The sequence below is a fragment of the Aquarana catesbeiana genome, linkage group LG02, assembly GCF_042186555.1.
Source record: "Aquarana catesbeiana isolate 2022-GZ linkage group LG02, ASM4218655v1, whole genome shotgun sequence".
NCBI classification, from domain to species: domain Eukaryota; kingdom Metazoa; phylum Chordata; class Amphibia; order Anura; family Ranidae; genus Aquarana; species Aquarana catesbeiana.
In genome coordinates, this window is record NC_133325.1 from 755,491,824 (window position 1) to 755,563,912 (window position 72,089).

Below are 72,089 nucleotides of genomic sequence, written 5' to 3' on the forward strand. Positions count from 1 at the left end.
CTCTGGCAAACGCTCCACCGGTTCCTGTCACATTAAACAGTGTGACCATATGAGGTCCTAGTATCGGAAGGAGGGTTTTATAATATTGTAAGGTATAGCCATCGGGACCTGGGGCTTTACCTGGCTTCATCGTCCCGATGGCTTTTTGGAGTTCTAGCAAAGTTATGGGGGAGTCTAATTCTGTTCTGATTTCTTGGGGGAGGGATGGCATTTGGGAGGACGTGATATAATCTTCTATATCTGATGGGGGAGAAACCACTTGTGGTAAATTGTATAGGCTGGAGTAGAAACTTTTGAACTCTTGGGTGATTTGTGCGGGCAAAACTGCCTTTCTGCCTCCTGTCGTGATGATATATGGGATATATATAGATAGTTTGTGATCCCTAACCATTCTTGCTAAAAGTTTCCCACATTTATCCCCTGACTCATACGTCATTTTGCGACAAAACTGTAGGGCTGCCTTAGCTCTATAGTGGAGAAGGTCAGTGATCTGTTTCCTAAGGGCCATCAGGTCAGTCTCTGAAGACTGTGTGGGGGCATGTTTGTGTCTGGCCTCAGAGGTAGCTAGTGCCTGTAGGAGTTGGGAGAGCTGTTTATTTCGGTCCCGTTTAATACGGGCACCATGTTTGATGAGGATTCCTCTGATAACTGCTTTTTGGGCTTCCCACAAGATCTCCGGGTCACAATCTGGTTGGTCATTTTCCTGAAAATATAGTTTCAGCGCTCTGGTCACGTCTGTCAGCACCTCTGGATTTTGCAGGAGGCTTTCATTGAGACGCCAGAAACAGTGTCTGGGAGAAGAGATATCAGACAAATTGTAAGTAAGGAATATGAGTGCGTGGTCTGACCACGTCCTATTTCCTATAGAGGTCTGTTCTACAGCGTGTAGTTGAGTGTGGGGAATCAAAAAGTAATCTATTCTGGTATATACCTGATGTATATGTGAATAAAATGTATAGTCGCGCTCTCCCAAGTGCTGTAGGCGCCAGATGTCGATTAGTTGTGTTTTGTGTAGCGTTTTAGCTGATTTGGTGGGATCGATGATTTACTCGTCGAGGTGTCTACAGATGGGAGTAATGGGGCATTGAAGTCCCCACCAAGGATCACCTGTCCTTCCCTAAAGTCTTGGAGTTTCTCCATAGTATCATGCAGAAATGTGGCTTGTTGTTCATTAGGGGCATATATCGCTGCTAACGTTACCTGTACAGTACCTATTAGGCCTTTAAGGAAAACGTATCTTCCCGTTGGGTCTATCATAGAGCTCTGACATTGCCAGGGAATTTTACTGGATATAAAAATGGAGACCCCTTTGGACTTAGCAGTCGGGTTTGTGGAATGGTATGTCACCGGGTAAAGTTTGTTTCGTAAATACGGTAGCTTGTTATCGTTAAAATGTGTCTCTTGGATAAAGGCAATGTCTGTGTGAGACCGTTTCAGGTCATCTAGTAGTATGCGTCTCTTCTCTGGTGTATTAAGCCCCTTTGCGTTAAGAGACACTTTAATATTGTTAACCGCCATGGTGTAGTGGTGGTGGTGGGGGGGGTGGTAAGTTAAGGTCCAAAGGTAAGGAAGGGAGGGAAGTAATAGAGAGGGAAAAAGTGAATAAGATAGAAAGGAGAGAAAAATAGTTAATAAAGAAATGCGAGGTGAGGACAAGGCCTAGCGTCTTGCCTTTCTCGATCTCTTTTTATTTTTTTATTTTTTGTTTTCCAGTGTGTTCTCTGCATATGGCACCTGGAAGGCAATATAGCGCCTCCTAGGAGGATCTGCTAACCTATTTGGGAGAGGGGTAGGACAAGGCTCAAGAGGTGAGCTTTCCGCCATCTCCCCCGCCCCAACATATCTTGGAAATGTAAGAATAGATTTTAATTCCAACAAAAGAACAGAACAACAAAACATAACTTGTAAAGATCTGTGACTGCTAGCGCCGTTCACCAGGGCCTCAGCCACAGACCCCCACTTCTCCATCTATTCGTTGTATTTCGGCTAGTCAGATAGTCATTCAATGTAGTAGGTTGCTTTACTGTGGTACCGGTCCATGTCTAAAAATCCGACACAACTCCCAGTTCCAGCACCACAGCAGGTTTTGTGCAATAAATCAAAGTATTAATAACTCTATAACTCAATATAACATAACATATAACAACAGTGCACCTTAAATCCAGAAGATGCCTTGCATCGAGGGGGCAGGTAGTGTCAAGTGAGTGGTAATGCAAACAGAACAGGTTCAGGGTCAGTGGCATCAACTTAGTCAGTATTCAGTATGGGGTTTATGTATTCACAAGAGGAAAGTGTCTCATGACTCACGTGCGTCTTCCCAAGATGGCACTCTGGGTCGGCGGCGGTTCCTCTGCTGTCTGGGCGGCAAACTACCTCTCTGTCCCGGCAGATTTGGGTGTCCCTGTGTTCGTGGAAGGAGGGATAGCCAATTAGGGATGTCAATTGGATCCATTCCAAGGAAGGCGAAAAGGGCCGGCAGGGATTCTGGTCTGCGCAGAGTGAAGAAACTTTGATCTTTCCGGAACGTGATAGATAGTGGATATCCCCAGCGGTACGTGGCTTCTCTTCGCCGAGCTAGATCCAGGAGAGGTTTCAGTATAGCTCGCCTCTGGAGGGTAGCGCGGGAGAGGTCCGGAAGTATCTTTATGGTCGCGCCGTCCAGCTCCGGATCCTCTGCTTCCCAGGCTTTGCGTAGGATTTGCTCTTTCTGTACATAGTGGTGTAATCTGCAAATTACATCTCGCGATCTCAGGGGATCTGTCGGTTTAGGGCCCAGTGCCCTATGAATCCTATCTATCACCACTCGGTCTGGTAAATCAACGCCCGCTATGCTGCGGAAGATGGCGATCGCTGTATCTGCCAGGTCTTCAGAGCCTGTAGCTTGCGGCAGTCCTCGGAGGCGCAGGTTATTCCTGCGGCTTCGGTCCTCAATCTCCTCCAGGTGGAGCTGCTGGTCCTGCAGGGCCTCCGCGTGTGTGTCCTGGAGCTCCTCCACGGCTGATACTCGGCGCTCCAGGGCCGCCAGAGAGGACTCCCCCGTCTCAACCCTGGTGGTAAGTGCTCTAACGTCAGCTTTCACTATGTTCATTTCCTTGCGGTGAGCGACTTCCACTGTTCCGATGAGAGCCGCAATATCCGTTTTAGTGGGGAGTGCTTGCAGTAGAGATCGCAGCTCTTCATTCACCCTGTAGGACTGTGTGAAGGGCTGTGACGGTTCACCGTTGTCCGGACAGAGGTCTGGAGGAAAGCCGGTGTAAGTATCGGCCAGCAATGCCTCTGTATGTGGGGATGGAGAGTTGCTTAAGGTCTGTCTCCCCGTCCCTTCGCCACGTGTAGCCGCCATCTTGAGCTCCGGTGAGCTTAGCAGTGAGAGCTGAAACAGTCTTCTTATTTCACTCGATGAAGGAGGTTGAGGAGTAGATTTGGCCGGTTTGCTGTTCCTCTTAGTTGTTCTCTTTCTAGAGGAGTGCATATTTTGTTAGATTCAGCTGAGATAGTTGGGGTAGGTGAGTGACGGCCGGGAGCTCAGCTAAAACACGTCTCTATTCAGCCATGTCCAGGCCACGCCCCCTATATTGCATTTTTTCTTTACACTGCATCTGTATACTTATTTATTTATTTATTTTTTTATCTCTTTTATCGCTATCAGAAGGGATGAACAACATCCCTTGTGATAGCATGGGCTATGACAGATTCTCTTTATGGAGAAATCGGTGGTCTATAATGCCCCGTACACACGATAGGATTTTCCTTACGGAAAATGTGTGATAGGACCTTGTTGTCGGAAATTCCGACCGAGTGTAGGCTCCATCACACATTTTCCATAGGAATTTCCGTCACACAAAATTTAAGAGCTGGTTCTCAAATTTTCCGACAACAAAATCCGTTGTCGGAAATTCCGATCGTGTGTACACATTTCCGACGCACAAAGTGCCACGCATGCTCGCAATCAAGCAGAAGAGCAGCACTGGCTATTGAACTTCATCTTTCTCAGCTCATCGTACATGTTGTACGTCACCGCGTTCTTGACGTTTGGAATTTCCGACCAACTTTGTGTGACCGTGTGTATAAAAGACAAGTTTGAGCCAATGTCCGTCGGAAAAAAAAACATGGATTTTGTTGTCGGAATATCCTATCGTGTCTACAGGTAGGGATGAGCCGAACACCCCCCGGTTCGGTTCGCACCAGAACCCGCGAACGGACCGAAAGTTCGCACGAACATTAGAACCCCATTGACGTCTATGGGACTCGAACGTTTGAAATCAAAAGTGCTCATTTTAAAGGCTAATTTGCATGGTATTGTCCTAAAAAGGGTTTGGGGACCCGGGTCCTACCCCAGGGGACATGTATCAATGCAAAAAAAACTTTTAAAAACGGCCGTTTTTTCGGGAGCAGTGATTTTAATGATGCTTAAAGTAAAAAAAAAAAAAGTGAAATATTCCTTTAAATATCGTACCTGGGGGGTGTCTATAGTATGCCTGTAAAGTGACGCGTGTTTCCCATGTTTAGAACAGTCCCTGCACCAAATGTCATTTACTAAAGGAAAAAATCTCATTTAAAACTGCTTGCGGGTTTAATGTCATGTCGGGTCATGGCAATATGGATGAAAATCAGTGAGACAAACGGCATGGGTACCCCCCAGTCCATTACCAGGCCCTTTGGGTCTTGTATGGATATTAAGGGGAACCCCGCACCCAAATTAAAATAAGGAAAGGTGTGGGGCCACCAGGCCCTATATACTCTGAACAGCAGTATACAGGCGGTGCAAACAAGACAGGGACTGTAGGTTTGTTGTTAAGTAGAATCTGTTTGTAATTTTGAACATTTTTAACGTGTTTAGCTCCAGCCAAAAAATCTTTTCTAAGCTTTTTGGAAAACATAGGGAAGGGTTATCACCCCTGTGACATTTGTTTTGCTGTCTTTCCTCCTCTTCAGAAGATTTCACCTCACTTTTTTGTCCCAATGAAAAATGCTTTTTGAAAATTTGGGTTTTTTTGTGGAACAAGGATTGGAAAGCATCAGTGGAAAGGAGAAATTGTTTTCCCATATTAACTCTTACAGGAGAGAATTTCCCTTCCTAGGGGTAGATTTCATCTCACTTCCTGTTGTCTCCTTCCGTTTGCAAGTAGGAGTCGTTTGTAAGTTAGATGTTTGAAAGTAGGGTCCTGCCCTATATACTCAGCAGAAATTTGGGCCTTAGGTGTTGCTGTGGCCACAACACTGTAAGCCCTCACAGGGCCCTGCTGTGAAATATTAGATCAAGAATTGTAATTACATGCCCCTGTTGAACAGGAGCTGAAAAATTAGGCCTTAGGCACTGGTGCTGGTGCCACAACACTGCAACCCCTCACAGACACTCTAGTTGGAACGCAGGAACGAGCCCTGCTGCAAAGTATTGCTTCAAAAATTGTAATTACACGCCCCTGTTAGACAGGGGCAGAAAAATTGGGCCTTAGGCACTGGTGCTGGTGCCACAACACTGCAACCCCTCACAGACACTCTAGTTGGAACGCAGGAACGAGCCCTGCTGCAAAGTATTGCATCAAAAATTGTAATTACACGCCCCTGTTAGACAGGGGCAGAAAAATTGGGCCTTAGGCACTGGTGCTGGTGCCACAACACTGCAACCCCTCACAGACACTCTAGTTGGAACGCAGGAACGAGCCCTGCTGCAAAGTATTGCATCAAAAATTGTAATTACACGCCCCTGTTAGACAGGGGCAGAAAAATTGGGCCTTAGGCACTGGTGCTGGTGCCACAACACTGCAACCCCTCACAGACACTCTAGTTGGAATGCAGGAACGAGCCCTGCTGCAAAGTATTACATCAAAAATTGTAATTACACGCCCCTGTTAAACAGGGGCTGAAAAATTGTGCCTTAGGCACTGGTGGTGGCGCCCAGAACCAAAAATGTTCTTACAAGCTATCAGCGTGATGATTGAGGAGGAAGAGGATAATTACTCAGGGATAGTCACTCAGCATCAGCATAGGCAGTCTTTGAAGGGATCTGAGATTTCAAAAAAAATTATTCGGTTACATCAGCATCAGGTGCTTGGTAGCTGGTGGTGATCCAAGACTCATTCATTTTTATGAAGGTCAGCCGATCGACCGAGTCGGTGGACAGACGCACCCTGTGATCGGTTACCACGCCTCCAGCAGCACTGAATGTGCGTTCCGAAAGAACGCTGGATGCAGGACAGGCCAGTAGCTCAATTGCATACTGTGCAAGCTCTGGCCAGTGATCCATCCTCAAGACCCAGTAACCCAGAGGATTTTCGGTGGGAAAGGTGTCCAAGTCTGATCTTGCCCCTAGGTATTCCTGCACCATGTAAAACAGACGCTGGCGATGGTTGCTGGAACCGATCATACCTTGGGGCTGCGGACCAAAAAATTGTCTGAACGCATCGGTCAGACGGCCACCTTCTCCACCGCTCCTTCTTTGACTGACCGAAGCCTCAGCAACACGTTGTCCAGAAACAGGAGTTTGTAACCTCCCAGTCTCTGGGAACGCGTTGCACAGACCTTTCTGCAAGGCCTCCCGAAGATGTTTCATCCTCTGCTCCCTCTGCGATGGCAAGATAAGGTCCGCAACCTTACCCTTGTAACGTGGATCAAGGAGGGTTGCCAGCCAGTATTGGTCCTTCTCCTTGATACCACGAATACGAGGATCCTTACGCAGGCTTTGCAGGATCAGGGAGGCCATGCAGCGTAGGTTTGCTGAGGCATTCGGTCCGGAGTCCTCTGGGTCACTAAGGACAACAACGTCCGCAGCCACCTCCTCCCAGCCACGTACAAGTCCATGTGTTCCTTGGGACTGATCCCTTAAAGACTGCTGCTGATGCTGAGTGCCAGGCTCCACCTCCATACTGACACAATCTTCCTCCTCCTCCTCCTCCTCCTCGTCCTCTTCCTGTGTGATCGGCGGGCACGCAGGAACACTGTCTGGATAAAGGGGGCCTTGAGAGCTAAGGAAGTCCTCCTCTTCCTGCCTCTGTTCTGCCTCAAGTGCCCTGTCCATTATTCCACGCAGCGTGTGCTCCAACAGGTGGACAAGGGGGACAGTGTCACTGATGCATGCACTGTCAGTGCTCACCATCCTCGTGGCCTCCTCGAATGGTGACAGGACAGTGCATGCATCCCTGATCATGGCCCACTGGCGTGGGGAAAAAAAACCAAGCTCCCCTGACCCTGTCCTGGTGCCATAGTCGCACAGGTACTCATTGATGGCCCTCTGCTGCGTGTGCAGCCGCTGCAGCATGGCCAACGTTGAGTTCCACCTGGTGGGCATGTCACAGATTAGGCGGTTCTTGGGCAGGTTAAACTCCTTTTGGAGGTCCGTCAGCCGAGCACTGGCATTATATGACCGGCGGAAATGCACACAGACTTTCCTGGCCTGCCTCAGGACATCCTGTAAGCCCGGGTACCTGCCCAAGAACCGCTGCACCACCAAGTTAAGGACGTGAGCCAAACAGGGCACATGGGTCATTTGTCCCTGTCGGAGGGCAGAGAGGAGGTTGGTGCCATTGTCGCAAACCACCATTCCTGCCTTAAGTTGGCGTGGCGTCAACCACCTCTGAACCTGCCCCTGCAGAGCTGACAGAACCTCTGCCCCAGTGTGGCTCCTGTCCCCCAAGCACACCAGCTCAAGCACCGCATGGCATCTTTTGGCCTGCGTACTTGCGTAGCCCCTTGAACGCCTACGGAGCACCGCTGGTTCCGAGGAAGAGGCCATGGAGGAAGAAGAAGAGGAGGGGGTGGAGGAGAGAGGTGTGTCACAATCAGCATTTTGGAGGCGTGCAACCTCCAACACTACTGCACCTTGTCCTGCATCCTTCCCAGCTGCCAGCAGAGTCACCCAATGCGCCGTGAAACTTAGGTAACGTCCCTGTCCATGCCTGCTGGACCATGAGTCAGCGGTAATATGCACCTTACCGCTGACCGCCCTGTCCAGCGAGGCATGGACATTGCCTTCCACATGCCGGTAGAGAGCCGGAATCACCTTCCGTGAGAAAAGGTGGCGTTTGGGTACCTGCCACTGAGGAACCGCACATTCCACAAACTCACGGAAGGGGGCAGAGTCTACCAACTGAAAAGGCAGCAGTTTAAGTGCTAGCAATTTTGCCAAGCTAGCATTCAACCGCTGGGCATGTGGATGGCTGGGAGCAAACTTCTTTCGGCGGTGCAGCAGCTGGGGCAGGGAAATTTGCCTGGTACAATCTGACAACGGTGTACCAAAAGCAGATTGCCCACAAGTACTTGGCTGTGACACACCTAATTCTACACCTTCATTCCTCTCACTGCAGGTCTCAGAGAGGACTGAAGGTCTAGTGGGGTTGGAAATCTCAGCTGATGAGGAGCAAGGAGAGATCCTCTTTGTTCTTTGGTGTGGGTCTTTTAGATACGCTTGCCAACGAACTGCATGGCAGGTCAACATATGTCTGGTCAAGCATGTGGTACCCAAGCGGGAGATGTTTTGGCCACGCGAGATACGCTTGAGACATATGTTGCAAATAGCAGCGGTGCGATCTGATGCACTCGTCTCAAAAAAGGCCCACACCAAAGAACTTTTTGAATAACGTGCAGAGACTGCAGCGCCCTGCACATGTGGAGCTTTGGGGTGTGATGCAGTCAATGTGCTGCCCTTAGGCTGGCCCCTGGAGGGCATCCTGCCTCGTTGGTGATGTGCCGCCGCCTCCTCCTCCTCCTCCTCCTCCTCCTCCTCTCTCCTATCAGGCACCCACGTTGAGTCAGTGACCTCATCATCCCCTCCCTCCTCATCACTGGAGCAAACCTGGCAGTATGCTGCAGCAGGGGGAGCATGACTGCCAGATTGCTGTCCTTCTTGGGCACCCCCTCTGTCCGTGCTCATGTTACTGCCTTCATCGAGCTCAGTATCGTCATCAGAGCCTTCCAAACGCTGGGCATCCTCCTGGAGCATGTACCCAACACTGTGGTCAAACAGTTCGAGGGAATCCTCATGAGGACATGGTGGAGCTAGGGAAGGAGTCACTGATGACATTGAGCTGAGGGAAGAGGCCGCTGCTTTGCCAGACAAAGCACCCTGGGCATAGGTGAGAGAGGATGAGGAGGATGAGGACGGCTTGGTCATCCACTCGACCAAGTCTTCCGCATGTTGCGGCTCAACACGGCCAGCTGCCGAAAAAAAGGCCAAGCGTGTCCCATGGCCACGTGCTGATGAGGATGCACCGTCTCCACGACCAGCACTAGACACAGAGCCTGCTTGCCCTCTCTTATTGGCTTGTGACTGTCTGCCTCTCCTTCTTGGCCTTCCAGACATACTAATGGCCTGTAGCTGCACTAAGCTGGGATAGAACACCTGTAATTTTCTTCAGGTAGCTTTATATACTGTAACCAGACAAGCCTGCCTGTCAGTAGGAAGATAACAGGAACGGATCTAGCTGAACACTGTGAGCAGGACGCACTGTACTAAATGTAAATAGTCTAGCTGCCTGACCGTGGTACTAATAGGATCAAATAGAACACCTGTAATTTTCTTCAGGTAGCTTTATATACTGTAACCAGACAAGCCTGCCTGTCAGTAGGAAGATAACAGGAACGGATCTAGCTGTACACTGTGATCAGGACGCACTGTACTAAATGTAAATAGTCTAGCTGCCTGACCGTGGTACTAATAGGATCAAATAGAACACCTGTAATTTTCTTCAGGTAGCTTTATATACTGTAACCAGACAAGCCTGCCTGTCAGTAGGAAGATAACAGGAACGGATCTAGCTGAACACTGTGAGCAGGACGCACTGCACTAAATGTAAATAGTCTAGAAGATAACAGGAACGGATCTAGCTGAACACTGTGAGCAGGACGCACTGCACTAAATGTAAATAGTCTAGAAGATAACAGGAACGGATCTAGCTGAACACTGTGAGCAGGACGCACTGCACTAAATGTAAATAGTCTAGAAGATAACAGGAACGGATCTAGCTGAACACTGTGAGCAGGACGCACTGCACTAAATGTAAATAGTCTAGAAGATAACAGGAACGGATCTAGCTGAACACTGTGAGCAGGACGCACTGCACTAAATGTAAATAGTCTAGAAGATAACAGGAACGGATCTAGCTGAACACTGTGAGCAGGACGCACTGCACTAAATGTAAATAGCAGGAACGGATCTAGCTGAACACTGTGAGCAGGACGCACTGCACTAAATGTAAATAGTCTAGAAGATAACAGGAACGGATCTAGCTGAACACTGTGAGCAGGACGCACTGCACTAAATGTAAATAGCAGGAACGGCTCTAGCTGAACACTGTGAGCAGGACGCACTGCACTAAATGTAAATAGCAGGAACGGATCTAGCTGAACACTGTGAGCAGGACGCACTGCACTAAATGTAAATAGTCTAGAAGATAACAGGAACGGATCTAGCTGAACACTGTGAGCAGGACGCACTGCACTAAATGTAAATAGCAGGAACGGCTCTAGCTGAACACTGTGAGCAGGACGCACTGCACTAAATGTAAATAGCAGGAACGGATCTAGCTGAACACTGTGAGCAGGACGCACTGCACTAAATGTAAATATCAGGAATGGATCTAGCTGAACACTGTGAGCAGGACGCACTGCACTAAATGTAAATAGTCTAGAAGATAACAGGAACGGATCTAGCTGAACACTGTGAGCAGGACGCACTGCACTAAATGTAAATAGCAGGAACGGATCTAGCTGAACACTGTGAGCAGGACGCACTGCACTAAATGTAAATAGCAGGAACGGATCTAGCTGAACACTGTGAGCAGGATGCACTGCACTAAATGTAAATAGCAGGAACGGATCTAGCTGAACACTGTGAGCAGGACGCACTGCACTAAATGTAAATAGCAGGAACGGATCTAGCTGAACACTGTGAGCAGGACGCACTGCACTAAATGTAAATAACAGGAACGGATCTAGCTGAACACTGTGAGCAGGACGCACTGCACTAAATGTAAATAGCAGGAACGGATCTAGCTGAACACTGTGAGCAGGACGCACTGCACTAAATGTAAATAGCAGGAACGGATCTAGCTGAACACTGTGAGCAGGACGCACTGCACTAAATGTAAATTGCAGGAACGGATCTAGCTGAACACTGTGAGCAGGACGCACTGCACTAAATGTAAATAGTCTAGAAGATAACAGGAACGGATCTAGCTGAACACTGTGAGCAGGACGCACTGCACTAAATGTAAATAGCAGGAACGGATCTAGCTGAACACTGTGAGCAGGACGCACTGCACTAAATGTAAATAGTCTAGAAGATAACAGGAACGGATCTAGCTGAACACTGTGAGCAGGACGCACTGCACTAAATGTAAATAGCAGGAACGGATCTAGCTGAACACTGTGAGCAGGACGCACTGCACTAAATGTAAATAGCAGGAACGGATCTAGCTGAACACTGTGAGCAGGACGCACTGCACTAAATGTAAATAGCAGGAACGGATCTAGCTGAACACTGTGAGCAGGATGCACTGCACTAAATGTAAATAGCAGGAACGGATCTAGCTGAACACTGTGAGCAGGACGCACTGCACTAAATGTAAATAACAGGAACGGATCTAGCTGAACACTGTGAGCAGGACGCACTGCACTAAATGTAAATAGCAGGAACGGATCTAGCTGAACACTGTGAGCAGGACGCACTGCACTAAATGTAAATAGCAGGAACGGATCTAGCTGAACACTGTGAGCAGGACGCACTGCATTAAATGTAAATAGTCTAGATAGAAGATAACAGGAACGGATCTAGCTAAACTGAATACAGTGTATATATATATATGCAACACCTGGGATGCATATATATATACACAATACACTGTAAGTGCAGCTAACTGACTGACTGTTCTGCCTAATCTATCTAACTCAAATCAAATGACACTGTCTCTCTCTCTCTCTATCTCTCAGCACACCGGAACACACACTACACAGGGCCGCCGTGCAGGCGGCCTTATATAGTGTGGGGTGTGTACTAAATCCCCTGAGCCATAATTGGCCAAAGCCACCCTGGCTTTGGCCAATTACAGCTCTCTCTACTGACGGCGCTGTGATTGGCCAAGCATGCGGGTCATAGTGCATGCTTGGCCAATCATCAGCCAGCAATGCACTGCGATGCCGCAGTGAATTATGGGCCGTGACGCGCCACACGAATTTAGCGCGAACGGCCCATATCGTTCGCAATTCGGCGAACGGGCGAACAGCCGATGTTCGAGTCGAACATGGGTTCGACTCGAACACGAAGCTCATCCCTATCTACAGGGCATTAGACCCAATGTCTAACCTCTAGCCCCCAAAGCTGCAGATCAAACCAAGATCAGTTTGATCAGATGCTCATTCAAACCGGTAATGGCTTGGGTACATGAGACAGAAACCAGAAATGATGAAATCCTCATGGATTCCGGTTTCTGATGTCACACAGTGGGAGGAACAACATCAGTTCCTCTCACTGTGTCCCAGGAACTGAATGCTGCTGGTCGCCTGATCACTTGGGAGAGCCCGGTAAAGGCGGTGGCGGGAGGGACCCCCTTCCGCCACTTGTAAAAGTAATTCAGTGACATCTTAGCCACTAAGATTACTTATACTTTGGGCAAAATTGCTGGGGCTAAAAAATTATATTGTGATCATCGCTGCAGCAATGGCCGAGATATCACCCTTCCAATCCAGTGATGTACCGGTACATCGCTGGGCAGTAAGCGGTTAAAGGGGATTTTTTTTGGGGGGAGGGTGCTGACTTTGTTAGGGCTGTACTGTCTGTGTTACACTCTGTAACACTCAGTACAGCTATAAGTTAACAAAGTCAGCACCCCCAGCAGCCATCTGACACACTGTGACAGGGCACCTGCTGACCGTGCTGCCTGTGTGATTTTCATGCTGATGAACATAGGACCAGTGGTGGCCTGTCCATTAGGGGTGCAGGGGTGCCGCCCCCCTAATCCATGTGCCGGTCCCTAATCTACATGCAGGGTGCTGGACGCATGGATTCCAATGGGGTTTTTTTTTCTTTTGAAGCACAAAAAAAAAGGCTCCAATTGGCTTCAAAAAAGGGTGGGCTCGGGGCGCAGAGCACTGCGCCTTGAGCCCACCCAGTTGTGTGACAATAGCGAATTAAAATTTGCTATTGTCTTCTTGATTGAGTCTTAGGACCCACTTCCTGTTCAGCCGGTAGGAGAAGCAACGGCCCTGGAGCTTGGAAGAGTCAGAAAACAGCTCAGAGAGATCAGAGTGTCATCCCGGGACTCGTCATCTGCCTCCTAAAGGTGAGGAGGCCTCTGATCGCCGCATCCCCATCCAACCGTCTCGAGTGGGGGTGGGGAGTTTGATCGCCGTCTTCCCGTACGTCTCGTAAGTATTGAGCACCAGCTGCCACTGCATAGGACACAGTGAAGATTCTATCCTCCATTCTCTACTCATTGTGTCCAGTGCAGCCATGCTGTCCTGCTGCTCCCTGTCACCTGCTGGGCCGCCTACCGCCTCACATCAGTCTCGGCATCTGAGGAGCATCATAGTATCCCTCTGCCAGGGAAGGCAGCTGGCTGGCCGGGACTATATGGCTGCAGATCAATGCAGGAATACGCCACTATGTACACAGGCACCCGAAAATGGAAATAAAGGCCCTCTACTGCACTCACCTCCTGGGCCCCTCTGTTGACCTGATGGGGCCCAAGAAAATGTAATTGCACCCCCCCCCACTCTCACACATGCCCTGACCCTAACCCTAAGGGAAGGATGGGTGCGCAGTTTGGTATTTTTGCCCTGGGTGCTGGATGGCCTTGTCCCAGCACTGGTAGAGAGTACAGGCGCATGGCACCATCCAGCTTCACTGCCAGCAGCCTGTGGACTCTATGAGAGGCTGACAGCTGCTGAAGGATTTGCCAGGCTGCTGGCAGTGGGGCTGTACGTGTGCCTTTACCTTCCGCCCGTGCCCAAATACCAGAGCCCCATGCACCAGGGCTAAACGCCAAATGTGCATGAGGCCTTTGAAGTGGTTCTTAAAGCTGAAGTTTTATTATCTTCATGCATTCTATGTGCAGCCGCCCCCGCAATACTTACCTGCAATAAACATTTGTGCCCAGCGCAGCTGACCCTTCTGCCCACCACTTGTCCTGGCCCTGCTTTCTACCCACACCCAAACACCAGAGCCTTGTGCATCAGGGCTAAATGCCCAGTATACATGAGGCCGAGAAGAATCAACCACCCACTTCCCTAGGTAAATTAAGACTTAATGGAGTATAGTTGCGTGTGTATGCTGGCTATGAGTAACAATGATAATATAGTTGATAGCCAACCTGTTAGTATTGCAAAATAAGATTTCTGATCTGTCTTTGTTTAATAGAAGACCTGAAATGTTGCCAATGGTTTAGTTTAGATTAGGTCATGTGATTCATGTATTAGCAACTGTCAGCTAAAAATCAACAGCAAAGTTAAGTTCTATTTGCTTTGTATTCTCTGTTATTTATTTTATTCAAGAAAGGTTTGTATTCTCAGGAATGTGAGGCAGGAGGTGAGAAGAAGCTGGATAAAAAGCGCTCATCATTGCATTAGAAGCTGCCTAAACAGCATTACTAAAGCATAAATACCTGTATCTCAGGTAGATGTGTAATTGCAATAACATGTTAAAGCTTATATGAAATTTTAGTATTGGGTTTCAATGTACTTTTAAGCGTTGTTGTATTCCACATTATTTGGTGGTACATTGTTGTTGGACTGTATTGCATTATTATATACAGTAATGAACTGGGAGTGTGCTGTCTCTAGCAGTGTGTTGCTTTTGATATAAAATACGATTTTTTATTTAGCATTCTGGTTTCACAGACACAGAACTTCTCAAACAAATGCTGTTGGAAACAATGGGAATGTAGATACCATTGTTGTATTCAGTTGACAGTTTGAACAGTCTTTTGTCTCTATAGCTACAGTAAACAGGTAAGAGAGTGTCTCTCAAATTAAAAGCTACATAGATGTCTGTTAGTTGGTTGTTATGGTAAGTAATCTGACATATATAAAAGAGGTTGTTAGGCATAACCTGAGAGCCTCTTATCATGCCTTAAACACCAAGGACAGTATGTAAGACCAGAAGGCTCCATAATGCATTAACACCAACAGACTCATCTGTAGAGATCCAGAGATCACAAACACACAGTAACCAGAGTTAAGTAACTTTTAAGCCTACTTTTACTGTGTATAGTTTTTTATGTACAGCATTTTTTGTTTAGTAAAAGCACATTTACACACTGCAGAGACCCTCAGGCACTGCCTGAAAAACCAAGCCAAATTTTATTAACAATTAGAAAAAACACACCACACAAATTAGTGACAATTCAAAACAGATAGGGCTATAGTGAGTGACTATCACTGGCCCTAGACATAAAATTGACAACGTTGTCAGTAAAAACAAGGGAAGCCATGGCCAAACATACCACAAACACACTCCATTCACCACTCGTTAATTGATTGTTGTAGCAAAAAGTGGTAAAGCTAAAGTAACATGGTTAGTGGATCGCTTTTCAGGGGCATGGTATAACAGGTGTGTGGGTAGAAGTGGATGGGGACTGAAATAAAGTCCAGAGGCCAATACACCTGTTAGGGATAAACAAGAGCTGGCCAATGAAAATGCCAGGGAGACACAGCAGGAGTGACCAGCAATATCTGACAGTTCATCTGTTAGAACAGGTAAGCATAGTGAAATAGCAGCGTCAAACACAGCAGAGAAGCCTGCAGTAGAGAGCAGATCATTAATGCATAATGGATGATTGCAGCAAGCAGAATGAAGGGGAGGCTGGCCTAGGAGCAGTGAAGGAAGCAAATGGTCATACATGAGGGGGTACTTATCTCACCACCCGGTCAGCGACCCAAGTCCATGGCTTGCCATACTTCTCCCCAGCGGTTGGCTTGGAGTGTGAGTCCTAAGGCTGGTGCCAAACTGCTGCTTTAGCTGCTAAGTCCGCCGAGCGCTGCGCTTGCCATGCTGGAGTAAGATGGTCAGGTATAGTAGGATGCCGGTCCTCAGCTGTTCGATCACAGCTGGTTAACCATCCACAGCGTTGCACATGGCTTCCGGGATAGCGTGCTGACATCACGTGCTGACGCGTTTCACCAGCCAATTGTCGCTGGTTTCCTCAGAGCAAGGAGGAGTCCGTGGATCAGGTATAAATAGACAGGGATCTAGAGTGAATTAACACTTCTTTGCCACTAGATGTCGTCCAGGATCACCTCACACAAAATGAACATACAGCATGTAGATTGGGAATAAAAGAATCCCCCCCCAGAAGGCTACACAGGTTCATTCACATCTGATAATAGTTAGTAGAGGTATATAGAGCGCCTTGGCTGTATAATTGAATTTATATCAGTCATGTATAATCAGTCCCTACCCTCAAGGATCTTACAGTCTAAGGTCCCTAACCCACATTCACATACTAGGGACAATTTAGACAGGATCCAATTAACCTACCAGCATGTCTTTGGAGTGTGGGAGGAAACCGGAGTACCCGGAGGAAACCCACGCAGGCACAGGGAGAACATGCAAACTCCAGGCAGGTAATGTCGTGATTGGGATTCGAACCAGCGACCCTTCTTACTGCTAGGCGAGAGTGCTACCACTACACCACTGTGCCGCCCTAATTGAATAGATAGCCACAAGTTGCCCGATATTATGAGTAGATAGAAAAAGGTGTGAATATGAAAATTAAAAATTAAAAAGTAGGTTGTGATAGCAGACAGTTATTTTTCCAGGAAAGGCTGGAGACTACATTCAATATTTAACCCTTTAGGGGACATAGAGTCCATATAGTATGTCCACATTTTTTCTTTCTGAAGAAGAATGTTATCATAGTCACCACGTCTAGTTGGCAAATTAAGTCTGTAAATCTCTTTAACAATCAGGCCCTTAGGGACACGGCTGTGGAATTTCGCAAAATGCACAGAAATCAGACGCTCATCGTCCTTCTTTTTAATACCAGCTATGTGCTCGCCAATCCTTATGCGTAAGGCACGTTTCGTTTTGCCGATGTAATTTTTATTGCATGGACATGTCAGCATATAAATCAGCCGAGTTGTTGAGCAATTGATAAACTGTTTAATTTTGAAATTTTTTCCTCCTCGTGGATTGGCAAACACATTTGTCTGGTGAACATATTTACAAATTTTGCAGTGTCCACATGCATGCATACCTGAAGGGGGTTTGGAACTCGTGAGCCAGTTCGAGCTTATTGTACGTGTATATTCGGAGTGGACCAATAGGTCACCAAGGTTACTTGACCTTTTCGCTGTCATAAGTGGTCTAGGGCTCACAAGGTTGGCAATCAGTGGGGCAGATTTCAGGATATGCCAATGTTTATCCAGAACCTGTTGTACTGCATTCCACTGAGAGCCATACCTAGTAATAATTCTAGGGAAGTTCTGTGTCTTGTTTTCATGCCCTGGGGGTTTTTAATGACAACCTTGTCAATTTTATGTCTAGGGCCAGTGATAGTCACTCACTATAGCCCTATATGTTTTGAATTGTCACTATTTTGTGTGGTGTGTTTTTTCTAATTGTTAATAAAATTTGGCTTGGTTTTTCAAAGTGCCTGAGGGTCTTCTGTCCTCTTAAGAGATACTTCTCCTCTGTTTTTTTGTTGTATGCTTTAGGACATCCCTGACCGGCATCCCGCATGTCTTATGTGGTTGATTGCCTGACATAAGCCTGTCCTTTCAAATGAATTAATAATTTATAAAAGGGTTGATCCAGGCCAACCTCACCTATTTTTTTTTTTTTTTTACACACTGCAGAGGTCTCAGCTTCCTTGCTCATACCACAAAGCAACCTTGCTAGATAGACACAAAACAATTGGGGGTTTGACCGGGATCTGCGCTTTAATTTAACTGAAGCAGACCTGTTTTCTGTGGTGTATTGTGTAGCTTGTGCTAGGTAAAAATGCTGTGTAAGCTGTTTAGGAAAATCAAGGCTGCAGAGGGTTCTGGTAGCCAGAAGGAAGTGTGCAGCTTACCTATCTGGGTCAGAGGCAAAGAGTGGGAACCTCTTGCTAAAGAATTTGTAAAGTATGCTTCTCCCTTGAATATGACTTGGGATGATAAAATTTTAGATAATTTTGTAGATTTTAGCCTTAAGGGGTTGGTTTTAAGTAAAAAAGAGAAGAGGACAGTGTCCACAGTGGGTTGGTACTTCCTTCATGTTCTCTATATGGAATCACAAAGAAGGGAGAATGCAGAGGCAGAAGCGGTGTGCAGCCCTCATGACCAAATCAATTAATGCCTTAAGGAAAAGGAAGGGCCATAAACCTGTTAGTAAAGCCTGGGTATGTGCCATTGTCACATCCCAAAACTGGGATTGTGAGGATGTGCTCTCCTCAAATGATAGTGAGGATGAGGAGATACAGTTTTATGCTTCTGATGATAATTATCCAATGAGAAAGAAAAAGTGTGTCAGACTTCTCATTATTAAGCATAGGAAAAGGCAAGGTGCATTATCACAACCCCAGAGATGTGGAATTTGAAGAAGTATGGGAGTTTACACAAACTGAACTTCACGAGTTGGCAAAACAATACAAACAAAGCGAAATGAGGAAAGCGGCCAGCGCTTCCTACCGCTGAGATGGTCATAGCTCCTCCGCTCTCTCTGACGCGTCACTCGTCATCCAGCTCCGCCCGACGTTTCGTCACTATCGTGCGTCATCAGGGGAGGAGCTGGATGACGAGTGATGCGTCGGAGAGAGTGGAGGAGCTGTGACCATCTCAGCGGTAGGAAGCGGTGGTCGATTTCCTCATTTCGCTTTTATCTTTTTGTCTAAATGTGAGTGTCCATTTGAAATTGGTGCTTAATAAATTTGCTATTATGTGGAATGTCTGCGCAATGAGTCCTTCCCTTTATGTTCACATGTACACTTAATGCTTTGCTGCAAATGTGGAGTGCTTTCACTGGCTATTAATCCTTATTGCAATATTGGAGCGAGGAGCCTAGGATAAAGAGACGCCTGTTTCCTGTGGTTACCACTCTATTGTTATGCTACATAACCCACTTGCTGACGGTAAGAGTCATGCCGCGTACACACGAGCGGACTTTCTATCCTACTTGGTCCGGCACACTTTCCGACGGACTTTGTCCGCCAGGTGCGCCGGACTTTAAAACGAACGGACTTGCCCACACACGCCGGGATTTTCCGGCGGGCTAAGTCCGCCCGTCTTTCCGACGGACTTTCGCCGGAGTTCCGGCGGACTTTCAGAATGAACGGACTTGCCCACACACGGACAAGTCCGTTCATTTTGAACGTGACTCAGGTGCGACGGGACTAGAAAAGGATGTCAATCTTGCCGCTTTTATCGGCTAGATTGACACCTTGCGAGCCCCGTCGCGGGGCATACCAGGCCCTTAGGTCTGGTATGGATTATAAAGGGGAACCCCGCTACGCCGAAAAAGCGGCGTGGGGCCCCCCCTAAAATCCATACCAGACCCCGATCCGAGCACGCAGCCTGGCCGGTCAGGAAAGGGGGTGGGGACGAGCGAGCGCCCCCCCCCTCCTGAACCGTACCAGGCCGCATGCCCTCAACATGGGGGGTGGGTGCTTTGGGGGAGGGGGGCGTTTTAGGGGGTCGACCACGCCCCCTAAAACGTCACAGTCCCAGCATGCCCAGGGACTGTGACATCATATGGGGGCGGGGTCTCCGCCTATATAAGTCACAACGCAGCCCTCAGAGACCAGTCCAGCCGGAGAGAGCGTCGTGTCAACATCTGGGGGAAGAGAAGAGAAGCCAAGAAGCCCAGAAGCCCAGAAGTCCGGACCTCCGCTCGCAATAGAGCTACATGAAGAGAGCGGAGGGGCCGGCCGAAGACCTGCGACACCGGGAGAAGAGGCCGGAGAGCGGAGAAGAACCAACCGGACGCCGGGAGAAGATGAAGCGGAGGGACCCCCGAAGCCGGAAGAAGACCCCCGAAGCCGGAGGAAGATCCCCCCCCCGGAGCTGTTTAATAAAATATTTTAAAAACCTGTGTAGTGTGTTTTATTACTTACACTTTTTTCCTAGGTAAATGGGTAGGGGTACCATGTACCCCATACTCATTTACATAGGGTGGGGGGCCGGGATCTGGGGGCCCCCTTATTAAAGGGGGCTCCCAGATTCCGATAAGCCCCCGCCCGCAGACCCCGACAACCAACGGCCAGGGTTGTCGGGAAGAGGCCCTTGTCCTCATCAACATGGGGACAAGGTGCTTTGGGGGGGGGGGCGCAGGGCGCCCCCCTCCCCCAAAGCACCCACCCCCCATGTTGAGGGCATGCGGCCTGGTACGGTTCAGGAGGGGGGGGGGCGCTCGCTCGTCCCCACCCCCTTTCCTGACCGGCCAGGCTGCGTGCTCGGATCGGGGTCTGGTATGGATTTTAGGGGGACCCCACGCCGTTTTTTCGGCGTAGCGGGGTTCCCCTTTATAATCCATACCAGACCTAAGGGCCTGGTATGCCCCGCGCTCGCCGCAATAGGAAGAATTGTTTTTCCTATTGCAGCGAGCGCGAGATGCAATACCATCCCCTCGTGTCGTATTTGGTCTGTCGGACCAGCCTACACACGAGCGGGCTTTCCGTCGGACCAGCACACACACGAGCGGACTTTCCGCCCGAAACTGAGTCCGACGGAAAGATTTCAAACATGTTTAAAATCTAGGTCCGGCGGGCTTTTGGGAAGAAGTCCGCCGGAAAAGTCCGCCGCCGCCCACACACGGGCGGATTGTCCGGCACACTCTGGTCCGCCGGACCAAGTATGCCGGAAAGTCCGACCGTGTGTACGCGGCATCAGTGTGTTTGGGTGATGGTGATGGGCTTCCTTTCACTTTATGCCTGTGGAGATTTGCTGTGATTTGCTCTTGATTGCTTCAGACAATTTTTATATAAAATCTTCTATGGACTTTTCAACCATTTCTTCTATAGCGCTACACTTATATCCCATATATCGTTTTATTGTATCCAAACAATACTGTGTCAGCTGCTCATTTCTTATTGTTTTCGATATAGCGCAACAAATTCAAGCTTTAAAACAAAGGTTTAGGGAGCCCCTATTGAGTTGGCTCCTACACTTGTGGGATGAAGGGGCGGACAGTGTTTTACCCCCCCCCCCGCTAGCGGCCGAGAAAGGGTTAAAAACCACCGCAAAGTGCTTTGCCGGCGGTATAGCCGCACTACCCCATTGATTTCAATATGCAGGAGCGGTGAAGGAGCGGTGTATACACCGCTCCAAAGATGCTGCAAGCAGGACTTTTTTTCCCGTCCTGCTAGTGCACCGCTCCAGTGTGAAAGACCTCAGGGCTTTCACACTGGAGAGACAGCAGCGGCTGATTCGGGTCGGTTTGCAGGTGCTATATTTAATGCAATAGCGCCTGCAAACCGCCCCAGTGTGAAAGGGGTCCAATGGCAAGTCTCTAGCAAGAGCAAAGTTGCAGTGGTGAGTTTACAGCAAGAGCTCTGCAAGTCTACAGCATGAAATTCAGCCACAGTGACCCCTGTGGTGGGATGACTATTGCACAACATAACTGAGCCAGAACTTGCAGCAGACTTGCAGAATGTTTGAAAAGAAAGTTGATCTGGATTCATGCAATGAGGACTTGCTGCAATTGTGCAACAAACTTGTGAAGTCTGGCAAGTATAGCAATAGCTTAGCAAGTCATCTGGCTCCTTCCCAGGTCCTGGAGGTCCAGTCCAAGGGAGGAGAAGAGCCAGCCTTTGCTGGGAAAATCGAAGAAGCTGCAGGAACCCCCTTCAGTAGCAGACAACTTTTCCACAACAGACCTTCCACCACCCAGACCAGAGAAGCTCAATACGGGCAGTGGGTCAAGAGGTCCCGAATGCTTGTGTCCTGCCTGGAAAAGGAAAGCCCAAGGAACTGCCCAGGCGGTTCAGTGCAGAGTTGCTCCGGAGTGGGGTCTGGACTATCCTTATGTCCCTCCTGACACTATGGACATCATAGAGAACAACCGGGGAGAGTGGGAGGATGACCTTGGGTGGGAGTACTTGCACATCCCCAAGCCTTTGCGGGTATCAGAGTGTGAGGAGACCTGAGCCCGCTTTGAGGACATTCAGAGGGAATGGCGGCTGGGGAGAGCAATTCATAAGGACCGGGTGATGATCGTGAAGGCAGGACGGCCTACGAGGAGTCACTCAGTCTCCATCAGGGAGGAAGGGGGAGGAAGGAAGAGACTGCCTGACCCACATTTCTACGCGTGAAGGACTGTTGGCATGTACAGCCCACCGCTGAAATGTCCACATAGACTGCCCTGACTTCTGCAGACCGGCCTGCCACCCTGTGTTGTGCCTGGTGGATGGACCTTTGCTATCAATGGACGCTGGATGAGGTCTGACCCCTACTTTAACTCTTTTAAGGAGCCTGTCAGTCCAGGGAGGGGCCTCTCCCATCAGGAACTTCAAAGAGGACTGTCCACTTCTCATGCTGTTTTCTTTTCCCCTCTATTGTTTCTATCAGCAGGCTATAACCCCTTCCTGACAGAACAAGAAGGAAATGTGTTTGAAGTGATGTTTGCTGTTTTGATGCAATTGTTTCTGTCAGCAGGTTTATAACCCTCTCCTGACAGAAAACTCTGTAAAAATATATAGGTAGTTGTTCGAATAGGATGTTTTTGTGGGATTTTGTCTTCACAGGACTTCTTTAGATGTGACGGCTGTCCACCCATCTCCGGATGGAGTAAAGACCTTTGCGGGCGGAGTATCGTTCTTGATGGAGGTATGCTCTGGCTCAAATTGTACTGTTATGTGTTAATGTTAGTTGCAGGGATCTGTAGTCAGGTGTGTGTTGTGTTGTATATGATGTAAATACTTACCAAACATTTTCTATTTTTGTACGTGTTTATTTGTGAATAGCCCTGTCCCAGTTTGTTCCGTTTTCCCCATCCCACTTGTATATTTTTATGAGATGCCCTTACAGGAGCTCATTTTTGTAAAACCCCCATCTAAGGGACTAGCTGGATGTTGGGGAAGGAGGGTGTAGCACCCTCTAGTGTGCTAGAAGAGTAATGTAGTTGTTTTTTTTGTGAGAAAAGGTGCATTTCCAGGCTTGGCTGCGTGTCTGGTGATCTAGGTTGGGAGTGACCTAAAGTAGTGCTGGGTGACTCACAGGTGATGTCACCAGGACCTCCCAGTTTTTTTCAGAATGTTCTGGTACTTTCTGGAAAGAGAGGTGGAGAGGGGAGGTGAAGCCACCTAGGGTGTTCTGAGGAGCCCTGACCAATCCCCAATCTGGATTAGCAGGGGGCAGGCCTCCCTAAATACTCAGGGTCAGCCCAGCTGGGGGAGGAGTTGATCGGGTGGAAGATGGAGATGGAGGGTTAGGCTGTTGGGGCCTTTGAGGGAGCTCCCCAGTCTGGGGGAGGGTGACCTTGGGCTTGGACTCAGGTGTGGACGGGACCCTCTTACAACCCACAGAGGTATCCTGACCAGGAGGCACAGGAGGAGCAAGAGAGAACAGCGGGAGAACACTGTCGGGCAAGTCTTCAGGAGTTCCACAGAGGCAGCTAAGAGGGCTGATGAGTGTTCACACCGTCGGGAGGACTGAGAGGCATGCCTGAGAGGATTGAGATGCAGCAGTCTGGGATGGGTGCAGAGCCAGTCTGGAGGATGGTGGTGGCATGGGCAGTAGAAAGGGGCAGCTGCAGCCAGGAGGGCTGGCAGTGCCTGAAGAGGTGGTGCTGGGAGCAGTAGCCAGAGGGACAGCTAGCACTGGAACTTGCTACACCATAGGGGCCTGCGGTCCCTGCCTGTAAAGGGCATTTGCTTTAGGCCTGGCTGAGCCAGTGTCAGGCCTACAGTGCTATCTTGTCCTGAGAGTGCAAAGAAGTAATGTTCTGGAGGAGTGAGGTGTGATACCCTGCAAGCAAGGAAGTGCAGGAGGAGAAGAGGCGATTGTATATACCGAGATGTATATAGTTGGTCCCAACATTGACTTTTGATTACCTGAGCATCTCATAAGTTCCCTAACCCCATTCAAGTTTAATTCCCCTCAATAAAATGACAAAGACAAGTTCAAGGACGGCTTTCATGTCTCTGAGCAAGTGAAAAGTGTGTGCCTGGCTGGGGCAGGGTGAAAGACGGACCACTACATTCAGCAGCTCCTACGGTACAATTACAAGAAAGTACAAGAGGAGGATAGGTCACAAGCTATGCTTGTCATAAGCTGATTAGACAGCAGGCCAACTCTCAGCAGTTTTGCAAATGAGGGTCAACCAGAGAAGGCAGCATGCATTCCATCTATGTTATCTATATTTAAAGTGTATTTCCATATACAGTACACAGTACTCAATTTTCTCTGTATTTCCATATGAAAGTTTCAGTATACAGATCTATTCATGCCTATAAGGATACCGTACAGTGCACAGTCACAGATTTTTATCTGGCTGAAATCTCAGCTGTGGGCCATGGTTTTTGGAACAGAGATAAGTAAGTATTTGGTGGTGGTGGGGGGTTAGTGTATTGTAGTGTAGAAGGGTGTAAGAGGGTGAATTCAGGAAAAAGTATTTTAAAACCTCGTACACGATCAGATTTTTGGACGAATGTTCGTCCGTTTTTTGTTGCATGCTAGGATCATATCGAAAGTGAAGAGGTTAAAGTAAAGTGATGTAATGCGTTGAATTGTTTTTTATGTATTTAGTTTCCGAGCATGCATAGTCTTGCTCTCACGATGTTTTTCAGACGAAAACTGTACTAATTAAATGAAAATCGGACATTGTGTTAACGTACAACAAAAATTTTACAGCCTGCACATTCAGTTTTTGTTGTACGAAAATTCAGAATCGGCTGTCGAAAGCACCATACTAACGATCTGAAAATCGGCAGATCGTTAGTCGGACGAAATTTAACTTCCGATATTCTTATCGTGTGTACAGGCCTTAAGAGCCCAATCACACTTTTGTATTCTTGTGTGTTGCATTACACGCACATGTTGTTGTGCATTACATTAAACCAGCTGCATGATGCAGTTGCACTACAATGCCTTTCATGCAACCACAGCAAACCAACATGCATAACATGCTTTGCCAAGCATTGAGGCAACATGCATGCTAAAGCACACATTACTACAACATAACATAAGGCTGGATTTATACCACTTGTGTTGCTTTTAGCATGCATTAATGGATGTTAAATGCACTTGAGTTGACACTCTGGGTTTAAACATCTTTGCACCACTTCAAAGTAATAAGTCAGACAACTCTGTGCGTTTATATTCTGATAATGTTTACTGGGACAGTTCAAAGAAGATATTGTCACAGAAAGGAGGTAATAGATCTGCTGAGTTTTAGGCAACAACGCCAACTCAACAAAGGAATTCCTCCCAATAACACATGTCAAGATATTTGCAGGTAAACAGTCTATTATATATACATGTACAGTGGAGTACTGCTTGCACCTGAAATTATAAACAAAGTTAAATGGTTATACTGAACACTTCTAATAGGGGAAAACCTCGCCCAGCCTATAAACCTTAAACCCTAATGAGAGGTCAGACTTAATGGCAATGGTAAAAGGGCCCTTGAAGTAATAATGACAGCAATGTCCCTGTTGCAGATCTGATGATCTTCACCGGCACGTAGCAGCTTGTTAATTGTATCCAATAAGGTGTAATAGCAAGCAATAAGATTTCTTGAAATGGTAGAGGCTAAAGGTGTCTATGCACAGTGTTCAAGATAGGTTCAGTAAAGTGTTCCCACGGTAAAGATGTCTGCGCAAAGTGTCCCAGTGAAACCGTAAGAAAGGATTTGTAAAAGTGGGCAATTGCCCTCTCACCAGCGACCAGGCAGATTTAATGCCTTCCGGACAGCAGCCCCTAAAGCTACACACGTGCAGCGAATCTGCCGTTCTGATCTCCCGATGCGAAGCTCAACACAGGTTGGCAGGCGACCGATGTGGTGTTGGATGGATGTCCGACGAACAGCAAGTAGTGCTAGGCTCCTCTCATCCAGGTTGGAATGTGATACACCGCATGGTAGGCCGTGACTTCTTTCTCCATGAGGTCCGTCTCGCATCAGGCCCAGGTGGAAGAGAGCGCAGGGCAGGGCTTTGGCTTCTTATACAGTTCCTCCCAGCAACCTCTCCGATGGTAGCAAAGATCCCTGGGATGTGCAGTCCAGGTACAGGGTCATGCAAAGCAATTATCAGTCTGTAGAACTACTCGTCCCACAATCCCTTTAGCTTGGCTCACTAATATGATGTCAATTGATAACACTGAGCACTAGAGGGACATGCAATGCATAGAAATACCGGAGGAACACTGTACTTCATAATTGTAGTCCACATTGCTACATTTTTTTCAAATTTGTTCCACAGCAAGAGCCACAATACTTCTTGCCATAATCCACCATGCAGTGCGTTTCAATGCATCATAACACGTTGTATTGTACTGCCTTTAAATGCAGCATGTTCCATTTTCACCTAACAAAAAGCAATGCAGTGAATTGAGCCTACCGGAAACGAGGGATTTTCAGCTTGTCATTCTATTGGGCCTTTGTTGAGCATTGTAGCCCAATACACGTGGTATGAATGGAACCTGGAGGTACAGTTGTCCTTTAAGTCAACTGTGCTATGACAAGTGAAAAATATTTTCATGAATACTTCTTAATTTTTGAACATTGAGACTTGGACTTTGGACTCTACTATGTTGGATATTTCTTAATACTCAAGAGATAACATAGTATTACGTGATCTGACTTTTTGTATTAAAAGTGGAACTCTCTCAGTCAGCATTGACTGTTTTTAATCCCTATGCTGCTAGCAGTAAATAGATAGGAAGGTTTATTATATTTACTTATTTTAAACGTTTTTTTACATTTCTTCAATTACTTCCTGGTTTCTGGCCTAGGTCAGAATGATGTAATTCATCCCAGGGGTCTTCATGGGCATTTTTTTCTTTCATCTGGAGGAGGGGAGGAGGGGCTTTCTCAGTTAAGCACACTCTCTTGCCTGAACTAAAGGCAGATGGATCCCCAGGAAGTAAATGCTAGATGAATCATCTGCTCTTACTCAAGATGGCCACGGCCAGAAATGCTAGGGGGTGTTTTTTAAAGCAATTTCCCAGCAAAATAAAGCATGAAGATACGGATGGATGGGTGAGTTTGTTTTAAACATTAAAAATGTATTAAATTGCATTTTCGGTTTCTGGTGCTCAGATATTGCGTACACCTGACCCACTTTAAACCAAGTTGTTTTTTTGTATTTGTTGAGCTATGGGCTTCCTTTGCACTACAATTGTAACTGATCTGTAGTAATCACAGATTCAGGGTTGCCCCACCAGAGCTTATTCCGTAAGGTATGGGTATGCACAGCATATCAGCATAACAAAGCGGCTGTAAATCTCTCAAATGAAAAATGAACAAAGCATATCCTTCTATAGTGTGTACTTGCCCTGATCCAAAGCACCGAGTGTGATTTGTGTCTGCTAAGTCATTGCTCTGCTATCCACGTGTGTCGCTTTTGACAGTCTATGCTGACACCAAGGGAGATGCCCCCCCCCCCCCCCCAGGACACAGCAGGTGATTGACAGCCTCCACTGTGCATGTTTCCCTTTGAGACCATGTAAGGATGTGTGTCCTTTTCCTCCACTCAGGTCTCAGGTTACACTCAGTTCCCTGATTTAGGCTGTGTAGTGTGTGGCATCAGATCCCCACCCCCTGCCTTCTGGACATAGGTGTGCGCAGCCTCTTGCATTAGGGTGTGCACCCCAAAGCTCAAATATATATGCATGTGTATATCTACTGATGGTGTCAGTAGGGCAGTGGACAGTGTAATTTTGTTTATTTTCTTTGACAAAAAATAATTTGCTTTTGTAACATTTTTTTGGGGGATGAAATATCAGTGTTCTAAACAGGGGGGAATATGCACCACACAAGGTGATTAGGGTGTGCCCAGGCACACCTGGCACACCCTGTGGGCATGCCTATGCTTCTGGAGCTCAGAGATGCCATGTAAAAAATGAGCTTTAGGAGGTCGTAAATGAGAGAGTGCTGCAAATAAACAGGCACAACTTATGTGGAATGATTTTTTTCATCTCCGTGTATCACCTGACACCAGTCACTTCAGTGGTTATACGTAAGAGCTTACAACCACTTTCACCCCCTTCCTGCCCAGGGCAATTTTCAGCTTTCAGAGCTGTTGCACTTTGAATGGCGATTGAGTGGTCATGCAACACTATACCCATATGAAATTTTTATCATTTTTTTTTTTTTTTTGAGAAAGATAGAGCTTTCTTTTGGTGATATTTAATCACCACTGTGTTTTTTTTTTTTTGCTAAACAAATAAAAAAAGACCGAAAATGTTGAAAAAAAACAAAAAACGTTTTTCTTCGTTTCTGTTAAAAAATGTTGTAAATAAGTACGTTTTCTCCTTCACTGATGTGCGCTGATGAGGCTGCACTGACGGGCACTGATGAGGTGGCACTAATGAGGGACCACTGATGGGCACTGATGAGGAGGCACTAATGAGGGACCACTGATGGGCACTGATGAGGAGGCACTAATGAGGTGTCACTGATGGGCGCTGATGAGGAGGCACTAATGAGGTGTCACTGATGGGCACTGATGAGGAGGCACTAATGAGGTGCCACTGATGGGTACTGATGAGGAAGCACTAATATGCAGCACTGAAGGGCACTGCCAGGCGGCACTGATATGCAGCACTAATGAGTACTAAAAGGGGCACTGATAGGCAGCCTTTATGGACACTGATTATAGGTGGCACTGATAGGCAGACTTTATGGGCACCTGATTATAGGCCCCTTACCATGATCAGAGATACGATGTGTCCGGGCGACATACCACACCACCGACCGGCGCACAGTGGCTTGTTCTGAAAGACGTCATATGATATCATATGTCATATCAGGACAATGGAGTTTTTCACTTTAAGAGCGGCAAGGATGTGGAACTCTCTTCTACCATTGGTGGTTTTAGCAGGTAATGTCCCTAATTTAAAAAAAACTTAGATGGGCACCTTACTGAACACAATACACCAAGGATATAGAAAGTGTTTGAGACATACTACATACAGACACCCACTCACACCCACAGGTTGAACTGGATGGACTGGTGTCTTTATTCAACCATACCAACTATGTAAGTGCCCCTTTCCAGTCCTGATGTCCATGATCTTCCTCTTTGCTCCATTGCTGGCACTTCCATCTTCTTCCGGGTTCAGGAGTCTTCTGGCCAGGTCCTGATAACTGATTGGTATGCACACAGGAGTTCATTTATCCTGGCACTCACTCTCGGGCTGTCTTTGAAGAATTAGTAAAAAAAACGATAGCAGGCGCAGATAAAGATTTTGTAGTAGAAGACATATACAGAATCCCTCTACTGAAAACTATCAATCTGCTAGCTAGTTTTATCCATTGCAGGTTAAGTCCAACTTCAATATCCCCTGCAGTTTTACAGTCATTATTTTTTGTAGCAGTTCCCCCTTATTCATATATTTGTGACCAAAAAAAATTATAATTTGGAAGCAGACTGCCTGTTTCTCAGTCAGGGAGTCTATCCAAGTCTTGTAAGCCGGACCCTGGGCTAATTTATGAGAGTTTCAGCTTTCAGATCTACCGAGGAGCCAAATATCGTAGTGCGCTCCAAAACTGGGATGTATTATACCCATTGTAACTGTAAAATAAAATTCTCTCTGGATTGGAAACACATGCCACTGACAGAATAACAATTCATGGAGGATTAACTCATCCATTGCATATGAGGAGCACAACACGCTCTTTGTTCAGGGGATTATGTTTATATGTTTTGAAATGGAACTAACATCAGATATAATTTGTAATGATAAAGTACTATAAACCCAAGAAGAAAATGTAATATATTACAGATTACCAGTTGGGCGTCAGAGCAAGATCTGTCAGTTGCAAATTTCACTCTGTATTGAACTCTGTACAATGGTAATAGGATATATTCAGAACATCATATGGTGATTGGTCTGGTTGACCCATATGGTGGTAGTAGTGCATCAGCATCTTTCACTATCTCGGGATTGGCACTTAGCTTTTTGTCAGATAATTTTTTTTGCCAATCTGGTGATGGGATAATATGTGGGTGCATCTTTATGATCCGGAAATGAAGAATCAGTCCATAGAATGGCATCATGCCTCTTCCATAAGGCCTAAGAAGTTCAAGAACCAGTGATCAGCACAGAAAGCCACAGTAACTGTTTTTTGGGAGGACAAGGATGTCTTTCTCTTTGATTTTCTGGAATGTGGCCTTACTGTGACCAACGAGGGATACATTGAGACATCTAAAATGCTTAGAGAAACCATTACGAGGAAGAAACAGAACAAGAATCTGAAAACAATCCACATTCACTATGACAATGGACAATGTGTGAATCGCACACCTTTAGCAACAAACCAGGCATTCGGCAAATTCAACTGGTCACTGGTTCCCCATCTACCGTACAGCCCAGATTTGGACCCTCTGACTTCCTCCTGTTTGGTCCAATGAAGGACAGCCTTCTGGGAGAACGGTTTAATGACACAGGCAAGGTGAAAATGGCTGGGAAGAAGTAAGTACAACAGTGCACACCTGAACATTTTTAAAGAGGGTTCAAGAGTTGGGTTCAATGATGGCGCAAATGCATTGCTTGTAATGGAGACTATGTTGAGTAGTACCTTTGTATAGAGGAAGAGTTACTCTACCAACAGGTGAAATTTGAATGACCAATGTAAGTATATAAAAAAGTTATGCCCACTTTTGTATTCTTTATGGACCTTGCTTTGTGCACTGGTCCAAATCAATTGTTGGAGGGGGGATTATGGTGAGGGGTTGTTTTTCAGGGGTTGGGCTTGGTCCCTTAGTTCCAGTGAAGGGAACTCTTAAAGGTGTCAGCATACCAAGATATTTTGGACAATTTCATGTTTCCAGCTTTGTGGGAACAGTTTGGGGATGGCTCCTTCCTGTTCCAACATGACTGCGCACCAGTGCACAAATCAAGGTTCATAATTACATGGATGAGCGAGGGGGTGGAAGAACTTGACTGGCACAAATGGGCTTCTGGAAAAATGGTCAAACATTCCCATAGATACACTCCTAAACACAGGTGTTCCAATACTTTTGGTAATATAGTGTATGTGTGTGTATGTTCCAATGGTCCTCCCATAGATTAATGCAGGGCAATACTTGCAGAGGCACCGTAAGATAAGATCATGTGACTTCCATGTCTGTTGGTAGGGACCATAAGGTTTGTTCTTGAATTGATAACTGGCTACGGGGTCGTGTCCAAAAGGTTTTGATAATAATGTGTACTCAGAATGAATGGTCTAGAGTGGTTAGTAGGGTACCCCAAGGCTCTGTCCTGGGACCAGTTCTGTTTAATTTATAAATGGTATAGAGGGTGAGATAAGTAGCTCAATCTCAGTTTTCTGCTGACGACACAAAAATATGTAGGGCAATAACAACACAGCAGGATATGAAAAAAAACACACAAGAGGATCTGAATAAATTATGGAGTGGGCTACTGCATTGCAAATGAAGTTTAACACTGAAAAATGTAAGTTAATGCACTTGGGAAGCAAAAATATAAACACAAGTTGCTCCTTAGGGGGAGAACCCCTAGGGGTTTCCAGGATGGAGAAGGACCTAGGGGTCCCAGTAGAAGACAGAGCAATAGCATTCAGTGTCAAGCTGCGGCTACCAAAGCCAGCAGAATATTAGCATTAGCCTTAGCATAGCAGTATTAAAAAAGGGAATTTACTCCAGAGATGAAACAATTATTCTGCCACTTTATAAAACTCTGATTTGGCCATATCTAGAGTATTCTGTCCAGTTCTGGTCACCAGTCCTCAGAAGGGACGTGCTGGAACTGGAGAGAGTCCAGAGAAGGGCAGCTAAATTAATATGGTGGGTGGAGGACCTCAATTATGAGGAACCGACTACAAGTGCTAAATTTATTCTCCCTGGAGAAGAGATGCTTGAGAGGAGATATGATAGCGATATACAAATATCTCAACGGTGATCCCAAAGTAAGTAAGAAACTTTTCAGTCTTAGGGAGTATAAGAGGACACAGGGCCACACGATGAAGGCCTCTTGAGCCCCTTAAGGAAAGAGAGCCTTGACTGATGGGGGCATGGCCAGGGCGGGACAAGGTGGCTGAGGGGTCACCAAGTATTGGTTGTTAGGGGGGACGGGCTGGGCCTGAGCTCTCTAAAAGTTGTGCCCCAGGGGGTTCTTCCGGAAACATGATTGGAAGAGCTTCCCACCCTTTTTTCTATGGTATGTCACAGCTTGCTGCGGTTTCTTGACCTTGCCAGCATAAAATGTCTGTAATGGGATATGCCCTTGATGGAAATGGGAAGTAGGCGGCCTGTCCAGCACTTATGGTAAGGACAGGTCCCCCCCCCCCCTTTTTGGAATTGTGTGCTCACAGTACAACTGCGACTGGCATTGTTTGAAAAGTGGTCACATGTTATGTGTTGGTTTTAATAAAGCTGTGGCCTTGCCCCTTTCCAACCTAATGGTTGTAAGTGTTGGGGTGAGGGGGCAAGGGGGAAGGTTTGTCTATACATCTATGTTACAGTTAATTGTACCTGGGCTCATTGCATCTCAGCAGTCATGAGACTGGAAGAGAAGCGGTTTAACCTTAAGCTGTATAGGGGGTTTTTCACTGTCAGGGAAGTAAGGATATGGAACTCTCTTCCACAATCAGTGGTGTCGACAGGAAGTATGGATAGTTTTAAAAGACTCTTGGATGGGCATCTTAGTGAAAACAATATACGGGGATATGGGAAATGATTTTTCTACACACACCTACAGAGTTTGAACTGGGTGGACTGTTGCCTTTATTCAACCTTACCAACTATGTAACTATGAGATTTTAAAAAGCAGCATTTTAATTGTGATCTTGTCTGATTTCTTGTGCTAGCTGTCAAAACTGAATGGGGCAACATGCAGGCCTTTGTAAGTTGAGAAATTACTAACTTGAGAAAGTACTTGAGAAAGTACTAACAGCAAGAACTTATTGGTCCCATCTACATTAGGGCCTGCAATATTCCACACCCGCAATATTGCCTCAAACTCCAATAGAACGATGTGCCTGGCAACTAATGACCCTGATTAACTCTAGCTCCCTCATCACCTCCTCCCATATCCACCTCCAGGACTTCTCCTGAGCCTCGCCCATCCTCTGGAACTCCTTGCCCCAATCTGTCAGACTGTCTGCAAATATATCCACTTTTAGGTGATCCCTGAAAACTTTCCTCTTCAGAGAAGCCTATCCTGCCTCCATCTAACAACTGCACTATTTTCTCCATTAGCTCATCCCCCACAGCTATTACCCTTTTGTAGAACTTGACCCTCCCTCCTAGATTGTAAGCTCTAGCGAGCAGGGCCCTCTGATTCCCCCCTGTATTTACTTGTATTGTAATTGTACTGTCTGCCCTCATGTTGTAAATCGCTGTGCAAACTGTTGGCGCTATATAAATCCTGTATAATAATAATAATAATAATATTTGTCCCATCTACATTAGGGCCTGCAATATTCCACACCCGCAATATTGCCTCGAACTCCAATAGAGCGACGTGCCTGGCAATGAATGACCCTGATTAACTCTCCTCCAGCACGATCATACACATTCCTGTTGCAAGGCAGCCGGGCTCTAAAGAAAACGTGCTTTTTGCAGATTTGCATTACTTCTTCATCAGCAGCCGGTTACTCTCCCTCCCGTCCTCCTCACCCACTTTCTCATGCATCATGGATGGTGAACGAGAGGAAATTTCCACATCTGATTAGCTGCACGTCCCTGCCTCTGCTGTATTCTGTACAATATAGTCCAAGAGTAGCAAATGTGACAGATCAGAGGTAGGCTCCTCAATGGCACTAGGTGGCTCTGGATATCAGAGGGTAGAGTTATGGTGGGAGGAGTACAGGCTGACATTGTTGGCTCCTTCTTCCATGGAGTCTAATAGTGAGGAGATGAGGAATGTGCCCGGAAGATGGCCGGGAGAACGCTCTCGTTTAGGAGCGCAACACCACTCCAGCATATTGTGTCGTTAATAAATTAAGCAGAAAAGTAAGTGTGGAATGGAGTATAAATTGTACACATACACTAGTAGAGTGACTCAGGGTATCATCCTGATATGTATAGTAAAGGAAAGATAAGGGAGGTTTTGGGACCTTAAATATACCCCTAGTATCACTTATGTATGATTCAACAGAACATATAAGTTAATATTATTAAATACAGTTTAAAAAACATATACTTTAGACATTAGATACATCACAAAGGCAAGTAATCTGTGTCCTTCAAATTAGATTATTATTATTATTATTTCAGGTACTTATATAGTGCCGTCAATTTACGCAGCACTTTACATATACATTGTACATTCACATCAGTCCCTACCCTCAAAGAGCTTACAATCTAAGGTCCCTAACTCACATTCATACCTATACTAGGGATAATTTAGACAGGATGCAATTAACCTACCGGCATGTCTTTGGAGTGTGGGAGGAAACCGGAGTACCGGGAGGAAACCCACGCAGGCACAGGGAGAACATGCAAACTCCAGGCAACCAACTCCAGACTCATGGTTGGGATTCGAACCAATGACCCTTCTTATTGCTAGGCGAAAGTGCTACCCACTACACCACTGTGCCACCCTAGATTTACTTGTTTCATGGATATATCGCTTCTTCAGGACCCGCAAAGGTTTTTGTATGTTCAGAGCGCTTGTTCACAATCATAAAAACAAATCTACAATAAGAATAAAGAAAGCAATAAACAAACAAAATAATCTATCACATTGACATATTCCATAGGTACAGGACTGATCACAATTTAAATGAAATACACAGATATGTCAGTACCAATTGAAAAGAAAAAATATATATATTTCATATAGGTTTATACATTCCTCATGTATGATACAAAAAAAAAACACAGCTCATATCAATTGATATTGTAAAGTTTCTTACCCTAAACCTTTACCTCCACTAAGGCTTGGTTCACACCTGTGCGATGCAGGAAACCCTCGCGAATCCAGTGCGGTTTCCCACATCGCACCTGAATTGCCAGTGGTTCACACTGCCTTCTGTGAACCACTGCGGGTGTCAATACAAAGTTAATGACACCCCCAGATTGGTTTGCAGATCGCTGTGCGAACTGTGATTTCAGACAGGAATCGGATTGCATGGGTGTGAACATCCATGCAATTCGATTCCGGTGCAGCACCATTTTGGTCCAAATGCGATAGAATCTGTATGGCTGAATTTGCATCGCATAGACATTGCATGTGATAGTTACATAGTTAGTAAGGTTGAATAAAGACACCAGTCCATCCAGTTCAACCTGAGTGTGGGTGCATGTCTACAATTGTCCCTATCCCTGTACATTGCATCTCATTAAGATGCTCATCTATTATATTATTATTTATTTAAGGTACCCATATAGCACCGTCAATTTACACAGCGCTCCACACATATATCGCACACTCACATCGGTCCCTACCCTCAAGGAGCCCACAATCCAAGGTCCCCAACTCACATTCATATACTAGGGCCAATTTTGGACAGAAGCTAAATAACCTCCTAGCATGTCTTTGGAGTGTGGGAGGAAACCGGAGTACCCGGAGGAAACCCACGCAGGCACAGGGAGAACATGCAAACTCCAGGCAGGTAGTGTCGTGGTTGGGATTCGAACCAGCGACCCTTCTTACTGCTAGGCGAGAGTGCGGTGTGAATCACATGCGATGATGGACATCACTATAGTGTGAACCCAGCCTTACACATTTTCTTTACAGCTATTTCTGCCTTTATTTAGGGCCGGCAGGCATGGAAAGCTATTGACTCTCTCCCCTGTATACCTCTGCATCTTGCCCTTATCCATTTTAGGGTAAGAAACTTTACAATATCAATTGATATGGGATGTGGGCTTTTTTTTATATCATACATGAGGAATGTATAAACCTATGTGAAATAAATATATATATATATATATATATATATATATATATATATATATATATATATATATATATATATATATATATATATATTCATTTTTTGCTTATTGCTTTCTCTATTCTCATTGTAGATTTGTTTTTATGATTGTGAACAAGCTCCCTGAACATACAAAAACCTTTGCGGGTCCCGAAGAAGTTGCACAGTAGTATCCACGAAACGCGTAGACTTAATTTGAAGGACACAGGTTACTTGCCTTTATGATGTATCTAATGTCTATATGGTTTTAAACTGTATTTAACCACTTGCAGCCCACCATATAGCAATATAACATCGGCAAAGTGGTTCTGTTATCCTGACTGGACGTCATATGATGTGATCAGTATAACAAATAAGCGCCAGCGGGGGCACGCAGCGTGGCGATCTGAGGTTCTGTGTGTCAGTCTGACACACCGCATCTCCGATCATGGTATAGAGCCCCTGACAGAGGCTTATTACCACATAATCAGCTGTGGCCAATCACAGTTGATCATTGCGTGAACCAAGAAGTGCCGGGCGCCAGACACTTTTTGAATACAAAGAGATTTATTGTCTCTTGAACAAGAACTGTGGGAGAGGGGGTTAGGGCCAGGACACCCTTAAGTAGATGCAATGATAATTGGCAGACTTTGAGACTTCTATAGGTAGACAGCTATACAGTGGAAGGCCTCCAGCCGGATAGTATAGGTAGGACCGCTGTCTCCTATGGCAACAAATCTTGTAACAGTCACTAACGGTATTGTACTTAACTATTGGTAACACAGAATAGTTCTCCTCACACTCTACAGTCTCCCACTGTAGACTTTTACTCATTGAGCTCCCAGTCTTTCACTAGACGCTCGGACCCAATAGCCACTGGATCCCCTGAGCTCTTCCACTTCTATAACTTGGTATCTTCCTCAAGCATCACCCCCGCTTCCCTGCTGGGTCCCTGGCTTGGCACTCACTGATACTCTTCAAGCGTCTACCCTGCTGACCTGCTGGGTCCCTGGCTTGGCACTCACTGATACTCTTCAAGCGTCTACCCTGCTGACCTGCTGGGTCCCTGGCTTGGCACTCACTGATGCTCCTCATGCTTCACCTCTGCTGTCCTGCTAGGTCCCTGGCTTGGCACTTGCTGAAGTTTTCCTACTTCTACAAAGGCAAATTCCTTTCAAAAGGAAAAGCCTATTTTCTTTAAGTAAAATCAACCCCTATGACTCTACAGAGCGCTGTAATGGGAAAGACCAGTGTTGTCACCATTTGATGTCCTTAGGATTTCCTATGACCTCCAGTGGCCATTTTTGAGCAGCTCAGGGGTGATCCAGTGCTACCTTGAAAGAGCATAAACAGCAAGCAATAGATCACAGATACTAGCAATATATAGCTGTAGGGGTACTAAATGAAGACCCTTAAGAAAAAAGAAATAAAATAAATCAAGAGAGAAGTAAAAAAATAAAAATAAAAATTTAGTAATTAAAGAAACAAAATTAACAAATAATTATAAAAAAAATAGCCTCCAGTTCCCAGTGTTCACCCTCAATGATTTTTGTGCTTATTGCATGAGTATCAAATATTTATGCAAGTGTTAAAATTACATGTGCAGACCTACAAAACAGTTCCAGCACACCTGTTCAGGACCACTGGTACAGTATATGATCAGTATATTTTGAAGTAAAAAAAAAAAAAAAAAAAAAGATATTAACCGCCTCAGCTCCTGAAGGTTCCCCCCCCCCCCCCCCCTTCCTGACCAGGCCATTTTTTTTGTGATATGGCACTGCATTGTTTTAACTGACAATTGCGTGACCATGCGACGTTGTACCCAAATCAAGTTTATGTCCTTTTTTCCCCCCACAAATAGAGCTTTCTTTTGGTGGTATTTGATCACCTCTGCGTTTTTTATTTTTTGCGCTATAAACAAAAAAAAAAAAGAGCGACATTTTTGAAAAAAAAAATATATTTTTTACTTTCTGCTATAAAACACATCCAATAAAAAAATTTAAAAAAATCAATTTTTTTCATCAATTTATGTATTCTGCTACATATTTTTGGTAAAAAAAATCCAAATAATCGTATATTGATTGGTTTGCGCAAAAGTAATAGCGTCTACAAACTATGGGATATATTTATGACATTTTTATTTATTTATTTATTTTTTACTAGTAATGGTGGCGATCAGTGACTTATAACGGGACTGCGATATTGTGGTGGATAAATCAGACACTAACTGACACTTTTTTGGGAAAAGGTGACACTGATGTAGTGATCAATGCTAAAAAAAATGCAATTTCACTGTACTAATGACACTGGCAGGAAAGAGGTTAACATCAGGGGCGATCAAAGGGTTAAATGTGTCCCTAGGGCAGGATTGGTGAACCTTTTTAAGCCAGAGTGCCCAAACAGTGACACAAAACCAACTTTTTTCCAAAGTGCAAACACAAAATGAAACCTACCAGCGGCTCTGTACAGAGGATGGAACTGATCATCCCGCTCTGTATGAGCCCTGAGGGACCAAAAATTTACGATTCTGCCAGATTCGCTCAGAATACAAGGTTCAGGAATGTGTTTTGCTCAGAATACAGGGTTTAGGAATGCATTTTTCTCAGAATACAGGGTTTAGGTATGCGTTTTGCTCAGAATACAGGGTTCAGGAATGGTTTTGCTCAGAATACAGGGTTCAAGAATGTGTTTTGCTCAGAATACAGGGTTCAGGAATGTGTTTTGCTCAGAATACAGGGTTCAGGAATGCAATTTTCTCAGAATACAGGGTTTAGGTATGCGTTTTGCTCAGAATACAGGGTTCAGGAATGGTTTTGCTCAGAATACAGGGTTCAGGAATGTGTTTTGCTCAGAATACAGGGTTCAGGAATGCATTGTGCTCAGACTACAGGGTTCAAGAATTGTCAGGAACCATGAATCAGACCGAGACAGAAGTACAGTTAAATCACACTTGTTTAATAATAAAAGTAAATAGAATAAACATAGTCAAAACATAGCCAAAGTTCGGTAACCGGAATGGATAGTCAAACAAGCCAGAAAGTCAAGAAGACAGGGAACAGTGTAGTGGAACAGCAAGCAGGATCTGGAGCCAGAAGGAATGTCAGCCAAGCAAGACTTTAATAGGAACGCAGGAGATAGTCTCTGTGATGTTGAACAAGGCGAAGGGGGCTGGATGGCCACAGTGCAATGTAGATCGGAGGATCTATCCTCCTCTTTACCTATCCATGGCTTCATTGTCCATCACATCAGGGCTCTCCCCAGCACCAGGCAGGCAGTATTACAGGAGTCCCTGCCATTCAACCGCTCATTGGTGTCCCAGCCGCCGGGAGGTCAGCTAGCAGCCGATGCACCTCTCCCATGGCCATGATCTGCTCCGAGCACAGCCCCTCCCCCTCTGCTGTTTCACAGGTCACAGTGCATTTGCCAGAGGGACGGGCTGTGCTAAAGTAGTCCTGGAACAGGGGGAGCTGGAATAGGGTGCCACAGAGATGAATGCCCGAATGTCTCTCCGGAGGTGAAGGGGTCTGGGGGAGGCAATAAGCTGCAGCACAGACCATCGGGTTGGTGGAGGAATAACTTTACACCCTCCTAAATGTCGCACAAGTGACTGCCTGGCTGGGGGATTCCCCCCTTATCCTGGCAGGGTGCTGTGTGCCCACAGAGAGGGCTCAGCGTGCCAGCTGTGGCACGTGTGCCATAGGTTCGCCATCACTGCCCTAGGGAGTGCTTTCTAATTGTGTTGGGGAGGTGCTTGTACTGTGGGAAGGCAGAGATCCGAGTTTCTGCTTAGCAGAAACACAAGACCACTGCCCTCCCTTGTCACAGAACAGCGATTGTCTTCATTGCATTGATTGTATAGGCAGATTGCCGTTCTGCCTGTGCCTCAAACGAATCAGCGGGTCTAGAGGTAGTGGCGTCGGACAACTGCACCTGCCTCTGTGCTAAATGGAGCAGTGCTGCCAGCCTGCCACCCATGCAGTGACAGTGTACATTTGGTGGCACTGGGTGGCATGGCAAGTGACAATCTGCAAATAGTGGCAGGTGACGGTGCAAGCGATCATCCACATCTGGTGGCAGGCGATGTTGGAAAGTGACAATCCACATCTGATGGCAGGTGATGTGGCAAGCGATTATCCACATCTGGTGGTAGGCGACGTGGCAAGTGACAATCCACATCTGGTGGCAGGTGACGGTGGCAAGTGACAAACTGCATCTGGTGGCAGGAGATGTAGCAAGTGACATGCCCAGGGCTCCCACAAATTCTGCATTATGGTGAATTGAACCACTTTATTATTATTGTTACATTGTAATATATAATGATGTGCTTCAATCACCCAGACACTATATCAACCATGGTGCCGTGATTGAAGCGCTGACACCAGCCATTGGCCACGAAAAATTGCTTACCATCCGCGTGCCCCCCTCGGGTTGGTGACTGTTGCTATGGGCTCTAGCCCCAGATCTTTTGCAGACCTAGCAACGCCCCTGATGGTAGGTGTAATGCAAGATGAAAAGGGTGGGCTCCAAACACTTTTAGAATGCAAAAAGAGATTTATTGTCTCTTAAACAGAACTGTGGGAGAGAGGGTTAGGGCCAGGACACCCTTAGGTAGATGCAATGTTAATTGGCAGACTCCGAGACTTCTATAGGCAGACAGCAATATAGGTGAAGGCCTCCAGCCGGACACCACTTCTGTATAGCAAACAGTTCTCCACTTACCCCACAATCACTCACTGTGGGTCTTCACTCAACGAGCTCCCAGTCTCTCTCACTAGACTTCAGATCCAATAGCCACTGGATCTCCTGAGCTCTCCACTGTTAGCACTCAGTATCTTCCTCAAGCCTCACCCCCCCTTCCCTGCTGGGTCCCTGGCTTGGCACTCATAGATACTCTTCAAGCGTCACCCCTGCGAACACGCTAGGTCTCTGGCTTGGCACTGACTAATGCTCCACAAGCGTCGCCTCTGCTGTCCCACTGGGTCCCTGACTTGGCACTTTCTGAAGTTTTCCCACTTCTTCACCGTCCCCGGTTGGCGAGAAGTCTGCTCTGGTACTGGTCTCAGAAGAGAATTAGGGGAAAATCAATTGATCTCCTAACAATTGGCCAAGACAACTATCGCCTGGCTACTAAATGTAATAGCAACTCTACTTAAACATCAGGGTGCTACATCGGGAACAAGAGCCACATAAGCCGATGTCTCCTCTGTAGTGCCGGCTCCTGTCCCACGTGGAGTGATACCAACTGCACTCACCTCTTATTCCAGCTAGCGGTCTCCAGAGTGCTGCCAGCAGCAGGAAAGAAGAGATCTTCAGGTCAGTGTGAAGCAATACACTGGGCATAATAGTAGGGGCTCAGAACAGTAAGGGTTAATTTACATTTGCAGAGTGGGGGGTAGTAAAACCCCATAGTAAAGATATGCTTTTATCACCCTCGCTTCAACCGAACCCCCTTTAGCTGCAGTGGTCAGGGGTGTACACATGTCACAGCCGCAGTAGGAGTTAGTGTAGCAGGTGGGGTGGGTGTAGCACATGCCAAGCATGACCCATTCAAGTGTTTGAGGCTGCTCTGCAAGTGCCCTGCAACCTTGTGCAGTACAGCAAACAAGGGGTTAAAGCAGGTAGTAGACATGTGCAATTCGTTTCGTTGCGAATTAGTTTTTTAACGAAACTGGAAAATCTGAAATGATGACTAATAATAACTTAAAGTGGATGTAAACCCGATTCATGAAATTTGAGCTGGGCTACATATATCTGCAATGTTTTTTTATCTCTCTCCAAAGCCCCAAGTCCCGTGGCTTTCTCCTACCCCATTCTTCTGTTATCAGCATGATAACTTCTGACAAGTTTTCTGACACATGTGATAAAACCAGCCTGATATTTGTGTCAGGGCGGGTGCTATAAATAGATTAGCAGGCAGCTGGTCAATTCACAGGACAGCTCTGCAAGTCTCTGCCTATGTGGAGAGGGGGTGTGTGCCTTTCCTCCAATCAGGTGTCTCACAGTGTATGGCAAGACTCCCCTCCCCCTGCTGGAACAGGAAGAGAAAATTCTCACAGGACGTTCACTTTACCAATTACTAACTATTAAATTATAGGTATTGGAATTTCCTTTCAAATTTGGCTATTAGTGAACGTAAAAAAATACGAATTTATCCAAAGTTACAAATTATCCAAAATAACAAATGCCATATCTAAAGAATGGAACATAACAAATGAATAATAATAATAAATAACAATAATAATAATAAAAACTTTTTATTACTATTATTATATATTAATTTGTTCCGTTCCATATGTTTAGATGTGGCATTCATTATTTCGGATAATTCTTAACTTCGGATAAATTCGTATTCGTTGCGTTGACTAACAACCAAATTTGAAAGGAAATTCCAGTACCTATAATTTAATAGCTATTATTACTTAGTTAGTTAGCTATTATTTTGAATTCTCGGATTTTTGTTCTTTCGAATTTTTGGATTTTCTTTCTTATTTTCAAAAATTTAGAATTTTCGAATTTCCAAATTTCGATGACCCGAAAAACAAAAAAAAAAACAAACAAATAAAACGAAAACTAACACAGTTTTGGCAGTGCACATGTCTAGCAGGTAGCGTTGTGATGTTTTCTTACCACTTGTTTTAACCCCTTGGACCCTACAGAAGCATGCCGTTGCGGGGCGCTTGCAGAGCAGCGTTGCCAACCGTCAGTAGTTTTACTGGCAGCCAGTAAAAAACGGCACTTTTCTCCTGCCAGTAAATGCAAGCGACAGGAAAAGGTTGCCAGTAAAAATATGGCTGTGGCGCTCGGCTAGGAAATGCACAGTTCTGGCCCAGAGCCAGCCGAGACCATTTGAGTGTCTGCTACAGTGTGTTCAGGCGGCACGGGCAGGGGGGCGGGGTCTGGCGGAGGCGGTGCCTGCGTGTGTAGTGTGATGTCATAATGTAAGTGATATGTACCTTAAGTGCTTGCCGACCAGCCGCCGACCAGCCGCCGCAGTTGTACTGCGGCAACATGGCCCGGCTGCGCGAATTGCCGTTATGTTACGACGCTCCCTCTGGTGGCCACTAGGGGCGCGTGTCCCTGCAGCTCACCCCCCCGGAGCCGATGCGAGTGCCCGTCGGTCTCGATGACCGCCGGGCTCCTGCGATCGCTCGTAACACAGCGAGAACCAGGATCTCTGAGGGGAGAAGTGACAAATCGTCTGTTTATATAAAGTATGAACAGCGATCTGTCATCTCCCCTAGTCAGTCGCATCTCCCCTACAGTTAGAACACACACTAGGGAACACAATTAACCTCTTGATCGCCCCCTAGTGTTAACCCCTTCACTGCCAGTGACATTTTTACAGTAATCAATGCATTTTTATAGCACTGATCGCTGTATTAATGCCAATGGTCCCAAAAATGTGTCAAAATTGTCCGATGTGTCCGCCATAATGTCGCAGTGACGATAAAAAACGCAGATAAAAAACGCAGATTGCCGCCATTACTAGTAAAAAAAAAAAAAATAATACTATAAATCTGTCCCCTATTTTGTAGACGCTATAACTTTTGCGCAAACCAATCAATATACACTTATTGTGTTTTGTTTTTTTTTTTTACCAAAAATATGTAGAAGAATACATATCGGCCTAAACTGAGGAAAAAATTGTTTTTTAGATATTTTTGGGGGATATTTATTATAGCAAAAAGTAAAAAATAATGAGTTTTTTTGAAAATTGTCGCTCTTTTTTTGTTTATAGCCCAAAAAATAAAAACCGCAGAGGTGATCAAATACCACCAAAAGAAAGCTCTATTTTTGGGAAAAAAGGACGTCAATTTTGTTTGGGTGCAACGTCGCAATTGTCAGTTAAAGCGGCGCAGTGCCGAATCGCAAAAAGTGCTCTGGTCAGGAAGGGGGTAAAATCTTCCAGGGCTGAAGCAGTTAAAGAGGACCTCCACCCAAAAGGAGAAGCTCCGCTTGTTTGCCTCCCACCCCCCCCTCCGCTGCCACATTTGGCACCTTTTGGGGGGAGCAGGTACCTGGGTTTTGACAGGTACTCACTCTCACTTTCAGTTGACTTTGCAGGGAACTCCGTAGCGAACTCAGCCAGAGGTTCAGCCCCCCTCTTCCTTCCCCTCGCGGCCGGGCCATTGATAAAGCTGCAAGGCTTCACTGCCAGGTTCCCTTAGCTGAGATGGAGGCAGCAGCACCCGAGAGCCAATTGAAAAATCGTCTCCGGTGAAGACACCGCTGGATACGTGGACAGGTAAGTGTCCTAATCCAGTATTTGTAGCTGCTGACTTAATTTTGTCTGAAGGAGCCTGTAGCTCCGCTTTAAATCACATTGCTAATTGCATACTGTACTTGTTTGTAGCCTAAATACTGAAATTTGCACTTAAAACTGTAATTTTGTAACTTTTGGAAATGCCAGTAAAACCTTGGCAGTGCCAGTAAATTGTTGGGGTCGTGTCAGTTAATTTCAATCTGGTAGGTTGGCAACACTGTTGCAGAGTGGCCCCATTTACTTGAATGGGTCATGACTGGCAGGCGGTAGCACCCACCAAAAGCAACAAGGAGCTTAATTCCTGCTGCGGTATGTGTACACCCATTGGCTGCTGCCTCAGCAGCTAAAAGGAGTGGGGATTGGGGGCTGAAAAACCGCAACTTAACCGCAGTGTTTTACCACCCCTCAACTTTACGTGTGCACAAGCCCTAAGTGTGCCCCTACCTAATGCAACTAAGGGCTCATTCACAAGTGCACCAGGCACTGCTGCTCCTCTGAAAAGCGATCCTAGTGTTTGACAGGTGGTGAGAATGCGATATGTTGCCTCCTCATCACCTGATTTAAACCCATGATTACCCTGCAATGCATGTGATTATGACACAGTAGTATGGCAATTAGAGGTTTAAATCAAGTGCATACCTCCCAACATTTTGAGATGGGAATGAGGGACACCTACTAGCAAACGTATGTAGGCATAGGACATGCCCCGTCACACCCCCTTAAAGGAGAAATAACCAAAAAAAGGTTAATTAAATCCACAAGGGCTTTTTTTACCACTACTATTCCTTTATATTGTCTTTTAAAATTTACAAATACAGCAATTTAGAATTTGGATGAAAAGTTTAGCACTAGGAAACACTTTTTGAAAGATTAAAAAGTGCATTTTATATACAACTATATAGATCAGACCAAAATGAGGGACAAATGAGGGGGAAAGAGGGACAGAGGGACATTGCTCCAAATCAGGGACAGTTGGAAGCTATGCAAGTGTGAGAAGACGACATCGGGTGACACTGTGCCCGGTGTTCTTTGGCTTCTCCCATGTTGTTCAGGTAGATCTCCATCTCTTTAACGTTACCTACCTCTGATCTAGACAGCCAGGATTTATAACTTGGACAAGTGTTCATCAAACAAACTGTATAACTAAGTCAACTACGTGTAAAACTAGCAGCAGGAGCATTTATGTTGCATCCACCCAAAGATTACCTGTGATACAGTTATAAAGCAAACATCATTATCCATTGATTGTCACCATGTCATCAGGTCAGACATCAAGCCGTGTAAAGCTATCATGGACTATGTACCTCCACATGGCTCAGTGGGATCATCGATTGATGAGTAAGAGGTACAAATTGTGAAATGTAATGATCTGAAGTATCAGGAGACATTCCATGTTTACATTCCACATTGTGCATCAATAAAGGGGATATTCACTACAGGATTGGTTCATACCAGGTGTATTGTCATGTCATTTGTTGTATTTTCCAGGGTATGCTTTTCTACCACTTCAGCCCCGTGTCGCAATTGTATACGCTATATTATTAATTTATTTTTTTTCTTTGCTTTTTTTTTTTCCCACTAAAGTGGAGTCAACCTTTTAAATGATCTGCTTCTTGCTTTGCAGTGCTACACAGTGGTTGTACCTTACTGCTGCTTAACACAATATGTTCCTGGATCGGCTGCCTCACTACTTTCACACTTACATTCCCTGATGAAGTCACATGGTCGTGACGCTACGCTTTGGAACAGACAGGCACCAGAAGTGACGTCAGCGCGTGAGCTCGCCGCTCGTGGTGAATAGTCTATATCTTTTTTATTTAATGTGAGTACCACAGTTGGTTTTAATCAAGTATCCTAGTGTTTACATATTACACTATTTGGGATCGCCTCTTCTTTCTCCGTATTGTATATGCACCAAACTGGGAGGATTGTCACTTAGGAGGTTTATACATACTATTGCAACAAGATCCACTTAACAGGACACAAGGTTCCCCAGATGATTTCCATGTTACGCCATCTATAAGATGACGTACACCGGACTAAAATAAGGAAGTTGATAGCCAGTAGCCAATAGCTGCCCTAGCGTCGGTTTTTGTCCGTCAGACTATCATACAGACGAGCGGATTTCTGGGTCTGGCGGAGTTACGACGTAAAGATTTGAAGCATGTTCCAAATCTAAAGTTCGTCAGATTTTCGACTGGAAAAGTCCGCTGAAGGTCCGGTGAAGCCCACACATGATCGGATTGTCCGGTGGATTTGGTCCGTCGGCGTCCGTCGGACAGGTCCGGTCGAAAAGTCCGACCGTGTGTACGCAGCATTAGAGGGACTTTAGGACTAATTTTTTCACCCTTTCTTTCATCATCTATTCATTGATTTAGGACATTTGTTTACCTGGATTTTATTACATTTGTACTGTCACCTTTGGCACTAACACTTTAGTTATATCCTTGTTTTATTACTTTGGATCCTTATCATGTTTACATTGTCATTTTAAGCACCTAGCACTTTATTCACGTTTATACTGTTTACACATCATTTCGTTTGTTACCACTTAGAGCGCAGCACCATTCACTATCTTTATTCTAATTTTTTTGGCTATGGATAGACCAATCCGGTGTTGGCTGCAACTAGTGATTCACCTTCTCTTTCTGGTAGCGCGGGAATATTTCGTATATTTTCTTAGCCTAAAAACAATGCACTGTCCATTTTACTCCCCCCCCCCCCCCGTCACCGTCAATCTTTATGGGGTAATGCCTCTCCCCCTTTGTGGGTGGACAATGGTTGGTAGACTGTAGTCTGGTTGAAGTAAGATGTTGCTGCTGGAATCTTAACCGCTTCAGCCCCGGAAGGATTTACCCCCTTCCTGACCAGAGCACTTTTTGCGATTCGGCACTGCGTCGATTTACCTGACAATTGCGCGGTCGTGCGATGTTGCACCCAAACAAAATTGATGTTCTTTTTTTCCTACAAATAGAGCTTTCTTTTGGTGGTATTTGATCACCTCTGTGGTTTTTATTTTTTGCTCTATAAACAAAAAAAAGAGCGACAATTTTGAAAAAAAAAGCAATATTTTTTAGTATTTGCTATAATAAATATCCCCCAAAAATATATAAAAAAAAATATTTTTTTCCTGAGTTTAGGCTGATATGTATTCTTCTACATATTTTTGGTAAAAAAAAAAAAAAATCGCAATAAGCGTATATTGATTGGTTTGCGCAAAAGTTATAGCGTCTACAAAATAGGGGATAGTTTTATGGCATTTTTATTATTATTTTTTTTATTATAAGTAATTGCGGTGATCTGCGATTTTTATTGTGACTGCGACATTATGGCGGACACATTGGACACTTTTGACGCTATTTTGGGACCATTGTCATTTATACAGTGATCAGTGCTATAAAAATGCTCTGATTACTGTGTAAATGACACTGGCATGGAAGGGGTTAAACACTAAGGGGCGATCAAGGGGTTAAGTGTGTCCTAGGGAGTGATTCTAACTGTAGGGGGGATGGGCTACTACTCACATGACAGCGTTCACTGCTCCCAAAGACAGGGTCCCTGTCAGATCCCTGTCATGTCAGGCAGAACGGGGAAATGCCTTGTTTACAATGCCCTGTTCTTCCGCTCCGTGACACGATCATGGGCACCCGGCGGACAACGAGTCCGTGGGACCCGCGGCCACGGAGCACGCGGCGGGCGCACGCCCACAATGCCGCATCTTAAAGGGGACATCCCGGTACGCTTTTTTGCCCACCTGTGCCATTCTGCCGACGTATATTGGCGTGCGGCGGTCGGGAAGGGGTTAAAAAAGCTCTTCAGTCCTGCCAAAAAAATATTGAAAGTCAGCAGCTACAAATACTGCGGTGTCCTCACCCAGGCCAGTTCTCCTTGCGGCTTCACAGCAGTGTTGCCAACCTTCCAGATTGAAAAATTTACTGACATGACACCCAAAATTTCCTGGCACAGCCAAGTTTTTACTGGCATTTCCAAACGTTACAAAATTACATTTTTAAGTGCAAATTTCAGTATTTAGGCTACAAACAAGTACAATATGCAATTAGCAATGTGATTTTAAGGTAAATATTAAAGGCAAAAAATATATTTCTTATTTTATTTTGGATATAGTAAGTAGCTCGACAGGACTGAGGAGGGCAAGAAATACACACATGAAATTGACTCTCACATTAACACTGACAGCAGTGTGCAGCAGCACAGATCACCGACACGACACGTCCCCTCCTGAGTCGCAGTGACAGTCTCTCGCCACGCCAGGTGGTCCCTTCAGTCCACTCCAATCTAAACAGCACTGACAGTCCCACTCCCAGCATGCCTTGCTCCTGTCCTGCAGACCGGCACACAAGGCTCCTGTCGCTCCGCTCGGCTCGCTTGCACCATGACGTCACACAACACGCTCAGGCGATGCCTTCGCCAGACCTGCCCCCTGCTGGCGCTATGTTATGCTGGGAGAGCACCCCCTCTATGCACCCCCCCCCCCCAGCTTACACCGACATGTGGAAATCGGGGTACTGAACTGCTACCTGACCGCTTTCACTTGGAAACTAATACAATCCAGCTTTTTTCTCAAATGAGCTGCCACGGACAAAACCAGCGGCAGGTGTCATGGAATAAATCATTACTCTGTTGATCAGCCAAGCAGTTCAGGTGAAGATGCACCTATGCTCTGCGCCTCATACGGACGCATTGGAATACTATTTGGATATCCATACCACACAGATATGCGCGAAGATCACTCATTGATCGATAACTTCAATATCACTGAGCATTGGAAGGACATTCATATGATCAACTATCAGTGAGTAATCCTGATGATCACATATTTTTTCTGCACCTCTGCTTGCTATATATATATATATATATATATATATATATATATATATATATATATATATATATATATATATATATATATATATATATATATATATATATATATCAATCAGGGGCGGACTGATAACTCATGGGGCCCCCAGGCAATAGGAGATTATGGGGCCCCCGGGCAATAGGAGATTATGGGGCCCCCAGTCAATCAGAGATTATGGGGCCACACAGTATACACACACAGTATACAATCACACAGTATACACATACATGTACACACAATATACACAGACAGATGTAAAAAAAACAGAGATTTATACATACTGTCCCTGGTTTTACTGAGGCTGGCAACCCTGATGGGGCCCCCTAGTGGCCCAGGGCCCTCGGGCAGTGCCCGAGTGGCTCAATGGTCAGTCCGCCCCTGATATATATATATATAAAGAGGACTCACAGCAATCTATTGACTATTGAAATTTTACCCTCATATAGCATTCATTTAGCTTTGAGGACATATTTTCCTAATGCCAATTCCTCAGCTTATGGTCACAGTGCACACTCATTCATATGTCCCCAATCTCCCAGTCTTGTGGTAGTACATCTTTTTGATATCCAGTGGCGAATTAACAAGGTCGGACATTTTAAACACTTTTGCTACTTTGCAACACAGGAAAAGAAAGTGAGACTGATCCACACTTCAGGACAATCTTCTACTAGGCGGAATCAGCTCTCCCTGTCTTTCTTTATGCCTATTATTGAACTACCACATTTGTCCTCATATTGCTTTTTGCCTACTTTGTGTCCATTTTTCACTATATTTTTTGACTGACTGGCAGACTGCAGGTACTATGGCCAGCCTTTGAGCTATTCGTTTATGGGAACAGCGTGAGCATTTTTGCATTAGCATTATCACGCTATCCCTTCAGAAATTCATAGTTTAGCCTGTATTTTAGGTAGCTGGGGGTATTTCAGGTGCTATAGGGGAGTGCTGCATATTGGGGAAGGGAGGGCTCCCTCCATTGCGGGCTTCCTCGCTCATCCATGTGGGTAATACTTTGCATATAGGGAGGGTTTAGATAGTTTGGTGGAGTCCCACTGTTCTGGGTATCCCCACCATATCTATCTTTTAGGGGTGGTTGTACACGTGTTTTTTTGTGTTTTGCTTTATATAGCTAATAAAATCTTGTGTAGTTTACTCTTAAGGGTGTGTTTTGGTCATTCAGTTTTTTATTTTCTTTTTTCTAGCTCACCAAACTTCTACTAACACAAAATTAGCAGAAGGAACCCAAAGGATGGCGCTAAAGAGCTGAAAACCATGTAGTATGTCACTATGTTCGTGATTGTTGGCCAACAATTGTGTGCTGTGTGTATGCAAGACAAGTTTGGGCCAACACCCTTCTGAAAAAAGTCCATGGTTTTGTTGGCCAACAATCCAATCGTGTGTACGATACTTTAGTGTTTAAGTTCACAATAAATGGCTGCAGCTGTTCGTAGTTTAATTCATTAAAACACACATCACACTGGGGGTTATTTACTACAGGCAAATCCATTGTGCATTTCCAAGTGCGGCTGGTGGTAATGGGGGTGGCAAACAGTACCACACACCACCCTCCCAGTCGGTCAGGTCTGGAGCACTTACCCCATCTATTGTGGGAAATGATTCTCTCGGGTTTCACCGGTAGCCTCCCTTGCTTGGCGGCAACGACGGCTTTCCCTTCTCCTGCTCTCCATGGGCATCGCGGCGGCTTCCACTTCCTCCCCCCTCCTCGGCGGCCAATTGGGACTCTTCTTTTTGGCCAATCTTCTGACTGTCCGGATTGAGGATCAGTGATTTAATAGCGAATATTCATTTGCTGTTGTAACAGCTGGGTGGGCTCATGGCGCAATGCTCTGCCTAAAGTCCACCCTATTTTGAAGCCTATTAGAGCCTATGGCTCTAATCAGGTGCTTCAAAAAATAAAAACACCCCCACCGCTGTAATTCACGCTCCCGGCATCCTGAAAAGGGGCTGGACGCATAAATAGGGGGTGGCCGCGGCGGCGGTGGATAGATTCATTCAAAGCATGAGCTCTATCTATTCATTATAGGGGCAGGCATGGATAGAGGGGACGATACCCGAGCACCCCTAATAGATGGGCCGCCACTGCTTGGAAGTGCAGTCAATGTAGATCTGAGGGGGACATGCAAGGAAAATAAAAAAACAGCAGTTTTGCTTGTACATGATTGGATGGTAAAATCAGAAGATTCCCCTCATTTCAGATCTTCCTCTTAGATTTACAGCGACTGCACTACCAAGTGCACTTGCAGTGCACAGTGGATTTGCCTTTAGTAAATCAACCCCTACTGTGTAAATCTTTACAACTCTTCACACATAGTACTGCATAAGTATTTTTACATTTAGAGGTGGTCAAATACCACCAAAAGAAAAAAAAAGGACATACATTTTGTAGCAAAGTCCCGGACCTCTCTAAGCCTAATGGTGATCTCCAGAGCCAGGAACAGCTGACATCCTTCTGTGTAGAGTCGGTTACAAGGCATGGTGGGTGTAGTGCAAGGTGGATTGATGGGCGCCAGACACTTCTTGAATGCAAAGAGATTTATTGTCCAACAGGACCAACTTAAGCGGAGGTCCGACTGAAAAAAAAAATGAAGTCAGCAGCTACAAATAATGCAGCTGTTGACTTTTAATAATTGGACACTTACCTGTCCTGGAGTCCAGCAATGTAGGGGAACGAAGTCCTGCTCGTCTCCCCCTCCTCTCTGTGGCAGCAGCATTGTCACTGTAGGCGCCCGGCTGTGGCTTCACAGCCGGGCACGCACTGCGCGTGAGCGAGACCCGCTGCGCGCTGTGACTGGCCGGGCAATCATCTGAGACCTGTGACGTGTCCGCAGATGATTGCCGAGAGGGAGAGGGGAGAGGTGAACTTACTTCCGGTGCTGCGGTGCCCCGGGAGGAAGTGGGAGCTGGAACCTTCTAAAAAGAGGGTTTCCGCTCCCCCCCCCCCAAAAAAGTGACATGCCAAATGTGGCGTGTCAGGGGGTCACCTTCCCTTAAAGCGAAGTTCTGACAATTTTTTTTTTTTTTTTAAAGTCAGCAGCTACAAATACTGCAGCTGCTGACTTTTAAAATAAGGACACTTACCTGTCCAGGGCGCCTGCGATGTCGGCACCCGAAGCCGATCTCTCCCTCAGCTCTTGGGTGCTGCTGCCGCCATCTTCGGTAAGGGATTCGGGAAGTGAAGCTTTGCGGCTTCACTTCCTGGTTCCCTATTGCGCATGCGCGACTCGCGCTGGGCAATCCCACTGGTCCCTTCTGTCTTCTGGGACCTGTGTTACTGGCAGAAGACAGTGGGGGGGACAGAGAAGGCGCTGGAAGTGGCGTAGATACCCGCAGGTGGCTCGGATATCTATGCCTGGAAGTAGGAGCAAAATACCTGCATTAGATAGGTATCTGCCCCCCCTCCCCCTGAAAGGTGCCAAATGTGACAGCGGAGGGGGGGAGGATTCCGAAAAGCGGAAGTTCAATTTTTGGGTGGAACTCCGCTTTAAGTAGATGCAATGTTAATTGGCAGACTCAGACTTCTATAGGCAGACAGCCACACAGGGAAAGGCATCCAGCCAGACACCACATCTGCATGAGTAGGACCGCCGTCTCCTATGGCAACAGTTTTGTAACAGTTTCTAACAAAGTTATATTGGTGCTGCCCCATTAGAAAAATATACGGTAGGTAGGGGTGGTTACCATTTTGTCACATTCTATTGTGCCTATATCTTTATATTTTTCTAATGTATATTTTTTTATATATATATATCCTTTGTGTTTCCACTTACTGGGTACCGAGATAGTCTATTTACAATACTGGTGTTACTGGGCAACAACAATGGAGTAGCCTTAGTTAACCCGCCCCGTCTCTCAGTTTCTAACAAAGGTTGCATTGAACTCTTTTACTTCTTCTCCTATTGTAGATCTTCACTCCACTAAGCTCTCAGTCTTTCACTAGACTCCCTGATCCACTGCCTCTGGATCTCCTGAGCTCTTCCAATCTTCTCACTCAGTATCTTCCTTAAGCGTCACCCCCGCTTCCCTGTTGGGTCCCTGGCTTGGCACTCACAGATGCTCCTCAAGCTTCACCCCCGCTCACACATTAGGTCCCTGACTTGACACTCCACAAACGTCACCTCTGCTGTCCCGCTGTGTCTCTGACTTGGCACTTGCTGAAGTTTTCCCACTTCTTCACCGTCCCCGGCTGGCGAGAAGTCTGCTCTGGTATTGGCCTCAGCTTACTCACAGTAGTCTCCGGTAACAAGGTGGATGGACCCTTAGTGGCGACAGCTTCCCCGGCTGGCAGAACTGTTACTTCTGGTTGGACTGCAAGCCAGCAGTCCCAACCCTGCACTACTTCTGCATAAGCTCTCAGATAGCCTAGCAGCCAGATGTCCCCAGGATAGGCCTTAGGTTTCTGGCCTAGCAGCCCGGGGCAACACGACACACGTCCACCCGGACAGCCATCCAGGTGGCACAGAAACCCCGATTACCTGACTCTACCCAAATAGATGGGCTCTCCAAGCAGGCCAAGGACCCAAGAAAATCCCTGCCTATTGGCTGAGACACCCCATTCATTCCTAATCTGTCCTCACAATGCCCTTGTCTTATCTAATGTCACCAGCTACCAGGCCTCCTAGTGACAGAAGAGAGAAGTGCAGCAATTCCAAAATTAGGGTGAAATCAATTCACCTCCTAACAATTGGCCAAGGCAACTATCACTTGGCAAATAAATTTAATAGCAACCCTGTCTAAACATCAGGGTGCTACAATTTTATTTGGGTACATCGTCCCACGACCGTGCAATTGTCAGTTTGACCCCTTTCACACTGACGCGTTTTTGAGGCGCTACAGCCTGCATAGCGCCTGAAAAAAACGGCTCCATTCACGGTGCGCTGGCAGAGCGTCACAAAGTCCTGCCAGCAGCTTCTTTGGAGTGGTGAACTCACCGCTCCTCCACCGCTGCTCCCCATTGAAATCAATGGGGCAGCGCTGCGATACCAGCGGCGTTTTGCAGGCAAATTTAACCCCTTTTCAGCCGCTAGCGGGGGGTCAAAACCGCCCCGCTAGCGGCCGAATAGTGCCGCTAAAACAACGGTAAAGCGGCGCTAAAAATAGCGCCTGCTTTACCGCTGACACCGGTAGCGGCTCTGTGTGAAAGCTCTCTTAGAGTAACGCAGTGCCGTATCGCAAAAAATGGCCTGGTTTTGAAGGGGGGTAAATCTTACAGAGCTGAAATAGTTAAACCTCTAACACTTTTGCAGGGAGCAGCCTAGCAATTGCATAAAGACTTCAAGGTGGAGGAGAGGCTGGACTGGAGCTGAAGGTGACACCAGCTGGGTGGGTGCGGGCAACTAATTAAAGCCGCCCCCAAAAAATGGACTACTTATCCTTCAAAGTGTACTTATTCTGCAATTTCCTATTGCAGCCAAATAGGTCTCCTTTATTAATCACTTCCGGACCGCACACCGTCGTTATACGTTGGTACTTGGTAAAGAGGATTATCGTTGTTATGGCAGCAGCTAGCTGCCAAAACCCCTGTATTCTCTTCAGCAGGCGGTCCTCTTTCAGATGAAAGTGGTCTCTGCGGTGGATTCGCCGCAAGATCACTTTTATCGGCAGCGGGAGAGGGCCCAACCCCCCCTCTCACCTCGCTCTGGTGCCCTCTGCTGCTTACTTCAGCCATCGGCAGCGGCGGAGGCGATCGGATGTTTTCCCTAACCTGACATGGAGACGAGTGAGGGGGAATATGGACCCCACCCATCTCCATATCATTGCAGGGCGAAAGCGACGTCAAAACGTCACTTCCACCCATAGCTCTTAAAGGGCCATTTTTTTAAATAATTTTTTTAAATGACTTTTTTTTTTATTACATTTTTGTGTAAATATGAGATCTGATGTCTTTTTGACCCCAGATCTTATATATAAGAGGTCCTGTCATGCTTTTTCTCTATTACAAGGGATGTTTACATTCCTTGTAATAGGAATAAAAGTAATTGTGCTCCCACATTGCTGGGGCTTCTATCACTAAGGCTTCTATCTCTAAGTGATTCTTTCTACAAGTGATATGCACTTCAATCTCTGCACTTCAGCGATTGCACGAAGCAAACAAATATAGCAATCTGCACTGGAAAGCACCTAACAGACTACAGGTGACCCTGTCTCTCTATTAAGCTCTCCTTCCACTCTGTCAACATGCACTCCCTACCACTCCTTCTGACACTCGTATCCTCTCTCCTCAAACTCTCTTACCTTAACCCCCCCTCTCCACCCGCCTGATTATACATATCACCCTGCCTTCTGTCCTCTCCTTACTACTGCTCCTACCAACTCTTGCTCATTCTACATCCATATACTGATAAAACCTCCAGTACTCTGAGACATGCCCCTTCACGTAAATCACATTCCCACATTACCCCCCTCACCCTCCTGCTTCTCCTAATCTCAGGTGACATATCCCCAAACCCTGGGCCACCATCATCTGTCTTTGCCCAACACTCCCATCCCCCTACACCCTCTGGCAACAGCCGCAACCCACAGAACTTGGTCTCTATTCCTCTTTCCAAAACCAGCCCCCCCTTTTCCTGTGCCCTTTGGAATGCACTCTCTGTCTGCAACAAACTTACCGCCCTTCACGACCTCTTTATCACAAATTCATTTAACCTACTTGCCATTACTAAAACCTGGCTTCATGAATCTGATACTACTTCTCCTGCTTCCCTCTCCCATGGGGGCCTTCTCTGGACTCACTCCCCCAGACCAAGTGGATGGAAGGGAGGTGGAGTGGGAATCCTTCTAGCCCCATGCAGCACCTATCAGGTACTTCACCCACCTCCCTCTCTGACACTCTCCTCTTTTGAGGCACATTGCATTCGTCTATTCTCTCCCATTTCTCTAAGAATTGCTGTCATCTACCGGCCCCCTGGACCAGTATCAGCCTTCCTTGATGACTTCTCTGCCTGGCTACCCTACTTTCTCTCTTCTGAAATCCCCACAATTATTCTCGGTGACTTCAATATCCCTGTTAACACTAACACTACTATTACTTCTAAACTTCTCAGTCTAACCTCATCTATTGACCTGAAGCAATGGATACAGGCTCCTACCCACTCCAACGGCAACACCCTTGACCTTGTCTTCTCCTATCTGTGCACTCCGTGCAACCTTTCCAACAATCCTCTCCCACTCTCTGATAACCACCTTGTTAGTTTTGCTCTCTCCCTGTCTTCCACCTCCTCTCCCTCCAACCGCCTAACAGTTACACGTAGAAACCTTTGCCACCTCAACCCTTCTCTTCTCTACTCTGCTACTGATCACCTCTAGGGATGAGCCGAACACCCCCCGGTTCGGTTCGCACCAGAACCCGCGAACGGACCAAAAGTTCGCACGAACGTTAGAACCCCATTGACGTCTATGGGACTCGAACGTTCGAAATCAAAAGTGCTCATTTTAAAGGCTAATTTGCATGGTATTGTCCTAAAAAGGGTTTGGGGACCCGGGTCCTACCCCAGGGGACATGTATCAATGCAAAAAAAACTTTTAAAAACGGCCGTTTTTTCGGGAGCAGTGATTTTAATGATGCTTAAAGTAAAAAAAAAAAAGTGAAATATTCCTTTAAATATCGTACCTGGGGGGTGTCTATAGTATGCCTGTAAAGTGACGCGTGTTTCCCATGTTTAGAACAGTCCCTGCACCAAATGTCATTTTTAAAGGAAAAAATCTCATTTAAAACTGCTTGCGGGTTTAATGTCATGTCGGGTCATGGCAATATGGATGAAAATCAGTGAGACAAACGGCATGGGTACCCCCCAGTCCATTACCAGGCCCTTTGGGTCTTGTATGGATATTAAGGGGAACCCCGCACCCAAATTAAAATAAGGAAAGGTGTGGGGCCACCAGGCCCTATATACTCTGAACAGCAGTATACAGGCGGTGCAAACAAGACAGGGACTGTAGGTTTGTTGTTAAGTAGAATCTGTTTGTAATTTTGAACATTTTTAACGTGTTTAGCTCCAGCCAAAAAATCTTTTCTAAGCTTTTTGGAAAACATAGGGAAGGGTTATCACCCCTGTGACATTTGTTTTGCTGTCTTTCCTCCTCTTCAGAAGATTTCACCTCACTTTTTTGTCCCAATGAAAAATGTTTTTTGAAAATTTGGGTTTTTTTGTGGAACAAGGATTGGAAAGCATCAGTGGAAAGGAGAAATTGTTTTCCCATATTAACTCTTACAGGAGAGAATTTCCCTTCCTAGGGGTAGATTTCATCTCACTTCCTGTTGTCTCCTTCCGTTTGCAAGTAGGAGTCGTTTGTAAGTTAGATGTTTGAAAGTAGGGTCCTGCCCTATATACTCAGCAGAAATTTGGGCCTTAGGTGTTGCTGTGGCCACAACACTGTAAGCCCTCACAGGGCCCTGCTGTGAAATATTAGATCAAGAATTGTAATTACATGCCCCTGTTGAACAGGAGCTGAAAAATTAGGCCTTAGGCACTGGTGCTGGTGCCACAACACTGCAACCCCTCACAGACACTCTAGTTGGAACGCAGGAACGAGCCCTGCTGCAAATTATTGCTTCAAAAATTGTAATTACACGCCCCTGTTAGACAGGGGCAGAAAAATTGGGCCTTAGGCACTGGTGCTGGTGCCACAACACTGCAACCCCTCACAGACACTCTAGTTGGAACGCAGGAACGAGCCCTGCTGCAAAGTATTGCATCAAAAATTGTAATTACACGCCCCTGTTAGACAGGGGCAGAAAAATTGGGCCTTAGGCACTGGTGCTGGTGCCACAACACTGCAACCCCTCACAGACACTCTAGTTGGAACGCAGGAACGAGCCCTGCTGCAAAGTATTGCATCAAAAATTGTAATTACACGCCCCTGTTAGACGGGCAGAAAAATTGGGCCTTAGGCACTGGTGCTGGTGCCACAACACTGCAACCCCTCACAGACACTCTAGTTGGAACGCAGGAACGAGCCCTGCTGCAAAGTATTGCATCAAAAATTGTAATTACACGCCCCTGTTAGACAGGGGCAGAAAAATTGGGCCCTAGGCACTGGTGCTGGTGCCACAACACTGCAACCCCTCACAGACACTCTAGTTGGAATGCAGGAACGAGCCCTGCTGCAAAGTATTACATCAAAAATTGTAATTACACGCCCCTGTTAAACAGGGGCTGAAAAATTGTGCCTTAGGCACTGGTGGTGGCGCCCAGAACCAAAAATGTTCTTACAAGCTATCAGCGTGATGATTGAGGAGGAAGAGGATAATTACTCAGGGATAGTCACTCAGCATCAGCATAGGCAGTCTTTGAAGGGATCTGAGATTTCAAAAAAAATTATTCGGTTACATCAGCATCAGGTGCTTGGTAGCTGGTGGTGATCCAAGACTCATTCATTTTTATGAAGGTCAGCCGATCGACCGAGTCGGTGGACAGACGCACCCTGTGATCGGTTACCACGCCTCCAGCAGCACTGAATGTGCGTTCCGAAAGAACGCTGGATGCAGGACAGGCCAGTAGCTCAATTGCATACTGTGCAAGCTCTGGCCAGTGATCCATCCTCAAGACCCAGTAACCCAGAGGATTTTCGGTGGGAAAGGTGTCCAAGTCTGATCTTGCCCCTAGGTATTCCTGCACCATGTAAAACAGACGCTGGCGATGGTTGCTGGAACCGATCATACCTTGGGGCTGCGGACCAAAAAATTGTCTGAACGCATCGGTCAGACGGCCACCTTCTCCACCGCTCCTTCTTTGACTGACCGAAGCCTCAGCAACACGTTGTCCAGAAACAGGAGTTTGTAACCTCCCAGTCTCTGGGAACGCGTTGCACAGACCTTTCTGCAAGGCCTCCCGAAGATGTTTCATCCTCTGCTCCCTCTGCGATGGCAAGATAAGGTCCGCAACCTTACCCTTGTAACGTGGATCAAGGAGGGTTGCCAGCCAGTATTGGTCCTTCTCCTTGATACCACGAATACGAGGATCCTTACGCAGGCTTTGCAGGATCAGGGAGGCCATGCAGCGTAGGTTTGCTGAGGCATTCGGTCCGGAGTCCTCTGGGTCACTAAGAACGACATGGTCCGCAGCCACCTCCTCCCAGCCACGTACAAGTCCATGTGTTTCTTGGGACTGATCCCTTAAAGACTGCTGCTGATGCTGAGTGCCAGGCTCCACCTCCATACTGACACAATCTTCCTCCTCCTCCTCTTCCTCCTCGTCCTCTTCCTGTGTGATCGGCGGGCACGCAGGAACACTGTCTGGATAAAGGGGGCCTTGAGAGCTAAGGAAGTCCTCCTCTTCCTGCCTCTGTTCTGCCTCAAGTGCCCTGTCCATTATTCCACGCAGCGTGTGCTCCAACAGGTGGACAAGGGGGACAGTGTCACTGATGCATGCACTGTCACTGCTCACCATCCTCGTGGCCTCCTCGAATGGTGACAGGACAGTGCATGCATCCCTGATCATGGCCCACTGGCGTGGGGAAAAAAAACCAAGCTCCCCTGACCCTGTCCTGGTGCCATAGTCGCACAGGTACTCATTGATGGCCCTCTGCTGCGTGTGCAGCCGCTGCAGCATGGCCAACGTTGAGTTCCACCTGGTGGGCATGTCACAGATTAGGCGGTTCTTGGGCAGGTTAAACTCCTTTTGGAGGTCCGTCAGCCGAGCACTGGCATTATATGACCGGCGGAAATGCACACAGACTTTCCTGGCCTGCCTCAGGACATCCTGTAAGCCCGGGTACCTGCCCAAGAACCGCTGCACCACCAAGTTAAGGACGTGAGCCAAACAGGGCACATGGGTCATTTGTCCCTGTTGGAGGGCAGAGAGGAGGTTGGTGCCATTGTCGCAAACCACCATTCCTGCCTTAAGTTGGCGTGGCGTCAACCACCTCTGAACCTGCCCCTGCAGAGCTGACAGAACCTCTGCCCCAGTGTGGCTCCTGTCCCCCAAGCACACCAGCTCAAGCACCGCATGGCATCTTTTGGCCTGCGTACTTGCGTAGCCCCTTGAACGCCTACGGAGCACCGCTGGTTCCGAGGAAGAGGCCATGGAGGAAGAAGAAGAGGAGGGGGTGGAGGAGAGAGGTGTGTCACAATCAGCATTTTGGAGGCGTGGTGGCGGAACAACCTCCAACACTACTGCACCTTGTCCTGCATCCTTCCCAGCTGCCAGCAGAGTCACCCAATGCGCCGTGAAACTTAGGTAACGTCCCTGTCCATGCCTGCTGGACCATGAGTCAGCGGTAATATGCACCTTACCGCTGACCGCCCTGTCCAGCGAGGCATGGACATTGCCTTCCACATGCCGGTAGAGAGCCGGAATCGCCTTCCGTGAGAAAAAGTGGCGTTTGGGTACCTGCCACTGAGGAACCGCACATTCCACAAACTCACGGAAGGGGGCAGAGTCTACCAACTGAAAAGGCAGCAGTTGAAGTGCTAGCAATTTTGCCAAGCTAGCATTCAACCGCTGGGCATGTGGATGGCTGGGAGCAAACTTCTTTCGGCGGTGCAGCAGCTGGGGCAGGGAAATTTGCCTGGTACAATCTGACGTCGGTGTACCAAAAGCAGATTGCCCACAAGTACTTGGCTGTGACACACCTAATTCTACACCTTCATTCCTCTCACTGCAGGTCTCAGAGAGGACTGAAGGTCTAGTGGGGTTGGAAATCTCAGCTGATGAGGAGCAAGGAGAGATCCTCTTTGTTCTTTGGTGTGGGTCTTTTAGATACGCTTGCCAACGAACTGCATGGCAGGTCAACATATGTCTGGTCAAGCATGTGGTACCCAAGCGGGAGATGTTTTGGCCACGCGAGATACGCTTGAGACATATGTTGCAAATAGCAGCGGTGCGATCTGATGCACTCGTCTCAAAAAAGGCCCACACCAAAGAACTTTTTGAATAACGCGCAGAGACTGCAGCGCCCTGCACATGTGGAGCTTTGGGGTGTGATGCAGTCAATGTGCTGCCCTTAGGCTGGCCCCTGGAGGGCATCCTGCCTCGTTGGTGATGTGCTGCCGCCTCCTCCTCCTCCTCCTCCTCCTCCTCCTCTCTCCTATCAGGCACCCACGTTGAGTCAGTGACCTCATCATCCCCTCCCTCCTCATCACTGGAGCAAACCTGGCAGTATGCTGCAGCAGGGGGAGCATGACTGCCAGATTGCTGTCCTTCTTGGGCACCCCCTCTGTCCGCGCTCATGTTACTGCCTTCATCGAGCTCAGTATCGTCATCAGAGCCTTCCAAACGCTGGGCATCCTCCTGGAGCATGTACCCAACACTGTGGTCAAACAGTTCGAGGGAATCCTCATGAGGACATGGTGGAGCTAGGGAAGGAGACACTGATGACATTGAGCTGAGGGAAGAGGCCGTTGCTTTGCCAGACAAAGCACCCTGGGCATGGGTGAGAGAGGATGATGAGGATGAGGACGGCTTGGTCATCCACTCGACCAAGTCTTCCGCATGTTGCGGCTCAACACGGCCAGCTGCCGAAAAAAAGGCCAAGCGTGTCCCATGGCCACGTGCTGATGAGGATGCACCGTCTCCACGACCAGCACTAGACACAGAGCCTGCTTGCCCTCTCTTATTGGCTTGTGACTGTCTGCCTCTCCTTCTTGGCCTTCCAGACATACTAATGGCCTGTAGCTGCACTAAGCTGGGATAGAACACCTGTAATTTTCTTCAAGTAGCTTTATATACTGTAACCAGACAAGCCTGCCTGTCAGTAGGAAGATAACAGGAACGGATCTAGCTGAACACTGTGAGCAGGACGCACTGTACTAAATGTAAATAGTCTAGCTGCCTGACCGTGGTACTAATAGGATCAAATAGAACACCTGTAATTTTCTTCAGGTAGCTTTATATACTGTAACCAGACAAGCCTGCCTGTCAGTAGGAAGATAACAGGAACGGATCTAGCTGTACACTGTGAGCAGGACGCACTGTACTAAATGTAAATAGTCTAGCTGCCTGACCATGGTACTAATAGGATCAAATAGAACACCTGTAATTTTCTTCAGGTAGCTTTATATACTGTAACCAGACAAGCCTGCCTGTCAGTAGGAAGATAACAGGAACGGATCTAGCTGAACACTGTGAGCAGGACGCACTGTACTAAATGTAAATAGTCTAGCTGCCTGACCGTGGTACTAATAGGATCAAATAGAACACCTGTAATTTTCTTCAGGTAGCTTTATATACTGTAACCAGACAAGCCTGCCTGTCAGTAGGAAGATAACAGGAACGGATCTAGCTGTACACTGTGAGCAGGACGCACTGTACTAAATGTAAATAGTCTAGCTGCCTGACCGTGGTACTAATAGGATCAAATAGAACACCTGTAATTTTCTTCAGGTAGCTTTATATACTGTAACCAGACAAGCCTGCCTGTCAGTAGGAAGATAACAGGAACGGATCTAGCTGAACACTGTGAGCAGGACGCACTGTACTAAATGTAAATAGTCTAGCTGCCTGACCGTGGTACTAATAGGATCAAATAGAACACCTGTAATTTTCTTCAGGTAGCTTTATATACTGTAACCAGACAAGCCTGCCTGTCAGTAGGAATTTAACAGGAACGGATCTAGCTGAACACTGTGAGCAGGACGCACTGCACTAAATGTAAATAGTCTAGAAGATAACAGGAACGGATCTAGCTGAACACTGTGAGCAGGACGCACTGCACTAAATGTAAATAGTCTAGAAGATAACAGGAACGGATCTAGCTGAACACTGTGAGCAGGACGCACTGCACTAAATGTAAATAGTCTAGAAGATAACAGGAACGGATCTAGCTGAACACTGTGAGCAGGACGCACTGCACTAAATGTAAATAGCAGGAACGGATCTAGCTGAACACTGTGAGCAGGACGCACTGCACTAAATGTAAATAGTCTAGAAGATAACAGGAACGGATCTAGCTGAACACTGTGAGCAGGACGCACTGCACTAAATGTAAATAGCAGGAACGGCTCTAGCTGAACACTGTGCGCAGGACGCACTGCACTAAATGTAAATAGCAGGAACGGATCTAGCTGAACACTGTGAGCAGGACGCACTGCACTAAATGTAAATAGCAGGAACGGATCTAGCTGAACACTGTGAGCAGGACGCACTGCACTAAATGTAAATAGCAGGAACGGATCTAGCTGAACACTGTGAGCAGGACGCACTGCACTAAATGTAAATAGCAGGAACGGATCTAGCTGAACACTGTGAGCAGGACGCACTGCACTAAATGTAAATAGCAGGAACGGATCTAGCTGAACACTGTGAGCAGGACGCACTGCACTAAATGTAAATAGCAGGAACGGATCTAGCTGAACACTGTGAGCAGGACGCACTGCACTAAATGTAAATAGCAGGAACGGATCTAGCTGAACACTGTGAGCAGGACGCACTGCACTAAATGTAAATTGCAGGAACGGATCTAGCTGAACACTGTGAGCAGGACGCACTGCACTAAATGTAAATAGTCTAGAAGATAACAGGAACGGATCTAGCTGAACACTGTGAGCAGGACGCACTGCACTAAATGTAAATAGCAGGAACGGATCTAGCTGAACACTGTGAGCAGGACGCACTGCATTAAATGTAAATAGTCTAGATAGAAGATAACAGGAACGGATCTAGCTAAACTGAATACAGTGTATATATATATATGCAACACCTGGGATGCATATATATACACAATACACTGTAAGTGCAGCTAACTGACTGACTGTTCTGCCTAATCTATCTAACTCAAATCAAATGACACTGTCTCTCTCTCTCTCTATCTCTCAGCACACCGGAACACACACTACACAGGGCCGCCGTGCAGGTGGCCTTATATAGTGTGGGGTGTGTACTAAATCCCCTGAGCCATAATTGGCCAAAGCCACCCTGGCTTTGGCCAATTACAGCTCTCTCTACTGACGGCGCTGTGATTGGCCAAGCATGCGGGTCATAGTGCATGCTTGGCCAATCATCAGCCAGCAATGCACTGCGATGCCGCAGTGAATTATGGGCCGTGGCGCGCCACACGAATTTAGCGCGAACGGCCCATAACGTTCGCAATTCGGCGAACGATCGAACAGCCGATGTTCGAGTCGAACATGGGTTCGACTCGAACACGAAGCTCATCCCTAATCACCTCTATGACAAAATCTCACCTCTGTCCTGCCCCAACCTAGCCACTTTCATCTACAACAGCTCACTGTCTTCCTCCCTAGACAAGCTTGCCCCCCCCCCCCCCCCCACTGCATGCAGATTTAGGCCCCGACTGCTACAACCCTGGCAAACAGATTACACCAGAAGTCTCAGAAAACGTAGCAGCGCTCTTGAGCACCTGTGGCACAAGACTAAGATCCAGGAAGACTTCACACAATATAAATCTGCCCTCCTAAAATACTATTCCTGCCTTCACACTGCCAAACAGACCTACTTAATCACACTCATTAACACCTTCTCATCCACGTCAACTCTTCTCTACCTTCAACACTCTACTCTGTCCTCCACTGCCTCCACCCACCAACTCACTCACTGCCCAGGAGATTGCCAATCACTTCAAAACTAAGATTGATACAATTCATTAAGAGATCGCCAATGCGCAAAAACCTCCCCCATGCAACACCCCATGTCCACAGATACAATCATTACTTCCCTCATTCAACCCTGCTACTATTACTATTACTGAGGTTGCTAAACTTTTATCTAACACTCATCTAACCACCTACCCCCTGGATCTTGCTCCCTCGCAAATGCTACGCTCACCCTCTGACTCGATTCTATACTCTCTAACTCACATTTTCAACCTCTCCCTCTCTTGTGGCATCTTCCCAAACTCTCTAAAACATGCGCTAGTCACCCCCATACTTAAAAAGCCCTCACTGGACCCCACCAATCTCAACAACTTACGTCCCATCTCCTTACTCGCCTTCTCCTCCAAACTTCTTGAAAGACTGGTCTACAACCAACTGAGCGACCATCTGACCATGAATAAACAACTTGATCCCCTTCAGTCCGGTTTTCGCCCTCAACACTCCACGGAAACTGCTCTCCATAAACTCTCAAATGACCTACTAACGGCTAAAACCAGCGGACACTATTCTGTACTACTTCTCCTGGATCTCTCTGCTGCCTTTGACACAGTGGACCACACCCTCCTCCTCAATAAACTCCACTCCTTTGGTCTCCGTGACTGTACTCTTTGCTGGTTCTCATCCTACCTATCCCACCGCTCCTTCAGTGTCACTTACAACTCTACTTCCTCCTCTCCTTTTCCTTTCTCCGTTGGGGTCCCCCAAGGTTCCGTTCTTGGACCTCTCCTTTTCTCAATCTACACTACCTCCTTGGGTTAGTTGATTGCCTCCCACGGCTTTAAATATCATCTCTACGCTGATGACACCCAAATCTATCTCTCCACCCCCCAGCTCTCTCCATCTGTCTCCTCACGCATTACCAACTTACTAGCAGACATATCAGCCTGGATGTCACATCACTTCCTCAAACTCAACCTATCCAAATCCAAGCTCATGATATTTCCCCCCTCAGGTGCCACTTCCCCTGATTTCTCTGTCAATATCAACGGCTCAACTATCAACCCATCTCCCCACGCCAAGGTCCTAGGTGTAATCCTGAACTCTGAACTAACCTTTCGACCCCACATTCTATCACTATCCAAAATTTGCCGCCTCAATCTCCGAAACATCTCCAAGATACGCCCCTTCCTAACCAATGTCACCACAAAGCTTCTAATCCACTCCTTGGTCATCTCCTGCCTCGACTACTGCAACTCCCTCCTCATTGGTTTACCTCTAAATAGGCTATTCCCACTTCAGTCCATCATGAATGCTGCTGCCAGGCTCATCCACCTCACAAACCGCTCAGCGTCTGCTATACCCCTTTGCCAATCCCTCCATTGGCTGCCACTCAATCACCGAATTAAATTCAAGATACTAACTATAACTTACAAAGCCATCCACAACCTGGCCCCCAGCTACATCTCTAACCTAGTCACAAAATACTAACCTAATCGTTCTCTTCGCTCCTCCCAAGACCTCCTGCTCTCAAACTTCCTTGTCACCTCATCCCATGCTCGCCTTCAGGACTTTTCCAGAGCCTCTCTCATTCTCTGGAATGCTCTACCCCAATCCGTCCCATTTTCTCCTACTTTATCCACTTTCAGACGATCCCTGAAAACTCATCTCTTCAGAGAAGCCTATCTGGCCCACACCTAACAACTGTACATTTATCTTCTCAATCAGCACATCACTCATAGTTATTACCTCTTGTATCTCTTGACCTTCCCTCTTAGATAGTAAGCTCTAAGGAGCAGGGCCCTCTGATTCCTACTGTATCAAATTGTATTGTATTTGTACTGTCTACCCTCAAGTTGTAAAGCGCTACGTAATTGGCGCTATATAAATCCTGTATAATAATAATAATAATAATAAGAATAAAAGTGACACAATTTTTAAATTTTATTTTAAAACAGTGTAAAAATAAAAAATAAAAAAGGTAAAATAAATAAGAAAAAATAAATAAAATTTTAAACGCGCCCCGTCCCGTGTGCAGAAGCGAACGCATACGTGAGTAGTGCCCGCATATGAAAACGGTGTTCAAACCATACATGTGAGGTATCGCCGCGATCAGTAGAGCGAGAGAAATAATTCTAGCCCTAGACCTCCTCTGTAACTCAAAACACGCAACCTGTAGAATTTTTTTAAATGTCGCCTATGGAGATTTTTAAGGGTAAAACTTTGTCACCATTCCATGAGCGGGCGCAATTTTGAAGCATGACATGTTGGGTATCAATTTACTCGGCGTAACATTATCTTTCACAATATGTAAAAAAATTGGGCTAACTTTACTGTTGTCTTATTTTTTAATTCAAAATACTGTATTTCTTCCAAAAAAAGTGTGCTTGTAAGACCGCTGCGCAAATACAGTGTGACAGAAAGTATTGCAGCGACTGCCATTTTATTCTCTAGGGTGTTAGAAAAAAAAATGTATAAATGTTTGGGGGTTCTAGGTAATTTTCTAGGGAAAATAAAAACTGTTTTTAACTTGTAAACAACAAATCTCAGAAAGAGGCTCGGTCCTTAAGTGGTTAAATACTTTTGGTCAAAACCTTCCTAGATTTACTGTAAACCTGCATGTAACTTAAAATATATCGCAGCTGAAATGGCATCAATTTGGAAAGTGACTTGAATGGCAACGTGACTCATTGGCAGTGAATTACTGACTTTCACTGTTGCTAGGCAACTCTCAAAGCTCTGCGTCATGACATCAAACTCCATCTACCTGCGGGGTTGTATTACCTTACACAGCAGCCGCAGTGCCTTACTTCTCCCCAGACCCAAAATGAAGATGCGATGAATTGGAGAGGAAGGAATAGAGGGGGGGGGGGTGCGTTTTCTGTTTTTGTTTTGTTCAGCGTTTCTTTGGCAGACCTAGAAAGAAGTCATCATGTGACAGATAGAACAGTGGAATTTTACCAAAACCCTAAAGCCTTGTGATTCCTCCACCCCTCTATGTATGGAGAGAGTCAGGGACAGCTGACTAATGATGATGCTTGTCATATGCCAAAGAGCCCAAAATAATAAACAAGCCCACACACACACACCCAAAAAAAAAAGTCTGAAATTCCAGCCCAAGATAATCTCTTTTATCCAGATTAACGCGGTCGTGGCTTTTGTGATGTGCGCTGATGGAACCGCAGGTGGGACCGCCTGTCCGAGGGTTAATGGGGACCTCCGGACGGCAGAATGATAACGTGCATAACTAGATATTCAGAGTCATTAAACCGAGACGACGGCGTTTTTTGCAGCTTTAAAAGGACACTTTGTGACCGTTGTAACCCGGGGAATGTCTGATGTTTTCTTCTTGAGTGACAGATCCCCTAACACACAACATGTCTGCATTTGTACGCAGCGCAAGCGACACTCAGAGGCCCTGAGCACATGCAGGGAACAAATACGGTCATGACGCCGCTGGCCATGTCTGTCCGCATAAGTCTGTTGCATACAGCTAGCTTTTCTGCCAGCAAGAATTGGGGGTGGAGTAGGAGCAAGACTAATCCTGGCACAAGTAGCGCACCGTGCTGAACGCCGGATGTGGCCAACTTGAACAGTGAAAGGGGCTTAAAGGGGTATGCTTAAATAACACCTGAGCCTACTCTGCCCTGGGTCAGGAGTGCATAACACACAGAGTGCAGGGGTCAGGAGTGCATAACATAAAGAGTGCAGGGGTCAAGAGTGCATAACATAAAGAGTGCAGGGGTCAGGAGTGCATAACATACAGAGTGAAGGGGTCAAGAGTGCATAACATAAAGAGTGCAGGGGTCAAGAGTGCATAACATAAAGAGTGCAAGGGTCAGGAGTGCATAACATACAGAGCGCAGGGGTCAGGAGTGCATAACATAGAGAGCGCAGGGGTCAGGAGTGCATAACATAGAGAGCGCAGGGGTCAGGAGTGCATAACATAAAGAGTGCAGGGGTAAAGAGTGCATAACATACAGAGTGAAGGGGTCAAGAGTGCATAACATAAAGAGTGCAGGGGTCAAGAGTGCATAACATAAAGAGTGCAGGGGTCAGGAGTGCATAACATACAGAGTGCAGGGGTCAAGAGTGCATAACATAAAGTGTGCAGGGGTCAGGAGTGCATAACTTACAGAGCGCAGGGGTCAGGAGTGCATAACATAGAGAGCGCAGGGGTCAGGAATGCGTAACATACAGAGTGCAGGGGTCAGGAGTGCATAACATAGAGAGCGCAGGGGTCAGGAATGCGTAACATAGAGAGTGCAGGGGTCAGGAGTGCGTAACATATAGAGTGCAAAAGTACATAACTCACATCTGCAGAGGTTAAGATGTAAGTAATGCACAAAGTTAAGAGGTTAGAAGTGCGTAATGCACAGGGTGCAGAGCTCAGGAGTAACTAACGAACAAATGCAGTGGTTAGGAGCAGGTAAAACAAAAAGTGCATGGGTCAGGAGTAAGTATCATAGAGAATGCTGAAGTCAGAAGTAATGCAAAAGGTGCAGAGGTCAGGAGTAAGTAATGCACAAAGTACATGGGGTTAGGAGAAAATAACACACAAAATGCACAGGGGTCAGGAGTAAGTAATGCACCAAGTGCAGGGGTCGGTAGTATGTAATGCAAAAAAGTGCAAGGGTCAGTAGTAAGTAATGCAATATAGTGCAGGGGTCAGGAGTACCACACAGAATGCACGAGTCAGGAGTAAGTAGTGCAAAAAAGTGCAGATTTCAGGAGTAAATAACACACAGAGTGCAGGAGTCAAGAGTAAGTAATGCAGAAAGTACATAGGTCAGGAGTAAGCAATGCACAGAATGTAGGAGTCAGGAGTAAGTAATGCACAAAGTGCACAGGTCATTAGTAAGTAACGCACAGAATGAGGGTCAGGAGTAAGTAATGCACAAAGTACAGGGGTCAGGAGTAAGTAATGCACAAAGTACAGGGGTCAGGATTAAGTAAAGCACAGAATGCAGGAGTCAGAAGTAATGCAAAAAGGTGCAGAGGTCAAGAGTAAGTCATGCACAATGTGCAGGGGTCAGAAGTAAGAAATGCAAAAATGCAGGGGTCAGGTGTAAATAACACACAGAGTGCTGGGGTCAAGAGTAAGTAATGCATATTACGCAGGGGTCAGGACTAAGTTATGCACAAAGTGCATAGGTCAGGAATAAGTACTGCACAGAATGTGGAGGTCAGGCCTAAGTAACACATAAAGGGGAAGGGGTCAGGACTACATAACGTACAAAGTGCGGGGGTCAGGAGTGCAGTGCTCAAAAGTAAGCGAGTGCAGTAATAAAATAACCCGAGCAGAGAATGGGAGGAGAACCCAAGGGTCATGTACTGGACACAGCATTTATTGATCCATACCTCTTTATACTGGTGATAACCGAACACTCCATACTCCACTACTCGTGTGAGCCAACACCAACAGCTGATAACAGATTCCTGTGGCATAAATTACAACCCACCTAGGGTTTTATTACATACTTTGTGTATGATTCATTTTATGCATAGGTTGGTAGCAGTCAGGAACTAACACGCATAATCCAGAATTAAACTCTGTATTAAAATCCTAATGCAACAATGGTGTATGGACCAGCTGCCAGTGTCCTAGCAACCGAAGGCCTGCACAGCACCATCAGTTACCAGGTTGCTGGCAGCTGAGCAACTGACGAAAGCAGGGAGGGTTGGAAAAAATGATGATCTCAGGTGGCTTCTGCCCTGTTCACATACAATGCATGCAGGACTTTTGATGCGCTTTCAGAAAATACACCAAACCGCGGGACATCATAGAAGTCTAGGTGCAGCTAACCACAGGTACACTGCGCTGCGGGAGAAGCCCACAGGATCAGTGTGAAAGGGGCCTTACTCTGAGATTCCTGATCTACATACCTGGCCCAGGTCAGTGACTCAAAGGGGTCTATTTATAAAACATTGAGTGACAAATGTCACAAGTATTGGTCCAGGCTGTACAAACTTCCCCCACATTTTCTGTAATAGTATGGCTTCCTATGATCAGCAGCTCCATCTAGTGGCCAAAATGTGTTTTTTTTTTTTAAGTAGAACTATGGGCAAAACTTTTTTTTTTCATTTTGGATAGAGCAAGGGAGGGTTATAACCCCTGTCAGAATTTTTTTTTTGCCATCTCTGTCCCATTGCGGAGATTTCCTTCACTTCCTGTCCCATAGCCAAACAGAAAGTGAGAGAAAATCTCTGCAAATTAAAGGAATTTCTTGGGGACCCCAAACTCACCAGGACTAGTGTCCCCATTGGAAGATTTCCCATCTATGACTTTTCTGGGGACAACCCAAAATTTGGGGTTTTCTGTTTACTTTCACTTTCAATGATAAAGGTAAACAGGACAAATAGAGAGGGTGAATCTTCCTAACGGGGGGGCACCGACTGCAATAAAAACTGACAGGGACTCTAATCCCTCTCCACTCTGTCTAAAAAAATATATATAAAAAAAAAATGTTGCCTTTAGTTAATACTTTAACAACTTCCCGACCGGCTCCCATACATATACGGCGGCAGGTTGGCTCTCCTGCGCGAATCGTCATATATGTACGGCGGCTCCTTTAAGAGCCATAGCAGGCGCGGGACCCGATGCGGGTGGCCTGGCGGGTGCGATCGCCAAAGGCCACCCGCGATTGCGGGCATGAGAGCCAGAACAGGGATTTGTGTGTGTGCACACACAAATCCCTGTTCTGACAGGGGAGGAGAGACAGATTGTGTGTTCCTAATAAGTAGGAACAGTGATCTGGCTCCTCCTCTAGTCAGTCCCATCCCCCCCACAGTTATAAAAACATCTAGGGAACACACTTAACCCCTTGATCGCCCCCTAGTGTTAACTCCGTCCCTGCCGGTGACATTTATACAGTAATCAGTGCATTTTTATAGCACTGATCGCTGTATAAATGTCAGTGGTCCCAAAAATGTGTCAAAAGTGTCCGATCTGTCCGCTGCAATGTTGCAGTCCCGCTAAAAATTGCAGATCGCTGTCATTACTAGTAAAAAAAAAAAAAAAAAAAAGCCATAAAAATGCCATAAATCTATTCCCTATTTTGAAGACGCTATAACTTTTGCTAAAACTAATCAATATGCGCTTATTGAGATTTTTTTTTTTTTTTACTGAAATATGTAGAAGAATACATATTGGCCTAAACTGATGAAGTGATTAGTTTTTTTATATTTTTGGGGGGGATATTTATTATAGCAAAAAAGTAAAAAGTATTTTTTTTTTTCAAAATTGGTGCTTTTTTTGTTCATAGCGCAAAAAATAAAAAAAACACAGAGATGAGCAAATACCACCAAAAAAAGCTTTATTTGTGGGGAAAAAAAAAGGACGTCAATTTTGTTTGGGTACAGCGTCGCACGACCGCACAATTGTCAGTTAAAGCAACGCAGTATCGCAAAAAATGGCCTGGTTATTAAGGGGGCAAATCCTTCCGGGGCTGAAGTGGTTAAATACCTCAATCAGAAAATATACCACACT